We start from the raw sequence: 67319 nt of genomic DNA, 5'->3' as shown, positions 1-67319 counted from the left end.
ATGACCACCTCTGCCATCTGCCTAACCTCTTCCATGACTCCCTATGTCCTTCCTCAGCATGGTCCACAAGGCACCCGGAGGACCACCCCCTGTGCCTATCCTCCTGCCATGCTGTACCCACACCTTTCCTGGCACACAGGCTTTCTTCCCACCCTTGTACCACACACTGTCCTGCCACAGGGACTTTGCACATGCTGTTCCCCCTGCCTGGGACTCTCTCTTTTTTTTTTTGATACGGAGTCTCACTCTGTCGCCAGGCTGGAGTGCAGTGGCGTAATCTTGGCTCACTGCAACTTCCGCCTCCCAGGTTCAAGCAATTCTCCTGCCTCAGCCTCCGGAGCAGCTGGGACTACAGGCACGTGCCACCACGCCTGACTAGTTTTTGTATTATTAGTAGAGACGGGGGTTTCACCATGTTGGCCAGGCTGGTCTCGATCTCCTGACCTCGTGATCTGCCAGCCTTGGCCTCCCAAAGTTCTGGGATTACATGTGTGAACCACTGCGCCCGGCGGGACTCTCTTTCCTCACTTCTCTCTCTGGGTCCCAGCTTCTGGAAGGACATCTTGCCTTACCTCACCCCCAGAACAGGCCAGTCCTCCCCAAATGGGAATTGAGCAAGGACTTCCCACTCCTGGACACTGGAGTCACCTAGTGGTCTCTCCTCTGACTAAATGGAGGCTCCATGAGGCTGGGGACAAGGAGCAGCTCTGCCCACAGCCTGGCACCAGCATCCACACAGGCCCCAGCGCATAGCAGCTGCTCAATAAAGACTTGATGAATGGGCTGGGCGCAGTAGCTGATGCCTGTAATCCAGCACTTTGGGAGGCGGGCGGATCAGTCAGGAGTTTGAGACCAGCCTGGTCAACATGGCCAAACTCCATCTCTAGTAAAACATACAAAGATTAGCTGGGTGTGATGGTGGATGCCAGTAATCCCAGCTCCTTGGGAGGCAGAGGCAGGAGAATCGCTTGAACCCGGGAGGCAGAGGTTGCAGTGAGCTGAGATTGAGCCATTGCACTCCAACCTGGATGACAGAGTGAGACTCTGTCTCAAAAAAAAAAAAAAAAGACTTGATGAATGAATAAAAATTAGCTGGGCGTGGTGGCGGTAGGCGCCTATAATCCCAGCTACTTGAGAGGCTGAGGCAGGAGAATCACTTGAACCCAGCGGGAGGCAGAGGTTGCAGTAAGCTGAGATTGTGCCACTGCACTCCAGCCTGGGCAACAGAGAGAGACTCTGTCTCAAAAAGCAAACAAAAAAGTCTTGATAAATGAATGAATGAAGGAATGAATGAGGCAGCAGGTCCAGAACGGGGAGGAAGAACTGTGCTGAGCAGGAGCATCTCAGAAGCTCTGCCTGGGGTCCTAGCTCCTAGAGGAAGAGGAGGCAGGGTTGAGGAAAGAAAGAGGGAGGGAGGAGGGGAGCATGGCGTTGAGCACGTCTGGAGGCTTAGACTCTCCAGACTGGGAGGAACCACCCCCAGCCCAGCCGGAAAAGTAGGGGAAAGGTTGAAATGAGTCTGCACGGTGGGGGTGGGGGCGGGCCCAGAGTGACCAGGAAGACGCTTTCCGGCCCCTCAGGCATCTCCCCTTTCCCCTACTTTCCTCCCATCCAGTAAGGATGGGCACGCGGCCAAACCACCAGTGTGGCTTCCATGAATGCCAGCTATTTGCCTTCCCAGCTCTGAACTTTCTCCTACTTGGCGGGCCTGAGCCAAGAGTCTGGGAGTCCGGAACCCACAGAATCCCTGCTCCCTTGCACCGCATTTCCCAGCCAGGACTTGTGCCTTCCCCTGTCACCCTCCAGAAGCCCCTCATCCTGGGACGGTGGCTTTGGGAGGGTGGACAGGACCCTGACCACGCTCAGATGCCAGCCTGGCCGGGTTGGGGGCGGGCGGCGCGGACGTGGGAAGGAGCAGGAGCTTGGGGAGGAGAGAACCCTCAGGTCTACAGTGCTGGAAGCCTGCAGCTGACCCTAGGGTGTGAGAGGGGGATCCAAACTTTCACCCAGTTGGCTGTGGACAGCCACAGAGGCAGGGAAGGACGAGGACCACAGGGAAACCGTGTGGAGCCGTGAACTTAGAGTGAGAACGGTGAGTCCGCGTCGGACACACGTGGACGGGCTGTGGTTCGAGATGAATGGAGATTTGGGAATAAAACACCTACAACTTGTGGTGGCAGCAAAAGCCCACTTTCTGCGGCCGGGAGGGGGCCGGTGGGGGCGGGGAGGGAGGAGGAGAACAAGAGAGGGAGGAGGAAGAGGGGTCAGGGACCTGGAGCATTGGTTTGGAAGATGCAAGAATGTTTCTGGCCTGGGAGCTGGGGGTTCCCAGCCCTAATTCCCACACATCCCAAGACAGTGTGGAGGGCCCAAATCTACGAACACTCCTACCTGGCACCCCCTGCTCCATGACACCCTCCCCTAGAAGGTTCTAACCTTCAGGCTGGCACCCCGAACCCCATTTCTACCTTCTCCAGCACCCCTGCAGCTCAAGTCCCTCAAGATCTCTTTCTTCACCTCTCTTCCGATCAGTGACCAGCAGGGCTTCAGGGACAGCCCACTGGCTTGCAGGGGAGAAGGGTTGGGTGGCCTGGCTGGGCCAGGTCAGGGCTGGGGAAGGAGGTGCTCCCATCAGCTTTGACCCAGAGACTGGTGAGCCCTCGGGGACTCCAGGCCATGACATCTTCTCCTTAAGGTGGACCTGACAAGGAGAGGACCAGCAATGGCAAGTGGTGGGGTAGGGGTGGCCACCGGAGGGCATCGAGGGCCAGACACTCACGGTACAGGCGGCTGACATTGTAAGCCAGGTCAACTGGCTGGGTCATCTCGGGCAGCCTCTTTCTTCGGGCAGGCTTGGCCACCTCATGGTCTAGGTGCTTGGGGTCCAGGAGGTCAAACTAGGATGGGATGGGAGGACGGTGTCAGGTCCTGCCTGGCCCCACGTCCCCAACCACAGGTCCAGTTCTCACCACCACCCTCCCCACCTGGGGTCCCAGCTATCAGAGGGAACTTTTCTCCCTTGATCCTAGGGTTACCTGGCTTTGCAGACGCTGAATTCGCAGGTGCTGCTTCTCCAGGTGCCGCTGCTGCTGGGCCACCTTGTGGAAGAGTTGCTGGATCCTGCTGTTCTGAGCCTTGAGTTGTGTCTGCGGAGGGGTGAAAACCTTGGTGAGGACCCAGCTTGCCTTCCCCAACCTCTTAATTCATCCACTCATCCATCCCTCCAAATCTCCATCCACTGAGGCCAGGCAAGGGAGTCTATCTTTCTTTTTTCTTTTTTTTCCCAATGACGGGGTCTCGTTCTCTCGCCCAGGTTGGAGTGCAGTGGTGCTGTCACAGCTCACTGCAGCCTCCAACTCCTGGGGTCAAGCGATCCTCCTGTTTTCAGCCTCCTGTGTAGCTGGGACTACAGCCGTGCAGCTCTATGCCTGGCTTATTTTTTATTTTTTCAGACAGAGTCTCGCTCTGTCACCCAGGTTGGAGTGCAGTGGTGCAATCTTGGCTCACTGCAACCTCTGCCTCCCAGACTCAAGTGATTCTTGTGTCTCAGCCTCCCAAGTAGCTGCCACCACACCTGGCTAATTTTTGTATTTGTATTTTATTTTATTTATTATTATTATTATTTTGAGACGGAGTCGAGCTCTGTCGTCCAGGCTGGAGTGCAATGGCATGATCCCGGCTCACTGCAACCTCCGCCTCCCAGGTTCAAGCAGTTCTCCTGCCTCAGCCTCCCCAGTAGCTGGGATTACAGGCGCCCGCCACCACTCCCAACTAATTTTTGTATTTTTAGTAGAGACGGGGTTTCACTGTGTTGGTCAGGCTGGTCTTGAACTCCTGACCTCAGGTGATCCACCCGCCTCACCCTCCCAAAGTGCTGCGACTACAAGCGTGAGCCACCGCGCCTGGCCTTATTTTTATTTTATTACTATTGTTTTTTTGAGAAGGAGTCTCACTCTGTTGCCCAGGCTGGAGTGCAGTGGTGCGATCTCGGCTCACTGCAACCACCGCCTCCCGGGTTCCAGATTCTCCTTCCTCAGCCTCCCAAGTAGCTGGGATTACAGGCATGCACACCATGCCAGGCTATTTTTTTGTATTTTTAGTAGAGACGAGGTTTCTCCATGTTGGCCAGGCTAGTCTCGACAGCAGGTGGAGGCTCCATGAGCCACTGCGCCCGGTCATTTTTTAATTTATTTTATTTTATTTTATTTTATTTTATATTTTATTTTATTTTATTTATTTTATTTATTTTATTTTATGTGTGTGTGTGTAGAAGAGATGGGGGTCTCGCTATTTTGCTTTAGGTGGTCTTGAACTCCCGGCCTCGAGCGAACCTCCCTCCTCGGCTTCCTAAAGGGGAGCCCATCCCTTGACGCAGGGGACCCCAGGGAGCCACAGTTGCGCACCCCACCCCCACCCCCCACTCCTGTCCATACCCTTCCAAGCCAGGAGAGCCAGTAGGGACGCAGAGAACCGGCCCTGGGGACACGTACCTGCAGGCTGTGAAGGACCTCAGGGTCCACCCGGCTCTCAGGGGCTAACGGGAGGGCAGTGGACCCCTCGGTTCCCTGGCAGGCCGACCCGCACGCGCTCAGGCGCCGCTCCAGCGCGCTCAGCTGACTGCGGGTGCGCTCTGCGTGTTCGCGCAGCCCCTGGCCGAGCTGCAGGAGTCCGTGCGCCAGGACATTCATCTCGTCCCAGGACGCAAAGCGCGGCGACTTGGACTGCACGGGGCCGCCCTGAGCGCTCAGGAGCACGGCGGTGGCGGCGCAGAGCATCAGGGCTGCTCCGGCCGTCGGAGCACCGCTCATCCTCTTAGGTAGCCTGGGAGCGGGGATTCGGGGACTCTCGGGGACGTTGGGGTTCCAGGTGCGAGGACTGGAGACGCGGAGGACCAGGGATAAGACCAGCTTGGTTGCAGAAGCTGCTGGAAAGAATCGGATCAGAGTCGTGTGAGGATCCGCTCAGCTGGAAAGAATCGGATCAGAGTCGTGTGAGGATCCGCTCAGCTCGGCTTCTCCCCGCCGCGCCCGAGGACGGTTTTTATAAGTTGGGTGCGGAGTGGGCGGAGGAGTCTTGGAGGCGGGGTGCGGAGAGTGCTGGGGGCAGGGCCTGTGGCCGGGGGTGGGGTCCTGTCCTCTGGAGGCCTAGGTAGTCTGCGGGCTGGGGGATGCCTTGGGGATGCCAAACTGTGGCTCTCCCGCCCCCGCTCCAGGCTCAGGCAGGCCTTCCTCTGCGAACCGTGGGAGACGTGACTCTTCTTTCCCCCACGGTGCCCGCCTCTAGTGTGGAATTCCAAGCCCGCTATTCCTCCCCTGCCTTGCCCAGTGGCGGAGAGGGCGCACGCCTGAGGTCAAGACTTCCAGACCAGCCCGGCCAACATCGTGAAACCCAGTCTCTACCAAAAATACAAAAAAAATTTAGCCGGGCTTGGTAGTGCGCGCCTGTAGTCCCAGCTACTCGGGAGGCTGAGGCAGTAGAATCGCTTGAACCCGGGAGGTGGAGGTTGCAGTGCGCCGAGATGGCGCCATTGCACTCCAGCCTGGACGACAGAGCCAGAATACGTCTCAAAATGAAAGAAAAGAAAAGAGAGAGAAAGAAGGAAAGAAGGAAAGAGCCGGGTGCAGTGGCTCACGCCTGTAATCCCAGCACTTTGGGAGGCCGAGGCGGGCGGATCACGAGGTCAGGAGATCGAGACCATCCTGGCTAACACGGTGAAACCCCGTCTCTACTAAAAATACGAAACATTAGCCGGGCATCGTGGCGGGCGCCTGTAGTCCCAGCTACTCGAGGCTGAGGCAGGAGAATGGCGTGAACCTGGAGGTGGAGCTTGCAGTGAGCCGAGATCACGCCACTGCACTCCAGCCTGGGCGACAGAGCGAGACTCCGTCTCAAAAAAATAAATAAATAAAATAAAAAAATAAGGAAGGAAGGAAAAAGAAAGAGACAGAGAGGGAGGGAGGGAAGAAGGAGAGAGAGAGAGAGAAAGGAAAGAAAGAGAAAGGAAGGAAGGAGGGAAAGAAAGGAAGAAGGAAAGGAAGGAAGGAAGGACGGAAGGAAGGAAAAGAAAAAGAGCTGAGTTCAGTGGAGCCCAGAACTCACCAAAAGTTCTTGCCTTGCGGAGGCTTCCTGTGACCTCCATCCCAAGACCAGGAGAAACTTCTCTGGGCTCGCATGTTCCTTCCCGTGAAATGGTTCGTCATCGCGGCTGTGTTTATGAGATTCTTTGACTTCCATTTCTCCCCTGAGCCCGAAATTATGAGTGCCTTAGCGGCAGGACTTGGATCAGGGCCTCACCCCCATTGCCTACCCTCTACCGCCAGGTCTTTAATGTCCTGAGCTTTGCCTATAATAAAGCAGGAACTTAGAGAACAGAAAGAGGAGACACAAGGAAGGGAGGAAGCCAGGGCGGTCGCCCATGCCTGTGGTCCCAGCTACTTGGGAGGCTGAGGTGGGAGGCTCACTTGAGCCCAGGAGGTAGAGGCTGCAGTGAGCCACAATGGTGCCACTGCACTCCAGCCTGGGCAACAGAGTGAGATCCTGTCTCTAAAAAAGAAATAAAATAAAAGTCTGTGGCCGGGCGCGGTGGCTCACGCCTGTAATTGCAGCACTTTGGGAGGCCGAGGGGGAGGCGGATCACCTGAGGTCGGGAGTTCGAGACCAGCCTGGCCAACATGGTGAAACCTCGTCTCTACTAAAAATAAAAAATTAGCCGGGTGTGGTGGCATGTGCCTACAGCTACTCGGGAGACTGTGTCAGGAGAATCGCTTGAACTCAGGAGACGGAGGTTGCAGTGAGCTGAGATTGTGCCACAGCGCTCCAGCCTGGGTGACAGAGTAAGACTCTGTGTCAAAAAAAAAAAAAAAAAAAGTTTCAGACACGGAGGACCTTCCTCTTTCTCTCCCTTATTCATTCATTCACTCACGCACTGAACGAAGGTGCTGCTGCCCTCTCAGCCCAGCCCCTGTATGTTTGAAGTTCCCAGGCAGGTGGAGATACCCCAACATTCTGAGCCTGGGGTAGGGATAGAGTTGGGACAAAGGAAGTATTGAGTGAGGCTAAAGGGCTGCACCACATTCATTCCACAAGGCTAAGTATTCATTCAAACTTGCACCGATCTCCTCTGCCTCTTCCCTACCAATTCCCCTATACCCTGTCAGGAAGGGGAGGCTGGCACAGAAAACCAGCCTGCCAGGAAGAACTCGGGGCAGGTTGGCTCGGAGCACTGGCAAGGAGAAGGGCATTGACTCAGCAGGGCTCCGAGCCAGCTCATTCTCTGGAATCTGAAACTGCACACTCGAGGGCTGACGTGCAGGCCGCCACTCATACACTTGGCCCCGTCAGCTGGGCCAGATGCCAGGACAGCAAATCCCTCCCAGCAGCAGTGGACAGGAAAGGGAGGGAGGAAAACCCCAGTGAGGAGTAGGTTCAGATGGTCACCGTCTGGCCTGTCCACCCCCAAGCCCCCAACCTCTTTCTGAGTAGAGGCATAGCTATCCCAGGCTATCCCAGAATGCAAGCTCCTCCTCTTCCCCAGCTTCTTAAACTGAGAGAACTGATCAATTACTTCCCTGACCTGACGACCTTTTCATGATCTGATTTTCAGGGACTTCTTTGAAGCCATGTGTCCCACAGCACAAAACACATCACAGATCCAGGGTCTTAAGGGCACCTGCTGTGAGCAATCTACAAAAGAGTCTATACTGTAGCCTTGAGTTGGCTCTAGATTTTATTCTAAAAACTGCTCTTTATTTTTTATTTTATATTTATTTATTTATTTTTTGAGATGGAATCTCGCTCTGTCACCCACGCTGGAGTGCAGTGGCGCAATCTCAGCTCACTGCAAGCTCCACCTCCCGGGTTAGTGCCATTCTCCTGCCTCAGCCTCCCGAGTAGCTGGGACTACAGGCGCCCACCACCACGCCCAGCTAATTTTTTGTATTTTTAGTAGAGACGGGGTTTCACCGTGTTAGCCAGGATGGTCTCGATCTCCTGACCTCGTGATCCGCCCGCTTCGGCCTCCCAAAGTGCTGGGATTACAGGCGTGAGCCACCGCGCCCAACCTATTTTTTATTTTATTTATTTTTTTGAGATGGAGTTTCCCTCTTGTCGCCCAGGCTGGAGTGCAACGGCGCAATCTCCGCTCACTGCAACCTCTGCCTCCTGGGTTCAAGCGATTCTCCAGCCTCAGCCTCCCGAGTAGCTGGGATTACAGGTGTGCACCACCACACCTGGCTAATTTTTTGTATTTTTAGTGCAAACGGGGTTTCACTATGTTGGCTATGCTGGTCTCAAATTCCTGACCTCAGGTGATCCACCTGTCTCAGCCTCCCAATGTGCTGGGATTACAGGTGTGAGCCACTGTGCCTGGCCTAGCCTTTTTTTTTTTTTTTTTTTGAGACAGAGGCTCACTCTGTCACCCAGGCTGGAGTGCAGTGGTGCAATCTCGAGTCACTGCAACCTCTGCCTTCCAGGATCAAGTGATTCTCGTGATTCAGCTTCCCGAGTAGCTGGGACTACAGGTGCCCACCACCACGCCCGCTAATTTTTTGTATTCTAGTAGAGGGGGTGGGGTTTCGCCATGTTGCCCAGGCTGGTCTCAAACTCCTAAGCTTAGGCTATCCACCACCTCAGCCTCCCAAAGTGCTAGGATTACAGGCATGAGCCACCACGCCCAGCCCTGTTTTATGTTTTTTTTTTGTTTTTGTTTTTTTTTTTTTTTTTTTGAGATGGGTCTCACTCACCCAGGCTGGAGTGCAGTGTCACAATCACAGCTCACTGCAACCTCAACCTCCCAGGCTCAAGTGATCCTCCCACCTCAGCCTCCCAAGCAGCTGGGACTACAGGCATGTGCCACCAGACCTGCCTAATTTCTGTAGATTTTGTAGAGACAGTATTTTGCCATGTTGCCCAGGCTGGTCTCAAACTCCTGAGCTCAAGGGATTCACTCGCCTCGGCCTCCCAAAGTGCTGGGATGACAGGTGTGAGTCACTGTGCCTGGCCAAAAACTGACCTTTAGAATGTGGCCTCTGACCCAGCAAAGACAAAGTCATCCTGATCAATTGTTCCTTGAGCACCTACTATATGCTAGGCACTGTGCTGGGGCGATCACGGTGGGCAAGACCAGGTCTCCAATCCCAGCGTGTGGGCTACTTTGGCCAACATAGTTAAAAATTGTTAAAATAACCAATTTTATATTATGTGTATTCATTTTTTTCTTTTTCTTTTTTTCTTTTCTTTTTTTTTTTTTGAGACGTAGTCTCGCTCCGTCGCCAAGGCTGGAGTGCAGTGGCGCAATCTCTGCTCACTGCAACTTCCGCCTCCTGGGTTCAAATGATTCTCCTGCCTCAGCCTCCTGAGTAGCTGGGATTACAGGTGCCCACCAACACGCCTGGCTAATTTTTGTATTTTAGTAGGGACGGGGTTTCACCATGTCCAGGCTGGTCTCTAACTCCTGACCTCAGGTGATCCACCCACCTCGGCCTCCCAAAGTGCTGGGATTACAGGTATGAGCCACTGCGCCCAGCCTGTTATGTGTATTTCACTACAAATGTAAATGCCATTAAGCTAGGCAAGGTGGCTCATGCTTGTAATCCCAGTACTTTGGGAGGCCAAGGTGGGAGGACTGCTTGAGCCCAGGAGTTCAAGATTGGGTAACATGGCAAGACCCTGTCTGTACAAAAAATTTAAAAAATTAGCTGGGGCCAGGCTGGGCCCGGTGGCTCACGCCTGTAATCCCAGCACTTTGGGAGTCCAAGGTGGGCAGATCATGAGGTCAGAAGTTCGAGACCAGCCTGACCAACGTGGTGAAACCAGGTCTCTACTAAAAATGTAAAAATTGGCCAGGCGTGGAGGCACGCGCCTGTAATCCCAGTTACTCGGGAGGCTGGGGCAGGAGAATCACTTGAACCTGGGAGGCAGAGAGCAGAGATTGTGCCACTGCACTCCAGCCTGGGCGACAGGGTGAGACTCTGTCTCAAAAAAAAAAAAAAAAAATTAGCTGGGGCCCGGCACGGTGGCTCACACCTGTAATCCTAGCACTTTGGGAGGCTGAGGTGGGTGGATCACTTGAGTCCAGGAGTTCGAGACCAGCCTGGCCAGCATGGTAAAACCCCGTCTCTACTAAAAATACAAAAATTAGCGGGCATGGTGGTGTGTGGCTGTAATCTCAGCTACTTGGGAGGCTGTGGTAGGAGAATCGCTTGAACCCTGGAGGTGGAGGCTGCAGTGAGCGGAGATCATACCACTGCACTCCAGCCTGGGTGACAGAGCAAGACTCTGTCTCAAAAAAAAAAAAAAAAAGCCAGGCATGGTGGCACATTCCTGTAGTATGAGCTACTTGGGAGGCTGAGGTGGGAGGATCATTTGAACCTGGGAAGTCGAGGCTGAAAGCTACAGTGAGCCGAGATTACACCCCTGCACTCTAGCCTAGGCAACAGATCAAGACCCTGTATCCAAAAAATAAATAAATAAACACACATAGAGACATAAAATATAAATATGTATAATACATACAGAAAGAAATACATATGCAATACACATAAACATATATATATACATGTATGGAGAGAGCCACACTTACATACAGAGAGATACATATATATAACATACACGAACAGGCTGGGCAGGGTGTCTCACACCTGTAATCCTGACACTTTGGGAGACTGAGGTGGAAGGATTGCTTGAAATCAGGGATTTCAGACCAGACTGGGTAACAAAGTGAGACCCCGTCCCTACAAAAAATAAGAAATTAGGGCTGGGCGCGGTGGCTCACGCCTGTAATCCCAGCACTTTGGGAGGCCGAGGCAGGCGGATCACCTGAGGTCAGGAGTTCAAGACCAGCCTGGCTGACATGGTGAAACCCTGTTTCTACTGAAAATACATAAAAAAAATCAGCTGGGCATGGTGGCATCTGTAATCCCAGCTACCTGGGAGGCTGAGGCAGGAGAATCGCTTGAACCCGGGAGGCAGAGGTTGCAGTGAGCCAAGACTGTGCCATTGTACTCCAGCCTGGGTGACAAGAGCGAAACTCCATCTCAAAATAAATAAATAAATATAAAAATAAAAAAATAAAAATAAAAAATTAGCCAGGTGTGGTGGTGCCTAGCCGTACTCCCACCCTTACTCAAGGAGGCTGACGCAAGAGGACAACTTAAGCTCAGGAGTTGGAAGCTGCAGTGAGCTATGATCATACCATTGCACTCCAATTTGGGCATCAGAGTGAGACTCTGTCTCCAAAAAAAAAAGAGGCTTGGCACGGTGGCTCAGGCCTGTAATCTCAGCTCCTCGGGAGGCTGAGGGAGGAGGAGAATCGCTTGAACCTGGAAGGCAGAGGTGGCAGTGAGCTGAGACTGCGCCATTGAACTCCAGCCTGGTGACAAAGCAAGACTCCATCTCAAAAAAAAAAAAAAAAGAAAAGAAAAAGAAACAAAACAACAATCACACACACACACACATATACGTAATACATAAGTGCATAAGTACATAGATAAAATACACTCACATAGAGACATATTCGTATATATTTATATAATACACTCATGCAGGATGAGATAATACACACTTTTTTGTACATCTTCTTCTTCTGACCCACTTAAGGATATATTGCACACATAACGTGTGCCTTTTGCCCTTTACTAAGAAAAAAAAAGTGTTTATATAACCGTGGTACAGCTAGCAATTTCAGGAAATTTGAACCTGACATAGTACTGTTATCTAATCTATGGTCCATATTCCAGTTTCATCAATTGTGTCAAGCATGACCTGAACAGCTGTGGTTTGTGTTTCTGTTTGTTTTCTTTTGTTTTGGAGACAGGGTCTCACTCTGTCATTCAGGCTGGAGTGCAGTGGTGCAATTATAGCTCACTGCAGCCTCCAACTCCTGGGCTCAAGTGATCCTCCCGCCTCAGCCTCCTGAGCAGCTGGGACTACAGGCACATGCCACCACACCAGGCTAATTTTGGTATTTTTTTGTGGAGACAGGGTTTAGTTACATTGCTCAGGCTGGTCTCGAACTTGAACTCCTGAACTCAAGCGATCCTCCCACCCCGGCATCCCAAAGAGCTGGGATTACAGGCATGAGCCACAGTGCCTGGCCACAGCTGCTTTTTGCTTTGTTTTGTTTTGTTTTGTGTTTTTAAAAAACCTGAGTCTCCCTCTTTTGCCCAGGCTGGAATGCAGTGGCACGATCTCAGCTCACCACAACCTCAGCCTCCTGGGTTCAAGCGATTCTCCTGCCTCAGCTTCCTGAGTAGCTGGGAATACAGGCACATGCCACCATGCCCAGCTAATTTTTGTATTTTTAGTAGAGACAGGGTTTCACTATGTTGGTCAGGCTGGTCTCGAACTCTGACCTCATGATCCGCCCGGATACACTGTAAAGTGCTAGGATTACAGGCGTGAGCCACCGCGCCCGGCCTCACAGCCGTGTTTTTTATGAGCAGGACCCCATCCAGAATCATCCACTGCATTTCATTGTCATGTCCTTTTGGTCCTTTTTTTTTTTTTTTTCTGAGACAGGGTCGTTGTTATGTTGCCGAAGCTGGTCTCAAACCTGGGCTCAAGCAATCTTCCTGCCTCAGCCTACTGAGTAACTGGGAATACAGGTGCATTCGCTATACCAGCCAGGGCACTGGCATTTTTTGAGACATGATCTCCCTTTGTCACCAAGGCTGGAGTGCAGCGGTGAGATCACAGCTCACTGCAGCCTCAACCTCCTGGGCTCAAGTGATCCTCCCACCTCAGCCTCCTGAGTAGCTGGGACAACAGGCATAAGCCACTATGCCTGGCCAAACACTGATATTTTTGAGATGTACACAGCGGTTATTTGTAGCACGTCCTCCATTTTGCATTTGTCTGATGCTGATGTTTCTTCCCCATAAGGTGCCTGTTATGTATTTTTGGCAGTGATGTTGTGTCCTTCTCAGTGTATGATAGCAGGAGGCACATGATATCTGTTTGCTCATTGGCACCATGAATGGTGCTAAGATTTAACTACGTAAGTTGAATCCTAGATGGTCAATGCTGTAATGGGGTAAGCACACAGGCCTAGAATAGTATAGAAAAGACGTCAATCCCATTAGGTAAGGATTCCTGGAGCAGGGGTCCTAAGGCTGAGAGATGCTTGACAGAGTGCTAGACAAAGTGTACAGGAAATAGATGACTCAGGTTCAAGGAAGAGCATGAAAAATTCTCTCTGGCTTGGGACATGCAGGATTCTTCTCAGACAAGCCCACAAGGTTGTTAGGACTATGTAATGGCACATCGTGTCCAGTGACTGGCCTCTACCGCCCCCAGCAACTAACCACAGTCTTTCCTGCCACACTGTACTCACATCCAGGTCACCAAGAAAGGTCAACCCAAGAGCAGGACCTCAAACACTCAGGGCAGAAAGGATGACTCAGAATCTGGGCTGGTGCTCAGAAGGGAACGGGGTTGCCTTTCCACCGTCCCCTATTAGCTTTTCCCCATAATTCCTTCCAGTCTGGGACCTTGTACATTGCAGGGCAGACAGCTGTGAAGTCACTAAGGAAATAATAACTGTAGCAGCATTCATTTATTTAGACCCACCTTTACACCATCAGACACTTGCATAATCCATTTTATCTCAACCTCAAGTCGGTCCCGGAAAGGAGATAAATTGAGCTTCTGAGACCTTCAGGAATTTGGACAAAGTCACGCAGCTCAGAAGGGTCAAGATTTGAACCTAGGCCAGGCGCGGTGGCTCATGTCTGTAATTCCAGCAATTTGGGAGGCTGAGGTGGGCAGATTACCTGAGATCAGGAGTTTGAGACCAGCCAGGCCAACCTGGTGAAAACTTCTCTCTACTAAAAATACAAAATATTAGCTGGGCATGGTGGCGAGCACTACCTCCCAGCTACTTGGGAGGCAGAGGCAGGAGAATCACTCTAACCTAGGAGGCAGAGGCTGCAGTGAGCCAAGATCACACAACTGCACTCCAGCCTGGGTGACAGAGCCAGACTCCATCTCAAAAAAGAGAAAAAAAAAAGATTTGAACCTAGTTCTCTTTAATTCCAAACCATTGAATCTCTCTCTCTGTCTTTTAAGACGGTGGCGGGGGAGGGCACGTGGGGTGGTGGTGGGATGTCTTGCTGTGTTGCCAAGGCTGGATTGGAACTACTGGGCCCAAGAAATCCTCCCATCTCAGCCTGCTCACTAGCTGGAATTACCGGTGCCCAAAATTGTGACCTCTTTTATTTTATTTTATTTTTAATTTAATTTTGTTGTTGTTTTGTTTTTGAGACGGAGTCTCACTCTGTCTCCCAGGCTGGAGTGTAGTGGCACTATCTCGGCTCACTGAAAGCTCCACCTCCCGGGTTCACACCATTCGCCTGCCTCAGCCTCCCGAGTAGCTGGGATTACAGGCGCCCGCCACCAGGCCCAGCTAATTTTTTGTATTTTTAGTAGAGATGGGTTTTCACCATGTTAGCCAGGATGGTCTTGATCTCCTGACCTCATGATCCGCCCGCCTTGGCCTCCCAAAGTGCTGGGATTCCAGGCATGAGCCACCGCGCCTGGCCTATTTTTTAAAGCTTGTCATTGTTTTGTAATTTACGATTTATTTATTTATTTATTTATTTGAGACAGTGTCTTGTTCTGTCACCCAGGCTGGAGTGCAGTGGGGCGATCTCGGCTTACTACTACCTATGCCTCTTGGCTTCAAGGGGTTCTTATGCTACTCAGCATAAGAACTCAGCCTCCTGAGTAGCTGGGATTACAGATGCTGGCCACCATGCCCGGCTAATTTTTGTATTTCTAGCAGAGACAGGGTTTCACCATGTTGATCTTGAACTCCTGATCTCCAGTGATCCACCCGCCTCGGTCTTCTAAAGTGTTGGGATTACAGGCGTGAGCCATCGCGCCCAGCTTATTTTTATTTTTGGGAAATTATTTTTACAACAATAAGAAAAAGCTAGAGATAGATTCCCCCCCCCTCCGCCCCCCGAAAATTCCTTCTCTATATATACCCGGTTTGACAACCGCGGACCCGGGGGGTTTACCCTAGACAGCAGCGCCCTCTGGTGGTGAACTCGAGAGCAGCTGTTCTGGCCGCTCAGACGCGTTCCTTTCCCGCTGATCCCAGGCTCCTGAGAGGAAGTTCAAGGCCTCCTGGCGGCTGCTCCTGAAGACTAAGTCAAGGGGGAAGTGGAGATGATGACGACAATGATGATTTTTGAGACAGAGTCTCGCTCTGTCGCCCAGGCTGGAGTACAGTGGCGCGATCTCAGCTCACTGCAACCTACACCTCCCGGGTTCAAGGGATTCTCCTGCCTCGGCCTCCCAAGTAGCTGGGAATACAGGCGCACGCCACCACACCCGACTAACTTTTGTATTGGTAGTAGAGATGAAGTTTCACCATGTTGGCCAGGATGGTCTCGAACTCCTGACCTCAAGTGATCCACCCGCCTCAGCCTCCCAAATTGCTGGGATTATAGGCGTGAGCCACTGCACCCCGGTTGCGACAGTCTTGCTCTTGGCCCAGGCTGCAGTGCAGTGGTGTGATCATAGCTTACTGTAGCCTCAAATTCCTGGGCTCAATCAATTCTGCCATCTCAGCATCCTGAGTAGCTGGGACTACGGGAACATGCTACCATGCCCAGCTAATTTTCAAAAATTTCTGCTGGGTGCAGTGGCTCATGCCTGTAATCCCAACACTTTGGGAGGTCGAGGCAGGTGGATCACGAGGTCAGCAGATGGAGACCATCCTGGCTAATGTGGTGAAACCCCATCTCTACTAAAAATACAAAAAATTAGCCGGGCATGGTGGTGCATGCCTGTAATCCCAGCTACTAGGGAAGCTGAGGCAGGGGAATTGCTTGAACCCTGGAGGCGGAGCTTGCAGTGAGCCGAGATTGCGCCACTGCACTCCAGCCTGGGCGACAGAGCGAGACTCTGTCTCAAAAATAAATACATAAATAAATTTTCTAGAGACAGGGTCTTGCTTTGTTGCCCAGGCTGGTCTCAAACTCTCGGCCTCAAGCAATTCTCCTGTCTTAGCCTCTCAAGGCACTGGGATTACAGGCATGCACACCACAACTGGCCAATGCCGTCTTTTGAAGCTCCTGACTGGGGCCAATTAGCTCTCATGTCAGGGGTGTCAATGTTCCGAGACAGGCCGGGCACAATGGCTCACGCCTGTAATCCCAGCATTTTGGGAGGCAGAGGTGGGTGGATCACCTGAGGTCAGGAATTTGAGACTAGCCTGGCCAACATGGTGAAACCCTGTCTCTACTAAAAATACAAAAAATTAGCTGGGCTGATAGCGGGTGCCTGTAATCCCAGCTACTGGAGAGACTGAGGCTGAAGAATTGCTTGAATTCGGGAGGCGGAGGTTGCAGTGAACTGATATCGCGCCACTGTACTCCAGCCTTGGCGACAGAGCGAGACTGTCTCAAAAAAAAAAACTGTTCAGAGACAGGCACAGTCTCTCTGGGCAGTTGGGCATTCCAGATGGGGGCAGGGGTGCCTTGGAGTTTCCAGGAGGCCCTCAAAATGGCAAACGAGCTGAAAGTGGCTCCCAAGGGGTTCAATGTATTCTGGAGTGGCCGGTAACCTCCTCCCTCTCTCTTTTCTTTTCTGACTCAAGCCTCAGCCTGGGACAGGGTGGGACAGGGTGGGACAGAGAAGGGTCACATTTTCTACCGTGAACACCCAGGGTATTAGGAATGTGGGGGAGGAGGGAAGTTGTTTAAGAGGTCTAAGAGCATCTTCCTCACCCACGCAAGCAAAATTCCTTTTCTTTCTTTCTCTCTCTCTCTTTCTTTTTCTTTCTTTCTTTGTTTCTCTTTCCCTCCCTCCCTCTCTCTTGCCCTTTTTCTTTCTTTCTTCTTTTCCCCCCTTTCTCTCTCTCTCCCTTCCTTCCTTCCCTCCCTCCCTTCTTCCCTCCTTCCTTTCTTTCTTTCTCTCTCTCTCTTTCTTTCTTTCTTTCTTTCTCTTTCTTTCTCTCTTTCTCTCTTTTCTTTCTTTCTTTTTTTTGACAGAGTCTCACTCTGTCGCCCAGGCTGGAGTGCAGTGGCGCGATCTTCGCTCACTGAAACCTCTGCCTCAGCCTCCTGAGTAGCTGGGATTACAGGTGCACAGCACCATGTCTGGATAAATTTTTTAGTTTTAGTACAGATGGGGTTTCGCCATGTTGTCCAGGCTGGTCTCCAACACCTGACCTCAGGTGATCCGCCCACCTCAACCTCCCAAATTGCTGGGTGTGCAGGCGTGAGCCACCGTGCCCGGCCCCTTTTCTTTCTTATACCTCTCCCCACTGGCTAGCTAGGCAGGAATACTCTTCAGAAATTCTTGGTCTGCAGGGAGCTTGAAATCACCTTTCAATCTTTCCATTCAGTGAAAATTTATTGAGTGTCTACTGTGTGCTGAGCACCTGTGGTGGGATTCTGAGTAGCTGGGATTACAGGCACCCACCACCACAGGCTGGAGTGCAATAGTTCACTCTCAGCCCATTGCAACCTCTTCCTCCTGGGTTCAAGTGATTCTCCTGCCTCAGCCTCCTGAAGAGCTGGGATTACAGGCTCACGCCACAATACCCAGCTAAATTTTTTTTTTTTCTGAGACGGAGTCTCGCTCTGTCACCTAGGCTGGAGTGCAGTGGTGCGATCTCGGCTCACTGCAAGCTCCGCCTCCTGGGTTCACGCCATTCTCCTGCCTCAGCCTCCCCAGTAGCTGGGACTACAGGCACCCGCCACCACGCCCGGCTAATTTTTTGTATTTTTAGTAGAGACGGGGTTTCACCATGTTAGCCAGGATGGTTTCGATCTGACCTCGTGATCCGCCCACCTCGGCCTCCCAAAGTACTGGGATTACAAGCGTGAGCCACCGCGCCTGGCCAATTTTTGTATTTTCAGTAGAGACGAGGGTTTCAACATATTGGTCAGGCTGGTCTCAAACTCCTGACCTCAAGTGATCCGCCTGCCTTTGCCTCACAACATTCTGGGATTACAGGCGTGAGCCACCACTCTGGCCGCAATTTCCAATCTCCTTTTCTCTCTCTCTGTCTCTCTCTCTCTCTCTCTCTCTCACACACACACACACACACACACACACACACACACCCCTCTGCTTCCATCATAACACCTTCTATAACTCTGACCCTCCTACCATTCTCTTCTTTTTTATTTTGAGACAGAGTCTCTGTCTTTCAGGCTGAAGTGCAGTGGTGTGATCTTGGCTCACTGCAACCTCTGCTTCCTGGGTTCAAGAGGAGTGATTCTCATGCCTCAGCCTCTGGAGTAGCTGGGACTACAGGCATGAACCACCATGCCTGGCTAAATTTTTTGTGTGTTTTTAGTAGAGGACGGGTTTCACCATGTTGGCCAGGCTGGTCTCGAACTCCTGGCTTCAAGTGATCTGTCTGCCTCAGCCTCCTAAAGTGCTGGGATAACAGGCGTGAGCCACTGTGCTGGCCATAATGATTTTATGTTATGAGACAGGGTCTCACTCTGTTGCCCAGGCTGCAGTGGAGTGGCTCAATCATGGCTCACTGCAACTTCAACCTCCTGGACTCAAGTGATCCTCCCACCGCAGCCTCCTGGGTAGCTGGGATGCATCCCACCATGCCCAGCTAATTATTTTTATTTTTTACAGAGATCGAGTTTTAACATGTTGCCCAGACTGGTATCGAACTCCTGGGCTCAAGCGAGCCTCCTGCCTCAGTTTCCCAATGTGCTGGGATTACCGGAATGTGTCACTGCACCTGGCCAATAATCAGGTTTTTATCTTGCCTTTCTTCTCTAAAACTGTCACCAGAAAACCAGATAGTACATAAGAAGTATTTTGCATTAAAAAAAAAAAAAGAAAGAATTCAAACAAATAAGGACGAAGTGGCTGAGCGCAGTGGCTCACGCCTGCAATCCCAGCAATTTGGGAGGCTGAGGAGGGCGGATCACAAGGTCAGGAGTTCGAGACCAGCCTGACCAACATGGTGAAACCCCGTCTCTACTAAAAATACAAAAATTAGCCAGGCATGGTGGTACGTGCCTGTAATCCCAGCTACTCGAGAGGTTGAGGAAGGAGAATCACTTGAACCCGGGAGGCAGAGATTGCAGTGAGCTGAGATTGTGCCAGTGCACTACAGCCTGGGTGACAGAGTGAGATTCCATCTCATAAAAAAAAAAAAAATAAGTAAATAAATAAGGAAGAAATACAAAAGAGATGACGTCACTATTTTGTAATCTCTAAGGAGTTAATTCTTGATGGCTACTGGACTCAGGAAAGGAGGCACAGCCGAACATTACGAGCCTCCTTGTGAAAGAACAGAATGCCATCCATAGTCATGTCAAAGTAATCAAATCTGAGTCTGACCCCAGTTCTAGAAGCAACTGCCAATTTGCAGGGAATACCAAGGACAGAAGAACATCCTGAACTAACTACACGAAGAGTGTAGGATCAGCAACATTTAGACCATAGGAAACACTTCAGGACAAGCAGCCAGTTGTGCGATCCTTTCTTCTTTCCTTCCTTCCTTCCTTCCTTCCTCTTTTTTTCTTTCTTTTCTTTCTTTCTTTCACAGGGTCTCACTCTGTTTCCCAGGCTGGAGTGCAGTGATGTGATCATAGCTCACTGCAGCCTTGATCACCTGGGCTCGAGTGATCCTCCCACCTCAGCCTCCCCAGTAGCTGGGACTACAGGTGCATGCCACCATACCCAGCTAATTTTTGTAGTTTTTGTAGAGATGGGGGTCTCACTATATTGCCTGGGATAATCTCGAACTCCTGGGCTCAACCGATCCTGCTGCCTCAGCCTCCCAAAGCGCTGGGATTACAGGTGTGAGGCACCTGCCCAGGCATGCAATGCTTCTATTGTAAGGGAAAGAGAGGGATGGAGAGGAACCTGTGAATTAAAAGAGGCTTAGGCCGGGCGCGGTGGCTCACACCTGTAATCGCAGCACTTTGGGAGGCCCAGGCAGGCGGATCACCTGAGATCAGGAGTTCCAGACCAGCCTGGCCAACATGGAGAAACTCTATGTCTACTGAAAATACAAAAATTAGCCGGACATGGTGGCGCATGCCTGTAATCCCAGCTACTCAGGAGGCTGAGGCAGGAGAATCGCTTGAATCTAAGAGACAGAGGTTGCAGTGAGCCAAGATTGAGCCATTGGACTCCAGCCTGGGCAACAAGAGTGAAACTCCATCTCAAAAAAATAAAATTAAAAATAAATAAATAAACAGGCTTAGGCCGGGCGAGGTGGCTCGCACCAGTAATCCCAACACTATGGGAGGCTGAGGCTGGCAGATCACAAGGTCAGGAGATCGAGACCATCCTGACCAACATAGTGAAACCCCGTCTCTACTAAAATACAAAAAATTAGCTGGGCATGGGGGCCTGTGCCTGTAGTCCCAGCTGCTCTGGAGGCTGAGGCAGGGGAATCAGTTGAACCTGGGAGATGGAGGTTGCAGTGAGCCAAGATCACGCCACTGCACTCTAACCTGGTAACAGAGGAAGACTCCGTCTCAAAAAAAAAAGTGGGGGGGAGCTTAAAAGACATATCATTTTCTTTTTGAATGGGCAAGACTAAACTCCAGTGTCTACAGATTCACATTTGGATAATAAAACTATACATGTGCAGTGGCGCTCACCTGTCTCCCAGCTACTCGGGAGGCTGAGGATCACTAGAGCCCAGGAGTTCTAGGCTGCAGTGAGCATTGATTGCACCACTGCACTCCAGCCTGAACAATACAGTGAGACTCTGTCTCAAAATAAATAAGCAAACAAACAAACAGAAACCTACACAGGGCCGGGCATATTGGCTCACGCCTGTAATCCCAGCACTTTGGGAGGCCGAGGCAGGTGGATCACCTGAAGCCAGGAGTTCAAGACCAGCATGGTCAACATGCTGAAACCCCATCTCTACTAAAAATACAAAAAATCTGGGCATGGTATCGGGCACCTCTAATCTCAACTACTCAGGAGGCTGAGGCAGGAGAATCGTTTGAACCCAGAGACTGCAGTGAGCTGAGATCATGCCACTGCACTCCAGCCCGGGCAACAAAGCGAGATTCTGTCTCAAAAAAACAAACAAAAACAACAACAACAAAAAACTTACACAGAAGTCCAAAGCAGTGATTACTACAGAAGTCACAACTGTTGGGTGCAGTGGCTCATGCTTGTAATCCTAACACTTTTGGGGGGCCGAGGCCGGAGGATCGTTTGAGGCTGGGAGTTTGAGACCAGTCCCCCTCTCTCTACAAGAAATAAACAAAAATTAGCCAAACATGGTGGCTGACGTCTGTAATCCCAGCTACTTGGGAGACCGCGGTGGGAGGATCACTTGAGCCCAGGAGGTCAAGGCTGCAGTAAGCTGTGATTGCGCCACTGCACTCTAGCCTGGGTGACAAGGCAAGACCCTGTCTCAAAAATAAATAAATAAATAAACAAACAAATAAATAAAAGTCACACAACAGTGGTTACTTAGGGAGTGAGGGGCAGCTGTGACTAGGACATAGTCCACGGAGGCGCTTCTGGGTAGCTGGCGAGTACAGTTGGTTGGCCTGGGTGGAGGCGATGACGACCTTCATCTCAGCGCTGGGTTTCTGAAACTTAGCACTGTTGACATTCAGGCCACATAATTCCCGGTCCTTGGGGATGGCCTGTGCATTGCAGGGTGGTTAGCTACATTCCTGGCCTCCACCCTCCAGATGCTAAAAACACCCTCCTCCTCATTACCCAAAAGTGCTCCTAGATGTTGTCAAACATTCTCCCATGGGGCAAAATCACTCCTGGTTGAGAACTACCCCCTGGAGGAACTCCTTAAGCTATACATTTGTGGGGGTTTTTGTTGTTGTTGTTGTTGGTTTTTTTTGTTTTTTTGTTTTTGTTTTTTACTTTTAATTGCATTTATTTTAATGCTGAATTTACTCCCATGCCATAAGTTTTTGTTTCTTCAGTTTCTTCTGGGATATCTTTTTCTTTCTTTCTTTTTTTTTTTTTCGAGATGGAATTTCGCTCTTGTTGCCCAGGCTGGAGTGCAATGGTGCGATCTCGGCTCACCGCAACCTCTGCCACCCGGGTTCAAGCGATTCTCCTGCCTCAGCCTCCTGAGTAGCTGGGATTACCGGCATGCGCCACCACGCTTGGCTAATTTTATATTTTCAGTAGAAACGGGGTTTCTCCATGTTGGTCAGGCTGGTCTCGACCTCCCAACCTCAGGTGATCCACCCGCCTCGGCCTCCCAAAATGCTGGGATTACAGGCATGAGCCACTGCGCCCAGCCTTGGGATATCTTTTTTCTTTTGGGCAACCTCCTCTTCTGGCTTAGGAACAATCTGTTCCTTTTCATTAAGAATCATCTCGGTGTGGCAGACAGAACTCATTCATGGGTTAATCCGACCTGAGCTCTGTAGGTCTGGCGACGCATCTTAGGTGCTTTGTTCACTTGGATATGCTCAATGACCAGAGAATCTACATCTAACCCTTAAGTTCAGCATTACTCTCTGCATTTTTTTTTTTTTTGAGATGGAGTCTCGCTCTACTGCCCAGGCTGGAGTGCAGTGGCACAATCTCGGCTTTGCAACCTCCACCTCCCGGGTTCAAGCAATTCTCCTGCCTCAGCCTCCCTAGCAGCTGGGACTACAGGCACGTGCCACCACACTCAGCTAATTTTTGTATTTTTAGTAGAGATGGGGTTTCACCGTGTTGGCCAGGCTGGTCTCGAACTCTTGACCTCAGGTGATCCGCCCGCCTCAGCCTCCCAAAGTGCTGGGATTAAAGGTGTGAGCCACCACGCCCGGCCACTCTCTGCATTTTTAAGCATGTGCAGAAAAATTCAGCACTTTTTCTGGGCCACTGACTTTGTGTCCAGCCCCACTGCTTGGCCTGGGCACACCTGCCAACTCCACCATTGTAATGTTGGAATGGTACACACTGTTTCTGTGAAGTGACGTCTTTCAGATACTTCGTGGCTTTTCATATATACATACCCTTGATGGTCTGGGCAGTTTCATGAGTGTTCTCAAAGTGAACACGAAGATTTGAACTTCTTGATTTGCATGATTTTGTGGGGTTCTCTGGGTCAAGTGAATAGCGAACAATTTTTCCCAGATTACCTTAGGCCACTTAGGGAAAGAGTATACATTTGTTTTATGTGGTTTCTTGAATCTGGCTGTGTGTGTGCATCTATGGACGCTTTATTTTACAATTATATATATATACATATATATATATTTTTTGAGACAGAGTTTCACTCTCGTTGCTCAGGCTGGAATGCAATGGCTCAATCTCGGCTCACTGCAACCTCTGCCTCCCAGGTTCAAGTGATTCTCCTGCCTCAGCCTCCCGAGTAGCTGTGATTACAGGCACGCACCACTACGCTGGGATAATTTTGTATTTTTAGTAGAGACGGAGTTTCTCCATGTTGGTCAGGCTGGTCTCGAACTCCTGATGTCAGGTGATCCGCCTGCCTTGGCCTCCCAAAGTGCTGGGATTACAGGCGTGAGCCACCACGCCCAGCCACAATAAAAATATTTTAGGGCTGGGTGAGGTGGCTCACGCCTGTAATCCCACCACTTTGGGAGGCTGAGGCAGGCAGATCACAAGGTCAGGAGATCGAGACCATCCTGGCTAACACGGTGAAACCCCATCTCTACTAAAAATACAAAAACTTAGTCAGGCGTGGTGGTGGGTGCCTATAGACCCAGCTATTGGGGAGGCTGAGGCAGGAGAATGGCGTGAACCCGGGAGGTGGATCTTGCAGTGAGTGGAGATCACACCACTGTACTCCAGCCTGGGCGACAGAGGAAGACTCCGTCTCAAATATATATATATATTTTTAAACATTCCAATGGAGGCCAAGTGCAGCAGCTCATGCCTGTTATGCCACTACTTAGGGAGGCTGAGGCAGGAGAATCACTTGAACCCAGGAATTTGCGACCAGCCTGGGCAACATAGACAGACCCTGTCCCTACAAAAATAAAAACCTGCTGGATGTGGTAGCACATGCCTGTAGTCCCAGCTACTCAGGAGGCTGGGGTGGGAGGATTGCTTGAGCCTGAGAGTTCAAGGCTGCAGTGAGCCATAGGTCTTGCCACAGAACTCCAGCATCGGCAACAGAGTAAACTCTGTCTCAAAGGAGCAAAGAAGAAAATCCCAATGGAGTTTCTGTGGGGAAATTTCTCGACAGAATTCCACAGTTTTAACTGAAAGAATCAACCAATTAAAATAGCCTAGGAATTTTGTTTTTTTTAAAAAAAGTATCAGATGTTAAAATACATTTAAAAATATTACTATATTCTGGCCAGGTGCTGTGGCTTACGCCTGTGATCCCAGCACTTTGTGAGGCCAAGGCAGGTGGATTGCTTGAGCCAAGGAGTGGAAGACCAGCCTGGCAAAGTAGTAAAAGCCCGTCTCTACTAAAAATAAAAAAAAAAATCAGCTGGGCGTGGTGGCACACACTTGTAATCCCAGCTACTTGGGAGGCTGAGGCAGGAGGATCACTTTAACCTAGGAGGTGGAGTTTGTAGTGAGCTGAGATATTGTGCCACAGCACTCTAGCCCTGGGCAACAGAATAAGACCCTGACTCAAAAAAAGAAAAAATAATAATTATTTCAGCAAACATTTATTAAGCATCTACTGTGTGCTAGGGTCACTGGATAAAGCAGTTATCAAAACCAATTTCCTGTTCCCATGCTGCTGACACTTAATTTAGAGATGGAGTCTCACTCTGTCGCCCAGGCTGGAGTGCAGTGGCACAAATGGAACCTCTGCCTCCCAGGTTCGTGATTCTCCTGCCTCAGCCACCCAAGGAGCTGAGATTACAGGCGTGCGCCACCATGTCCGATTAATTTTTTGTATTTTTTTTTTTGGAGAGACAGAGTCTCACTCTGTTGCCCACGCTGGTCTTGAACTCCTGGGCTCAAATGATCCTCCCACCTCAGCCTCAGGAGGTGCTAGGATTACAGGCATGAGCCACCCCACTTGGCCTTGGTGCCGACACTTTAGTGAGATGGCAAGCAGGTAAACCAATAAATAACCAGCCAGGCATGGTGGCTCACGCCTGTAATCCCAGCACTTTGGGAGGCTGAGGCGGGAGGATCACCTGAGGTCAGGAGTTCGAGACCAGCCTGGGCAACATGGTGAAACCCTGTCTCTACTAAAAATACAAAAATTAGCTGGGCGTGATGGTGTGCGCCTGTAATCCCAGCTACTTAGAAGGCTGAGGCAGGAGAATCGCTTGAATCCCGGGAGGCAGAGGTTGCAGTGAGCCAAGATCGCACCACTGCACTCTAGCCTGGGACAGAGCGAGACTCTGTCTCAAAAAAAATTAAATTAAATTAAAAAATAAACCAAATAAATAACTGAGTGTTTTGTTTTTGTCTTTTTGTTTTGTTGTTTTGTTTTGTTTTGAGAACTAGGTCTTGCTATGTTGCCCAGGCTAGTCTCAACTCCTGGCTCAAGCTATCCTCCCATCTATGCCTCCCTAAATACTGGGATTACAGGCGTGAGTCACTGCGCCTGGCAATAACAGAGTCTGGTTTTTTTTTTTTCAGATAATAAAAGTAGCTATTAGGTTAATACAATAGAGTGATGAGAAAAATACTAACTGGGGAGGGGCTATGTCAGGCATTTAGGGGGCAGCAACACAAAAACTGAACCTCAGAAAGTAGGGAAGGCCGGGTGCGGTGGCTCACGCCTGTAATCCCAACACTTTGGGAGGCTGAGGCGGGCAGATCACTTGAGGTCAGGAGTTCCAGACCAGCCCCGCCAACATGGTGAAACCCCATCTCTACTAAAAATGCAAAAATTAGCTGGACGTGGTGGTGTGTGTCTGTAATCCCAGCTACTCGGGAGGCTGAGGCAGGAGAATTGCTTGAACCCAGGAGGCGGAGGTTGCAGTGAGTGTCACTGCACTCCAGCCTGGGACTCCGTCTCAAAAAACAAAAACAAAACAAAACAAAAAACAGTAGGGGAGCCTCAAAAAGTACCTACGTGTACAGGTGCAAGGAAAAGCATTTCAGGTAGGTGGAACAGCATGTGCAGAGGCCCTGCGGTGGGGAAGATCCGGGACCTGGTACTTCACCCAGGCACTGCAAAATAAGTGCCAATTATAGAAATGTCACCGGGTTACTCTTCTACTCATAGTTCTCCCATGGCTCCCTCGTGCCTGTGGATCAAATCCAAGCTCCTTGGCCCGGCGCTGGTCAGAGACTTGACCTCTGCTGGTGCAGAAATGCCGCCAGCCAGCGCTCGGCGACCGTCACTCCAGGGCCCGCCCCCAGTCACCACCCCTACATTCCAGGCCCCGCCTGCTTGTCCCACCCCACCGTCCCATTGGACGGCTTAGAGAGCCTCGGGTGCTGGTTGGCTTGCGTGGCCGTCAGTTAGGGCGAAGGCCTTGATAATCAGTCCCCGGACTTCGAGGGGGCGGGCTCGGGTGCGGGCGCGGCTGGGGCTGCGGCTTCAGGTAAATTGCCAGCTTGCGGGGACACGGATGGGGGATCCCTGGGTGGGTGGATTCGGGGACGCACCGGGACCCGGCGCTGCGCTGCGTTTCCAGCCCCACTGAGGGCTCTGCCCGCTGCGACGGGGCGGGCGCCGTGTCCTCTGGCCGGGACCCGTCCCACATTGGGAGTCCCAGGTGGGTAGCGAGCAGAGTGGGGGGCTCTGGAGGCTTGGCCCTCCCCCCCTCTCGCCCTTCGGGAGCTCACTGCGGGGCTCGTTCGCTCCCTAATGCCATAACCGGCTCTGGGACCCTTTCCCGGGACGGCTTGGGGACCCCAGCCAGCCCCTCGCGCTGGGCTGGGTGTGGGAGCGTGACACGGAAATGGTGTTTTGGGGAGGGACGCACGGCCCCCGGACCCGCAGACAATGGGTAGCGGATGGGACCGCCCGGCGGCGCTTCCTGTAGGAAACTGCTCTGTCTCTGTGCCGCTAGGACGACCTGGGGGTGGACGGGTGATGATGACTTTAACACCCACCTTCCTGCCGCCACCAGTCCCCCACCCACCCACCTCAAGAGTCTGAGAGTCCCAGCAAACATCAGGGGCTGCCAGTACTCAGGGCCTCCTGGAAGGCGCCCTATCCCCAGGACTAGGATCCTCACTGGCCTGCCGTGGCCCCCACCACTCCGGTTTGGTGATCACAGCTCTGCGTCCCAAAATAGTCCCTGGGGCGGGAGAGGGGGCGTATGGCGTCGGCTCTGACGGCCTAATGAGGGGGTCTCAGGCACAGACTCTGGATCTAGCTGTGACAGCCAGGGCAGGGAGCGGAGGAGAGGGAAGGCAGCTCAACGCTCCACTTTTGTGAGGCCCCAGCCCCTGAAGCCGCAAAGGTGGTGGGCTCCTCCACCCCCAATCAGGAACACACGCAGAGTCTGACACAGGTGTAGGCTGGGAGGGACAAGCCCCCTGAGGCTCCCTGCTCCTGCTGGGAAGGGGAAGGGGCTCTTTCTAGAAAGCATTCAAGGCCAACCTCGGTGGTCCATGCCTGTTATCCCAGCACTTTGGGAAGTGGAGTAGGGCTGATCTCTTGAGGTCAGGAGTTTGAGACCAGACTGACCAACATGATGAAACCCGTTTCTACTAAAAATTCAAAAATTAGCCAGGTGTGGTGGCAAGTTCCTGTAATCCCAGCTACTCAGGAGGCTGAGGCAGGAGAGTCGCTTGAACCCTGGGCTCAGAGGTTGCAGTGAGCCGAGATCCTGCCACTGCACTCCAGCCTGGGTGACAGAGACTCCATCTCAAAAATAAAAATAAAAATTAAGAAAGCATTCAAGTGTAGTGGCCAAAGTAAGGACTCTGGAAGACCTGTCTGGGTTTAAATCCTGCCTCTGCCTGTTTGTGACAGGACACGGGCAGGACACTAAACTGTTCTGTGTCTCAGTTTCTCCATCTGTACAATAGGGGAAGGGACAATGATCATAGGAAATCCAACCTCAGTGGATTTAGCTAGGATTTTAAAAAATAAGTCAAGGTCAGGTGCAGTAAGTAGCTCACGCCTGTAATCCCAGCACTCTGGGAGGCTGAACTGGGAAGATTGCCTGAGCCCAGGAGTTGGAGGCCAGCCTGGGCAACATAGCAAGACACCTGTATCTACAAAAAATAAAATTAGGCCGGGCATGACTCATGCCTGGTTTGAGACCAGCCTGGCCAACATGGTGAAACCCCGTCTCTACTAAAAATACAAAAATTAGCCAGGCATGGTGGTGCACACCTGTATTCCCAGCTACTTGGGAGGCTGAGGCAGGAGAATCACTTGAACCCAGGAGGCAGAGGTTGCAGTGAGCTGAGATCGCACCACTGCACTCCAGCCTGGGCGACAGAGCATGACTCCATCTAAAACAAACAACGAAAAAATTTAAAATATTAGCCTGAATTAGCCAGGTGTAGAGGTCCATTCCTGTAGTCTCAGCTATTTGGGAGGCTGAGGCGGGAGGATCACTTGAGCTCAGGGGTTCAAGGCCACAGTGAGCTATGATCCAGCCACTGACTCCAGCCTGGGTGACAGAGCGAGCGAGAACTTGCCTCTAAAAAAAAAAAAAAAAAAAAAGTAAATATCCATAAATTCCTTAGAGTAGAGGCTGACCCATAGTAAATGTCAAAAGTGTTGTTATTATTTGACATTCTGGAGGGATCCATTCCTTTCTTATCCCAGCCTCTGGATCCAACTGCTTCAGCTAGTTTAGGTCTTAGGAATGGCCCACAGCTGTCTTCTGAGATCCCAGGGCCTGGGATTTGGGTGTGACCAGGTCACAGGAGGAGGATGCTGACCCCATTGCGTCATACAGCCAGCTGCGTGAGAAGCAGACCCAGACCCCCCAACCCTTGATCTGGACTTTTTCCACAACCCAGTTCTTCCCTGGCAATTTCCTGAAAACAAGTGATGAACAGCATTGGCTGTCCTCTGCGATGACCTGCTGGCCTGTCGACCCACCCCTTGCAGCCGGTGTGAAGGGACGGGAAACAGCTGCTTGGGCCTGGAAGAGGCCCCCTGCCTGGCCTTGGAGTGGGAAGGGAGAGGTCAGGGACCTCGGCCAGACAGAGGTGGGAAATGGAGTTAGGGTTTCCCCAGCGGTGGAGTAGGGTAATGAGTCAGGAGAGCTGGTGGGTGCTCAATGCTTCATAGTATCAGGCACACAGGCGGTCACCAGGGATTCAAGAAGCCAGAAGGGGTGGCTGGGAGTGTTGCCATTTGGTTAGCACAGATGGGCAGTGGCCCAGGGAGAGGATGAACTGGGTTTGGCAGATGCCTGTCAGTGGAGGACTGGACAGGTGAGGGGCAGTCAGAAGCTGTGGCAGGGACCTGCTCACAAGGGGTCCGCAGATGGGCAGAGCCCAATCTGAGGGTGTTTCCCACAGGCAACTGAGTTAATTGTTCTGTGCCTCAGTTTCTCCATCTATAAAATATGAATAATAACACTACTTTGCAGTATGCAAACTGTTGCATGGGGGCTATGTATATAGTTTTTTTTTTTTTTTTTTTTGAGACGGAGTCTGGCTCTGTCCCCCAGGCTGGAGAGCAATGGCATGATCTCAGCTCACTGCAACCTCTGCCTCCCGGGTTCAAGCGATTCTCCTGCCTCAGCCTCCTGAGTAGCTGGGACTACAGGCATGCACCATTGTGTCCAGCTATGGTGATTACATTTAATCAGGCAGGGCACACCGTAGGCACTTTCCCCTCCCTGAAGGTTTTCCATGTGGGCTTTCCAAAGCCCATCTTTCCCACTCCGTGTTCTTGTGCTTTTCTTTTCTTTTTTTTTTTTTTTTGAGACAAGGTCTTGCTCTGTCACCCAGGTTGGAATGCAGTGGCATGATCATAGCTCACTGCAGCCTGCATCTCCTAGACTCAAGGGATACTCCTGCCTCAGCTTCTTGAGTAGCTGGGACTACAGGTGCATGCCAACACATCCAGCTAATTTTTGTGTTTTTTGTAGAGATGAGGTTTCGCTATTTTATTTATTTATTTATTTATTTATTTATTTAGAGACAGAGCTTCCCTCTTGTTGCCCAGGCTGGAGAGCAATGGCTCGTGAGCCACTGTGCTCGGTGGTTTCGCTATTTAAAAACAAACAAAAAAAGAGATAGTGGCCAGGCACCATGGCTCATGCCTGTAATCCCAGCACTTTGGGAGGCCGAGGTGGGTGGATCACCTGAGGTCAGGAGTTCGAGACCAGCCTGGCCAACATGATGAAACCCTATCTCTACTAAAAATATAAAAAATTAGCCGGGTGTAGTAGCAGTGCCTGTAATCCCAGCTACTCAGGAGGCTGAGGCAGGAGAATCACTTGAACCCGGGAGGCAGAGGTTGCAGTGAGCCGAGATTGTGCCACTGCACCCCAGCCTGGGTAACAAGAGGGAAATTCTGTCTCAAAAAAGAAAACAGAGATAGGGTCTCGCTATGTTGCCCAGGTGGGTCTTGACTCCTAGGATCAAGCGATCCTTCTGCTTTGGCTTCCCAGAGTGCTGAGATTTCACTCTGTGCTCTTTGAACCAAAGTTCTGGATTCAATATTTGTCCTTGTTAAATATCACATTATTATATGTGGTCCAATCTTCCTCACTTTCTTACAGCCTCCATCGTGTCATCTAAACAGTCACTTTCCCAGGCAGCCCCATGAATAGTCACAGCTCTGACAACCCAGGTGTTTTGTGTTTGCATTACAAACTCTTACAAGCCAAGGATCAAGCCTGTGACACTCCACTAGCGACATTCCAGGGAGACAAGTATCCGTTGATTTGTTGATTTGGATCTTTGGTGCATCCAGCCTGCAATTCCCCATCATTCCTGCAAGAGTTTCACAACTGACCTTGGTAAAAATTTGGACGCACAATTACATTTTTTTTTTTTTTTTTTTTTTTTTTTTGAGGCAGAATCTCGCTCTGTCGCCAGGCTGGAGTGCAATGGCGCGATCTCAGCTCACTGCAACCTCCGCCTCCTGGGTTCAAGTGATTCTCCTGCCTCAGCCTCCTGAGTAGCTTCAGGTGTGTGCCACCACACCTGGCTAACTTTTGTATCTTTAGTAGAGACAGGGTTTCACCATGTTGGCCAGGCTGGTCTTGAACTCCTGACTTCAGGTGATCCGCCCCCCTCAGCCTCCCAAAGTACTGGGATTACAGGCGTGAGCCAGGGTGCCTGGCTCCAGATGAGTTTTTTTTTTTTTTTTTTTGAGACAGAGTCTCGCTCTGTCGCCCAGGCTGGAGTGCAGTGGCGCCACCTCGGCTCACTGCAAGCTCCGCCTCCTGGGTTCACGCCATTCTCCTGCCTCAGCCTCCCGAGTAGCTGGGACTACAGGCGCCCGCCACCATGCCCGGCTACTTTTTTATATTTTTAGTAGAGATGGGGTTTCACCGTGTTAGCCAGGATGGTCTCGATCTCCTGACCTCGTGATCCGCCCACCTCGGCCTCCCAAAGTGCTGGGATTACAGGCGTGAGCCACCGCGCCCGGCCCAGATGAGTTTTTAATGATCCTGTGAAGGGCTTCCAACTCTGGTCTTCCTTTCCTAAAGGCTCATTGTCCACTACATAGAGCATCCATTTCTAATTTTCCCCAGAGATTATCAGAAAACCCAGCAGGTCTGGAATGCCTCCCCAACTCCCAGCTACCCTTGTTTTCTTGGTCATCTTCTTCTTTTTGCTTGATGTCTTTCCTGCTTCCTCCTACCCAGCAGGCTGACATCTGACACCTGGGGATCATTCATTCCATCCAAAGTTTCAAGGTGGGCTAGGCACGGTGGCTCATGCCTGTAATCCCAGTACTTTGGGAGGCTGAAGCAGGCGGATAGCTTGAGGTCAGGAGTTCGAGACCAGCCTGGCCAACATGGTGAAACCCCATCTCTACTAAAAATACAAAAATTAGCCAGGCGTGGTGGTGGGCACCTGTAATCCCAGCCACTTGGGAGGCTGAGGCAGGAGATTCACCTGAACCCAGGAGGGGGAGGCTGCAATGAGCCGAGACTATGGCATTGCACTCCAGCCTGGGTGACAGAGCGAGACTCTGTCTCAAAAAAAAAAAAAAAGTTTCAAGGTCTCTTGAGGGAAGAAGAAGGAGAGGGAAGTGTGGAGGGAGGTGGGTGGGTGGAGGAGAGCTCTTGGGTCCTGTTTGCTTAGACTCAAAGGCAGGCCCCAGAGGCTCCAGCCAGAGGGACAGCGCCCAGCCCCACCTTCACCCCTTTTGCAGGGTGCCTCTGACAGCTGCTGCAGGAAACATGGCCAAGTTTGCCCTGAATCAGAACCTGCCCGGTGAGTGTGCAAAAAGAGATATATGTGTGTGTGTGCGCATGCACAGAGAAACGCTTGGTGCCCTTGTGTGTGGATGCAGCCCTACAGTGGCCAGAGGGTCCTCTCCAATGTCATGAGCCTGCTTTAAACCACCTATGGCATCAATCATGGCCGGGTGCAGTGGCTCACGCCTATAATCCCAGCACTTTGGGAGGCCACGGTGGGCGGATCACTTGAGATCAGGAGTTTGAGACCAGCCTGGCCAACATGGTGAAACTGTCTCTACTAAAAATACAAAAATTAGCCAGGCACGGCCGGGTGCAGTGGCTCACGCCTGTAATCCTAGCACTTTGGGAGGCCGAGGCAGGCAGATCACGAGGTCAGGAGGTCAAGACCATCCTGGCTAACACGGTGAAACCCTGTCTCTACTAAAAATACAAAAAATTAGCCGGGCATGGTGGTGGCGGGCCCCTGTAGTCCCAGCTACTTGGGAGGCTGAGGCAGGAGGATCGCTTGAACCCAGGAGGCGGAGCTTGCAGTGAGCAGAGATCACGCCACTGCACTCCAGCTCGGGTGACAGAGCGAGACTGTGTCTCAAAAAAAAAAAAAAAAAAAATTAGCCAGGCATGGTGGCCCGTGCTTGTAGTCCCAGCTACTCAGGAGGCTGAGGCAGGAGAATTGCTTGAACCTGGGAGGCAGAGGCTGCAATGAGCCAAGATCGCACTACAGCACTCCAGTCTGGGCAACAGAACAAGATTCCGTCTCAAAAAAAGAAAAAACAAAACAAAAAAAACCCCACCTATGGCACTAATCACAAGTGGACTATACCCCCCCCGCCACCCCAGGTAGCCCTGAAACCAGGAAAGTGTGGACCCTGTGCCTCCATTCCTCTTCCCCCTGCCTTCTTTACTCTGCTCGGGACACCCTGGTCTCCACCTCGCTGTGACTCCAGCTGACCCTCCTGCCTCCTACCCCAGGGTATTTCCATGGGCTGTTTTCTTCTAGAAACCTTTTCCCAGCTGCTTCCTCCTCATCGTGCAGGGCTTCCCCTCTCCAACCTTTTTTTTTTTTTTGAGACAGGGTCTCACTCTGTCACCCAGTCTCGAGTGCAGTGGTGCAATCTCGGCTCACTGCAACCTCTGCCTCCCCGGCTCAAGTGATCCTCCCACCTCAGCCTCCCGAGTAGCTGAGACTACAGGCGCTCACCACTATGCACAGCTATGTGTGTGTATATATATATATATATTTTGGAGATGGGGTCTCACTTTGTTGCCCAGGTTTGTCTCGAACTCCTAAGCTCTAGTGATCCACCCGCCTCGGCCTCCCAAAGTGTTGAGATTACAAGCGTGAGCCACTGCGCCCGGCCAGGGCTACTTTTTTTTTTTTTTTTTTTTTTTGAGAGGGTCTCTTCTGTCGCCCAGGCTGGAGTGCAGTGGTGCGATCTCGGCTCACTGCAAACTCCGCCTACCAGGATCAAGTGATTCTCCTGCCTCAGCTTCCGGAGTAGCTGGGATTACAGGCGCGCGCCACTACTGCCCAGCTAATTTTCGTATTTTTAGCAGAGACTGGGTTTCACCATGTAGGCCAGGCTGGTCTGGAACTCCTGACCTCAGGTGATCCGCCTGTGCCGGCCTCCCAAAATGCTGCAACTACAGGCGCGAACCACCACGCCAGGCCAGGGCTCTACTCCACAGGAAAGTCCCCTACACAGGAAAGCTTCCCTGGCAACCAAACGCTAAATCGCGCCTCCTCCGTTTATTCCCTGTTATTATTATCATTGTCGTAGGCATCATTTGGAAGGATGCTTATCTGCTTTCTACAGGAGGACAGGGATGTTTGTCTTGCTCACTGCTGTGTCCCCAGGGCCTAGAAACGTGCTTAGCACAGAGTAGGTGCTCATTAAACACGCGATTGAGTGAATACTTGGGTACAGATAGGTGTGAAGCGTGGGCATGGGTGGGAGACACGCTCGGTTTGTTTAGTATCTCCCGAATTTCCCCGTTCTGATGCACCGTCCCCGTGCTCCCGCCGTGCCTCCAGACCTGGGCGGCCCCCGCCTGTGCCCGGTCCCCGCCGCCGGGGGCGCACGCAGTCCGAGCTCGCCCTACTCGGTGGAGACGCCCTACGGCTTCCACCTGGACCTGGACTTCCTCAAGTACATAGAGGAGCTGGAGCATGGCCCCGCTGCCCGCCGCGCCCCGGGACCCCCGACCGCGCGCCGTCCCCGCGCGCCCCGGCCCGGCCTCGCGGGCGCACGTAGCCCAGGCGCCTGGACATCCAGCGAGTCCCTGGCCAGTGACGACGGTGGAGCAACGGGCGTACTCTCCCAGGGCGCGCCACGGGGGCTCCTGATGCCGCCGGTGTCGCCGCGTGCGCCCGTGCGCAACCCGCGCGTCGAGCACACGCTCCGGGAGACCAGCCGGCGGCTGGAGCTGGCGCAGACACACGAGCGCGCGCCCAGCCCCGGCCGCGGGGTCCCGCGCAGCCCACGCGGGTCCGGCCGCAGCAGCCCCGCCCCTAACCTTGCCCCTGCCTCGCCCGGCCCTGCCCAACTGCAGCTGGTGCGCGAGCAGATGGCCGCGGCGCTGCGGCGCCTGCGCGAGCTCGAGGACCAGGCGCGAACGCTGCCCGAGCTGCAGGAGCAGGTGCGCGCGCTGCGCGCCGAGAAGGCGCGGCTGCTGGCCGGGCGCGCGCAGCCCGAGCCGGACGGGGAGGCTGAGACGCGCCCGGACAAGCTCGCCCAGCTGCGGCGGCTCACCGAGCGCCTGGCCACCTCCGAGCGCGGCGGCCGTGCCAGGGCCAGCCCCCAGGCTGATGGCCCAGACGGCCTGGCTGCAGGGCGCAGTGAGGGCGCGCTCCAGGTCCTTGACGGGGAGGTCGGGAGTCTCGATGGGACGCCCCAGACCCGGGAGGTGGCCGCCGAGGCCGTGCCCAAGACCCGAGAAGCTGGTGCCCAGGCCGTGCCGGAGACCCGGGAGGCCGGCGTGGAGGCTGCCCCCGAGACGGTTGAGGCGGACGTGTGGGTGACCGAGGCGCTGCTGGGGCTGCCTGCGGCCGCTGAGCGCGAGCTGGAGCTGCTGCGCGCCAGCCTGGAGCACCAGCGCGGGGTGAGTGAGCTTCTGCGGGGCCGGCTGCGGGAGCTGGAGGAAGCCCGTGAGGCTGCGCAGGAGGCAGCGGCGGGGACCCGGGCCCAGCCACGTGAGGCCACCACCCAGACCTCGTGGAGCTGTGCCGAAAAGGCCGCGCAGACCGAGCCCCCAGCGGAGGCGCCCTCCTTGACTCAGGAGAGCTCGGCCGGATCCATGGACGGAGACAGGGCCGTGGCGCCCGCTGGTGAGTCCCGACGCCGTCGCTGGGCCCTGGCTTACTCGGCGCCGGACTCGAACTCAGTGCCCTCATCTCATCCCCGCCAGGCATCCTCAAATCCATCATGAAGAAGAGAGACGGCACACCTGGTGCCCAGCCCAGCTCCGGACCCAAGAGCCTGCAGTTTGTTGGGGTCCTCAACGGAGAGTGAGCGCCTTTCCCCTCCCGTGGCAGCTTCTGCCAGGACATAGACTGGGGTTGGAACCCCAGCTCTGCCCCTCTGCTGGCAGCGTGGTCTGGGCAATCCTCAGTTTCCTCGTCTGTTAAATGGGAACGGCCACACCCACATCGCAGGACTCCAGAACGAGCCCACGGGGAGGTTTAGCAGACGCCTCCCACCCTGCCCCCAGGTACGAGAGCTCCTCCAGCGAGGACGCCAGCGACAGCGATGGCGACAGCGAGAACGGTGGCGCCGAGCCCCCGGGTAGCTCCTCGGGCTCCGGGGATGACAGCTGCGGGGGACCCGACTCGGGCACCCCTGGCCCTCCCAGCGGCGGGGACATCCGGGACCCTGAGCCCGAGGCGGAGGCAGAGCCTCAGCCGGTGGCACAGGGGAGGTGAGCGGCGCTCGCTAGTTGTTTGGAGAGGAGGCGGCTGCCCTCCTCCTGGTCGGCGCTGCCCCCAATCCATCCTGAGCCTCTTCTGGCCTCTGCAGGTGCCAGCTGAGCCCGCGTCTGAGGGAGGCGTGCGTAGCGCTGCAGCGGCAGCTGAGCCGGCCCCGCGGAGTAGCCCGCGACGGCGTGAGTGCCCCGGAAGCGCAGCACCAGGGAGTGGCGTGGGAGCCTCCAAGGACCTCTGACGCCCACTTAGGGGAGCGCACCGGGTTCCATCCCTTCCCGCCAAGCACCTCGCCTGACCCCGGGCTCTCCAAAGGGATCTCCTTCCCAGGACAGCGCCGATCTTTCATTGGTTTCCCCAAAGAGGCCCGGCCCCAGCCCCACTCCCGGACTCCCCAAGGGCAAGCGTTCATTGCCTTTCCCCGTTCCATGTTCTCCCGCAAATTCTTCCCTAGAAGGAAAGGACCCCCTTACCCCGTGTTTGCCCTCCGACAGGGGTGTGGCCCCGGCCATCCATCTGGGTCCGCATGGCTCCCCACCTGGAGGAGGAGTGACCTTCCTTCCCTGCCTGGAAAAGCCAAATGGGTCTCTTCCCAGTCCCGCCCCTCCCCAGCTCCCCCACCACGATGGTCCGCCGTGGACCATCGTCGATGTTACCTTGGCCCCTATCCCTTGCAGAGCGCAGTGCGCCTCGTGGCCCAGGAGTGGTTTCGAGTGTCCAGCCAGCGGCGCTCTCAGGCGGAGCCCGTGGCCAGGATGCTGGAAGGGGTGAGGCGCCTGGGACCCGAACTGCTGGCGCACGTGGTGAACCTGGCAGATGGCAACGGGAACACGGCCCTGCACTACAGTGTGTCCCACGGGAACCTGGCCATCGCAAGCCTGCTCCTGGATACGGGTCAGAGCCGAGGGAGGGTGGGTGGGACACCAGGAAATGGGTGGGGGGAGAGGGCAGGGGCTGACCTAGGCTCAAAGACTCTGGAGAGGAAAGCAGAGAATGGCTGTCCAGCACAGGGCACCACTCCTCCTTGAGTTATTTTATTTTATTTTATTTTACTTTACTTTATTTTATTTTATTTTATTATTTTATTTTATATTTTATTTTATCTTATTTTATTTTATTTTATTTTTGAGACGGAGTTTCACACTGTCACCAGGCTGGAGTGCAGTGGCGCGATCTCGGCTCACTGCAACCTCCGCCTCCCAGGTTCAAGTGATTCTCCTGCCTCAGCCTCCCGAGTAGCTGGGACTACAGATGTGCGCCACCATGCCCAGCTAATTTTTGTATTTTTAGTGGAGACGGGATTTCACCATGTTGGCCAGGATGGTCTTGATCTCCTGACCTCGTGATCTGCCTGCCCCAGCCTCCCAAAGTGCTGGGATTACAGGTGTGAGCCACTGCACCCAGCCAACTTCCTTGGGTTTTAAACCTCTTCGTGTCTGGGTTCCCAAAGGCCTTCTGCCCTCTGAGCCAGGTGTGGTGGCTCATGCCTTTAACCCCAGCACTTTGGGAGGCCGAGGTGGGCGGACCACTTGAGGTCAGGAGTTCGAGACCAGCCTGGCCAACATGGCAAAATCCCATCTCTACTAAAAATACAAAAATTAGCCAGGTGTGGTGGCACATGCCTGTAATTCCAGCTACTCAGGAGGCTGAGGCACGAGAATCGCTTGAACCTGGGAGGCAGAGGTTGCAGTGAGCTGAGATCGTGCTACTGCACTCCAGCCTGGGCAACAGAGTGAGGCTCAGTCTCAAAAACAAAAACAAAATAAAAAAACAGAAACTAGCTGGGCCTGGTGGTGGGAACCTGTAATCCCAGCTATTCCGGAGGCTGAGGTGCGAGGATCACCTGAACCCAGGAGGCAGAGGTTGCAGTAAGCCAAGAGTGAGCACCACTGTACTCCAGCCTGGGCCACAAAGCAAGACTCCATCTCAAAAAAAAAAAAAAAGAGGACTTTTGGCCCCACTATACCCCTAGTTCTGCCCTGAGGCTCCTCCCACTTTGCAGCTGGAGGGAATACACAGTTCTGGGCTTAGGTAAACCTCAGTTTAGGGGCATTATTTAATCTTGCTTGTGAAATGGGGTTGGCAATGCCTCCCTCCCTGGGTAGCTATGATGATACAGGTAGTACGAGATCAGTAAATGGCCACCATGTGCTCTGTCCCTGAATCTCCAGCTGAAGCACTCACCGAGTTCCTGAGCCCCAATGTCCAGCCTGGAGGGGAGGTACTCACCAGGCAGGGCTCTGACTCTTTCCTGGGATGGGGCACTGTGCCCCACCCACCTCCAGCTGCTGTCCCTGATAAACTGGGCACAAAGGGTCTGCTGGGTGGTAAACAAATCGCTGTCCACCAGGAGCCCCCTCCCTCCAGGTACCCTCCTGCAGGTTCAGAAACCTTTGAGTCAGCCTTTGGGCACCTCTGGTACTAACTGCAGGCTGAGGTGGGTCCCACTGCCTGCCCCCGACCCCCTAAACACCCAGATCCCTCCCATCCCTGCAGGTCTTTATGACCTAGGAAAGGATACAGCTGCTCTGGAAGCTGGTACATTGTAGGAGACAGGAGACAGTGAATGAATCTAAGTGAATTTCTCGGGCATCTCATGCCTTAAAGGGGGCTGGGGCTGCGGCAGGGAAGTAGGCGTTATTGGTCACCGCAAGAGGCCCCAGGCTCCTTGGCCCCTTTATCTCCTGCATTTGAATCCCCCCCTTTTTTTTTTCTTTTTTTTTTTGTTGTTGTTTTGATATGGAGTCTCGCTCTGTCACCCAGGCTGGAGTGCAGTGGCATGATCTCTCTGCTCACTGCAACCTATGCCTCCAGGGTTGGAGCGATTCTCCTGCCTCAGCCTCCCGAGTAGCTGGGACTACAGGTGTCTGCCACCATGCCCAGCTAATTTTTGTACTTTTAGTAAAGATGGGGTTTCAACATGTTGGCCAGGCTCAAACTCCTGACCTCAACTGATCTCCCTGCCTCGGCCTCCCAAAGTGCTGGGATTACAAGCGTTAGCCACTTTGCCAGGCCTTGTTTGTTTTTTTGAACAGAGTCGTGCTCTGTCACCGAGGCTGGACTGCAGTGGTGCAATATCAGCTCACTGCAACCTCCACCTCCCGGGTTCAAGTGATTCTTGTGTCTCAGCCTCCTGAGTAGTTGGGATTACAGGTGCGCATACCACACCCAGCTAAGTTTTGTATTTTTTTTTTTTTTTTTTTGAGATGGAGTTTCGCTCTTTTTGCCCAGGCTACAGTGCAATGGCACAATCTCGGCTCGCTGCAACCTCCGCCTCCCAGATTCAAGTGATACTCCTGCCTCAGCCTCCCAAGTATCTGGGATTATAGGCATGCACCACCACACCCAGCTAATTTTGTATTTTTAGTACAGACAGGGTTTCTCCATGTTGGTTAGGTTGGTCTCGAACTCCCGACCTCAGGTAATCCGCCTGCCTCAGCCTCCCAAAGTGCTGGGATTACAGGTGTGAGCCACCGAGCCTGGACAATTTTTACATTTTTAGTAGAGATGGGTTTCACCATGTTGGCCAGGCTGGTCTTGAACTCCTGACCTCAAGTGATCCACCTGCCTAGGCCTCCTAAAGTGCTGGTATTATAGGCGTAAGCCAGTGTGCCCAACCTCTAATGGCTCCACCTCTCCAGACCCTCCCCTGGTTCTCACTCATCTCCCCTCTGCCTATACTTGCTTGCTGTCATATACACTAACGCCCCTGCATTCAGGGGCTGTTTCCTCTTTCATCCCCTGGAATCCAGGGTCTGGAGGTACGTGGGTGTGCACTTTGCTCTTGCTCTCCACTTCCAGACCTTTCCCCCTCTTCCTTCTCAAACCCTACCTTGGAGCATCTTGTCACTGACTAGGCCCCTCCCCACTCTGCCTCTCCGGCTTCTACCTCTTACCTCAAGTAGCTCCTCCTTTCTTGAACTTTAGCTCCTGGCCAGTTCTCCCTCTCTCCCTCCAGCCTTATCCTTGCTGGAAAGCGGGTCCACTGTGCACTGCTTACCCCTTCAGCCCATTGCACCTAGGAATGTGCTTTTCCTACCTGCCCGAGTCTGGTAAGGTAGAATACTCATTCACATAAGTTACACGAAGCAGGTTCCTTATTTACAGATAGGCAGCAAGGGACAGCAGAAGCCTAAGATTGACAGTGAGGCAATCCCCCAAGGCTCAGGAAGGCTGCCCAAGGTGGGTGGAATCTGGTCTGCAGGTGCCCCACTTGCACTGCAGGTGAGGGACCCTGGAAAGCGGCCCACTCTAGGTTTTATACCCTGGGGAACAGGAATCACTGGGCTAACGCATTAAAGGACAACCTGTTTCTAGATGGGGACAGGAAAAGAGCCTAGGCTGTTCCAGTCAGTTCCTCCTTATCTCAAGATTGCATTTCCAGAGCATTCTACAGTTACTCTTTTTTTTTTTGTTGAGGCCGAGTCTCGCTCTGTTGCCTGGCTGGAGTGCAGTGGCGCGATCTCAGATCTCAGCTCACTGCAACCTCCGCCTCCCGGGTTTGAGTGATTGTCCTGCCTCAGCCTCCCGAGTAGCTGGGATTACTGACAAGCGCCATCGTGACCGGCTAATTTTTGTATTTTCAGTAGAGACAGGGTTTCACCATGTTGGCCAGGCTGGTCTTTAACTCCTGACCTCGGGTGATCTGCCCGCCTCAGCCTCCCAAAGTACTGGGATTACAGGAGTGAGCAATCGCAACCTCACCCAGCTGGCACTTGTCAATTTCTTTCTTTTTTTTTTTTTGAGATGGAGTCTTGCTCTGTCACCCAGGCTGGAGTGCAGTGGCGCGATCTCGGCTCACTGCAAGCTCTGCCTCCCAGGTTCACACCATTCTCCTGCCTCAGCCTCCCGAGTAGCTGGGACTACAGGTGCCCGCCACTACGCCTGGCTAATTTTTTTTGTATTTTTAGTAGAGACAGGGTTTCACGGTGTTAGCCAGGATGGTCTTGATCTCCTGACCTCATGATCCGCCCGCCTCAGCCTCCCAAAGTGCTGGGACTACAGGCGTGAGCCACCGCGCCCGGCCCACTTGTCAATTTCAACATCCTCCCCCATGATCCTTGCAGCCTCCTGGCTGCTCTCTTTCCTTGACCTTGACTCTGCCTCACATCAGCTTTACAGGTATAACGTCAGCCCCAGACCTTGATGTCACTAATAGTTGTGCCCCTTACAGAATCTCACTTCTCAGCTCCCCACTTCCCAACCCTCACCTCCCAGCTTCTCGGCTCACAGGCTCCCATTCCCCAATTCCAGTAATCCTTGGACCTTACGGGGACAGTTACCCACTGCTCCCTCTCTGTTTCACAGCCCCCACCCCTTGTCTCTTTGCCTCTGTCATCCTCTTTCAGCCTCTTCTCCATACCCCTCTCTCACCCGACCCTACCTGCCTGCCTGACAAACCCACAGCAAACCGTCAAGTGTGTGTTGAATAAATGCGTGCTCCCACAGAACTTTCAGGGATGTGTAGTTTTGAGTGTGTGTGTGTGTGGTGGGGGTGGTGAGCGAAGAGTGGAGAGAGATGATTATCAAGTAAAAACATGAAATAATTTCAAATGGTAGTAAGGGTCGTAGCAGAAGACAACCAGGGGATGAAGTCAACAAAGAGGGTGATTCTTTTTAAATTTTTTTGTCGGCATGGGGTTTCGCCATGTTGCTCAGGCTGATCTCCAACTCCTGGGCCCAAGTGATCCTCCCTCCTCAGTCTCCCAAGTAGTGGGGACTACAGGCGTTCTCCACCACACCCGGCTAATTTTTGTGTTTTTAATAGAGATGAGGTCTCACTCTGTTGTCCAGGCTGTTCTCGAACTCCAGAGCTCAAGTGATCCTCCTGCCTCGGCCTCCAGTGTTCTGGAATTATAGGCGTAAGCCACTGTGCCTGGCCAGGGTGATTCTTTAGTTAAGCAAGGTCAAGGGTAGCTGCAAGAGAAAAGGGAGAGGGAGCAGGAAGATGGGTGGGTCCCTTGGCTAGCCTGCAGGGACCACACTCTGGTTACTTCTGTGTGCTCCTCCCTGACCACCTGATGCCTTACACAGTGTCTTAGTGGAAGGCATGGACACCCACACAGCATGCCACCCAAACAGGGAACGTCCCCCCAACCCCTTTTTACAGACAGCTTTGTTCCAGGCTGGGGTGCAGTGGCATGATGCAGCATCAACCTCCCAGGCTCAAGCGATCATTCCACCTCAGCCTCCTGAGTATTTGGGACCACAGGCACGAACCACCACACTCAGCTAATTTTTTTTGGGGGGGGACGGAGTCTCGCTCTGTCACCAGGCTGGAGTGCAGTGGCGTGATATCGGCTCACTGCAACCTCTGTCTCCCATGTTTAAGCAATTCTCCTGCCTCAGCCTCTCAAGTAGCTGGGATTACAGGCACACACCACCACGCCCGGCTAATTTTTTGTATTTTTAGTAGAGATGGTGTTTCATCATGTTGGCCAGGATGGTCTTGATCTCTTGACCTCGTGATCTGCCTGCCTTGGCCTCCCAAAGTGCTGGGATTACACACGTGAGCCACTGCTTCCGGCCAAATTTTTTAAGAGATGGGGGGGGTCTTCCTATGTTGCTCAGGCTGGCCTCAGACTCCTGGCCTCAAGTGATCCTCCTGCCTTGGCCTCCCTAAGCATTTGGGTGTACAGGCGTGAGCCACCATGCCTGGCCTCCATTTTTGCTGTCATTTGACTTAACCCTTTACTCCTCAGTCCCTCATCTCAGCTCTCCTTCCTCACTAGGTTATCCATCTCATGACCCCGATCCCACTCCTTTCCCCAAGCTCCTCATTCATTTCCTTAAACTACCTCAATCCTCAGAGCCTTCAGAATGGCAGGAGACAGGGATTAAAACAGCCACTCCAGGAAATGTCATCCAAACAGGCACTGTGAGGAACAGGGGCCAGGATGGTAACAGAACTCATCCCAGAGGAAACTGAGTTCACATTTGTGTTTCATTCAGGATAGGCAGTGTTGACCAGGCTGTTTTGCTTCCTAGGGCTGCCATCAAAGTATCACTGTGAGCTGCTTCAAACAACAGGTGGCCAGAAGTCTGAAGTCAAGGTGTTGGCAGGTTTTTCTTTTTTCTTTCTTTTTTTTTTTTTTGAGAGACAGAGTCTCGCTGTGTCACCCAGGCTGGAGTGCAGTGGCACAATCTCGGCTCACTGCAAGCTCCGCCCCTGGGTTCACGCCATTCTCCTGCCTCAGCCTCCCGAGTAGCTGGGACTACAGGCGCCCACCACCAAGCCCAGCTACTTTTTTGTATTTTTAGTAGAGATGGGGTTTCACCAAATTAGCCAGGATGATCTCGATCTCCTGACCTCGTGATCTGCCTGCCTCAGCCTCCCAAAGTGCTGGGATTACAGGCGTGAGCCACTGCACCTGGCTTTTTTTTTTTTTTTTTTTTTTTTTTTTTTACAACAGGTGGCCAGAAGTCTGAAATCAAGATGTTGGCAGGTGTTTTTTGTTTGTTTGTTTTTGAGACAGGGTCTCACTGTGTCACCCAGGCTGGAGTGCAGTGGCGTGATCTTGGCTCACTGCAGCTCCCAGGTTCAAGTGATTATCCTGCCTCAGCCTCCTGAGTAGCTGGGATTACAGGTGCCCACCACCATGCCTGGCTATTTTTTGTGTTTTTAGTAGAGACGGGGTTCACCATGTTGGCCAGGCTGGTCTCGAACTCCTGACCTCAAGTGATCCACCACCTTGGCCTCTCAAAGTGCTGGGATTACAGGCGTGAGCCAGTGCCCCAGCAACCAAATTCATTTTGAATTGTTGCTCCTGGCCAGGCGCGGTGGCTCACGCCTGTAATCCCAGCACTTTGGGAAGCCGAGGCAAGCGAATCATGAGGTCAGGAGTTCGAGACTAGCCTGACCAACATGGTGAAACCCTCTCTCTACTAGAAATACAAAAATTAGCTGGGCATGGTGGTGCATGCCTGTAATCCCAGCTACTCAGGTGGCCAAGGCAGATGAATCACTTAAACCTGGGAGGCAGAGGTTGCAGTGAGCTGAGATCGTGCCACTGCACTCCAGCCTGGGCGACAGAATGAGACTCCATCTCTAAATAAATAAATAGTTGCTCCTGGCTGCTGTGTGGAACCTGGAGTGGATTCAGAGAGAAGGGTGGAGGCTGGCACTGTTCTTTAGGGGAGCAACGATGGTAGCTTGGTGGGTGGTGGCCATGAAAATAAACATATCGTTTTATTATTCAGTCAACAAATGTTTAACTGAGCATCTACTATGTGCCAGGTATTGTTCTAAGTACTGAAGGATACAGCAGCAAACAAAACCAAGTCCCTGCCTGATTTGAAATAGGGAGGTCTGGGCCAGTGGCTCATGCCTGTAATTCCAGCACTTTGGGAGGCCACAGTGGGTGGATCACTTGAGGTCAGGAGTTCGAGACCAGCCTGGCCAACATGGTGAAACCCTGTCTCTACTAAAGAATACAAAAATTAGCTGGGCGTGGTGGCACATGCTGTAGTTCCAGCTACTTGGGAGGCGGAGATTGCAGCGAGCCGAGATCGCACCACTGCATTCCAGCCTGGGTGACACAGCGAGACTATGTCTCAAAAAAAAAAAAAAAAAAAAGATGAAATAGGAAGGTCCTTCACTGAGCAGATGATATTTGAGCAACACCCTAGTGAGGGAGGAACCACATGGCTATTGTGGGGAGAACGTTGAGGAGACCACCCCGTATGCAGGTGCTGTGCCTGAGGCTTGCAGGGAGGTGAGTGGATCAAGTCAGGCCACAGTGTTGGCATCTCCGTGGATGGCCCCCTTTTCTCTCCCAGGGGCCTGCGAGGTCAACCGCCAGAACCGAGCCGGCTACTCGGCCCTCATGCTGGCTGCACTCACCTCTGTGAGGCGGGAAGAGGAGGACATGGCTGTGGTCCAGAGACTCTTCTGCATGGGCGATGTCAATGCCAAGGCCAGTCAGGTGCGTGGGCGCCCCCACTGTGGCTCTCAGCCAGGAGTCACTTCCACTTTGGGAGTCAACCTGTCTGTGACCTCCGTTCCCTGAGCCTACCCCAGCCTGTTCCCTCTTCCTCCCCACTCCCCAGACGGGGCAGACAGCCCTCATGCTGGCCATCAGCCATGGCCGACAGGACATGGTGGCAGCCCTGCTGGCGTGTGGGGCTGATGTGAATGCGCAGGATGCGGATGGGGCCACAGCGCTGATGTGCGCCAGTGAGTATGGGCGCCTGGACACCGTGCGGCTGCTGCTCGCCCAGCCAGGCTGCGACCCTGCCATTCTGGACAATGTAAGACCCCACAACGGGGCTGGCATCTTGGGGGGTGCCTATGGCTTGGCTCAGGGATCTGACTGTCCCTAACGTTCCACAGGAGGGCACCAGTGCCCTGGCCATCGCCCTGGAGGCTGAGCAGGATGAGGTGGCCGCCCTGCTACACGCCCACCTGAGCTCGGGCCAGCCCGACATCCAGGTGAGCACAGCTCTGGAAGAAACAAACCTTCGCAGCTGCAAATTCAGTTTGCAGAGGATAGTAAATATGCCCCGAACCTTTCTTTCTGCTCCCCAAAGATGGCACCAGGGGTGCAGAACAGTGTCTGGGTTCTCCTATGTGGCTTTTCTTTTTTGGGAGACAGGGTCTCACTCTGTAACCCGGGTTGGGGTGTAGTGGCATGATCAGAGCTCACTGCAGCCTCAAACTCCTGAGCTCAAGGGATCCTTCTGCCTCAGCATCCTCAAGTGCTGGGATTACCGGTGTGAAACCAGAGCGCCTGGCAGGGACCGAGATTCGATGTGAAAGCAGCAAAACCCCAGTGAGGTTGACACTACCCCAGGTCATGAGACTGAGGCCTCAAGGCGGGAAGTAACCTAAAGTCACAGAGACCTAGCTAAGACCTTTCATGCATGCCCCTGGGCTCCTGTTACCTACTGCCAGGGAGGCTCTTATCAAAGGAAAAAGGAGCCCTCTGGCATCAGGCAGGGTGGGGAAGGGGATCCAGAGCTTCACAACTGGAGACTGGGTGAGTTTGCAGAACACATTAGCCCCCAACACCACTATACTCTGATGGCAAGTGCCAGGATGTTTCAGCTCTTTCATAATCCAAGTCATCTAATCAGCCTACTCATCCTGTACAGGTTGACCCCAATTTACCATGGCTCCACTTACAATTTTTTATTTAGTTCTTTTTGAGATGGAGTCTTCCTCTGTCACCGAGGCTAGAGTGCAGTGGGGCGACTGCAGCTCAGTGCAACCTCCACCTCTGGGGTTCAAGCGATTCTTCAGCCTCAGCCTCTCAAGTAGCTAGGACTACAGGCACATGCCACCATGCCCAGCTAATTTTTTTTTTTTTTCATTTGGAGACAAGAGTCTCGCTCTGTCACCCAGGCTGGAGTGCAGTGGCACAATCTCAGTTCACTGCAACCTCCACCTCCCAGGTTCAAGTGATTCTCGTGCCTCAGCCTCCCAAGTAGCTGGGATTACAGGCATGCGCCACCATGCCCAGCTCATTTTTGTTTTCTTTTAAGAATTGCTTTGTTGCCCAGGCAGGAGTGCAATGGCACGATCTCGGCTCACGGCAACCTCCACCTCCCAGGTTCAAGAAATTCTCCTGCCTCAGCCTCCCAAGTAGCTGGGATTACAACAGGCGTGAGCCATTGCGCCTGGCACCACTTACAATTCTATGACTTCATGATAGCATGAAAGCGATGTGTACTTAGCAAAAACCACATTTCAGCAGAGTATTCAATAAATTACACGACACATTCAATACTTTATTAAAACAGGCTTTGTGTTAGACGAGTTTCCCCAACTACAGGCTAAGGCATTCTGAACAAGCTTTAAATGGACCACGCTAGGCTGTGATGTTTGGTCGATTAGGTGTATTAAACACATTTCAACTTGCAATACTTTCAACCTATGATGTACTCACCGGGATGTAACCCACTGTAAACTGAGCAACACCTGTACTCACTCCACTGGAAAGGATGTGGGACGAAGGTCAAGCGCCTCTTCCAGGTTAGAAGGGGCAGAGGTAGGATACAAACCAGGCAGCCTGGCTCCACGGTAAAAGAACCTCCACTAAGTGAGGCTGGGGCTGAATCCCACGTTTCCTGCCTTAAGGAGATTGCAGCAGGCCCCCCTCTTTTCCCCTCTCTCCAGAGCGAGTCACCCCCTGGCTCCCAGAGAGCCACACCTGGTGAAGGAGAATGCAGTGACAATGGAGAGAACCCCCATGTTCAGTGAGCTGCCTCCTCTGGCTCACTACACCTAGCTGTGGGGAGATCTCCTCCTCAATCACCTCAGCCTTTGGCGCACAGAAGGGTCCAGGGTCCTCTGCTCAGAGGCTAACACTGGCCGAAGAGAAAGGCAATTTCAGTTGGGGTGACTGTGGCAGGAAGGGGCTCACCCTGGCCCCACCAAGGTGAGGTGGGGACCAAGTGATATAGCCCTGGTTCACCCACTCTCTGAAACTTCTTTGCTAATAAAACATTCCTACTACGCTTGTGTTTTGTTTGGGGTAGAGGGTCCAATATACAAACACCACCCCCCCGCCTCAAAAAGGAAAAGCTTCGTTTGGCAAGACCGTACGGCCAGGATTTCCAGAGTGCGGAGGATCGGTGACCGCCTGGGAGCCACTCAAGAAACCTAGAGAAACCCTAGTCGCATAACCCAGACAAGAACCCGAGTTAACTTGAAACACAAACGCTTTATTTAAAGGAGCATCTCAATTCCGTGTGGAGGGCAAAAAAACAAAAGGAGCAGATTGTGACAGACCATTCCCATCGGCCAAGTGGTCGAACCCAACATCCAAGACCCTGTAAACAGACCCAAACATGAGATGTTGAGAGGCCCTGCAGCAATTGGCAAACTCCCGCCTCCCTCTTGTCAGTCTCTGTAGACTCTGCCTCCCAAACCCTCTCACCCTGGGCTTAACAAAGCCTCCCTACCACCAACCAAAGGTCTATCAAAGGGGTGTCCTCTTTGTACCCACCAGCGAGCAGCCAAGCTCAGCGCAACCTCCGGGCTTCTCGCTCTGACTCCAAAAGGGTGAGCACGTCGCCCTCGCGCACGGGGCCTTTTACATTGCGGATGATGGATCGGCTCGTGTCGTCCATGAATTCCACGCGCACCTACGGGTCCCCACCGGGGAGTGGAGGAAGAAGTTAGGGCGGGCCGCGGAAAGGCACCGCGGAGTGGGAAGCAGATATGAATTTAGAGAACGTGTCGGGGCCAGAACACAGATCGTTAAAGGGAACCATCAGAACCCTGGGATGAAATGAGCATCGGCTCCCGGATTCCGGCTGGCAGGGTTAGGGCAGGGTAGGGGTCACATCAGGGTTTAGGTCCCCGGCAGTCGGCCAAATGCCCCCACCCGATTACCTGCGTGCACTGTCCCTGAGAGCCGGTCCTGCCCAGGACCTTGGTGACCTGGAGGAAAGAAGCTGGGTTCAGACCCGGCCCGTTTGGCTCCTCTGCTCCCTCCCCCTGGCCCCAAATTCGGGCCCCCACCTCACCCTGGCCAGCTTGATAGGCTGCACACGACTGGTGTCCATGATGGCGGCGCGGCGGCGGTCTGGCGGAGAGAAGTCACGTGCTTCGGGGAGAGACTTTATAGGACATTCTAGCCCCGCCCACTCCCGTCTCGCGATACCACGCCGCGTCTTTCCCAGCAGCCCCAGCGGTGGAGACGTCACCGGCTGCGCCCTTCAACATCGCGGACGGAAGATGGCGTCCGCCACCCGTCTCATCCAGCGGCTACGGAACTGGGCGTCCGGGGTGCGCGGGGCGGACAGGGCTGCACCATGGGGGGCTTCGGGCTTCGTGTGTCCTGGACCTGCTCCTGCTCCTCACCTCCCTCCTAAGCCGGGACCCTTCGCTCTCCCCCAATCTCCCTGGGAACCCCCAGCTCGTGACCCCTTCAACCCGGGACCCTCTCCTGGCCTGGGAACCACTCAGGCCTGGGATTTCCCCAGTCCCCGACCTTCTTAGCCTTGGATCTGTGGGCCCGGACTCTAGCTTTCCTCTTCACCTGCAGGACCCACATCCGTTTCCCCGAGTGTTCATCCCCTGCCTTCCCTTAAAATGTGCATCCCCGGGCCATCCCTGGTCCCTCGCCCTCTCCTTTCCTCTCTCCTGGGGTGCCTTGCAGGCCGACCTCCCCTCTCCTCTTCCCACAGCAAGACCTGCAGGCGAAGCTGCAGCTGCGCTACCAGGAGATCTCCAAGCGGTGAGCAGGCCCCGCTCGCTGCCCAGCCTCTGGCTCTGTCCTTTCTCCACCAAAAACAAAATCTGTGTTCCTTTAGACCCCTGAAACGCAGGGCTGACATCCTGCCACCAGTCCCCTGCCAGGCTGTGGAGGCAGAGGTTTGCCTTTAACCTTGCTGAACTCCGGAGGACAGCCCTCCTGAAACAGCGAGGCCGGGCGTGCATTCTGAGTTGGAATCAGGCTAGCTTTGCAGTGCTCAGCGTGGCCATGTTAGTCAGTGTTATCCCCAAGCTACAGATGAAAAAAGAGGTCCAGAGAAGCTAAATCATTTGCCTCAAGTCACTCAGAAGCTAAAAAGTGGCAGCGGGGACTTGAACCCAGAAGTGTCCTGATTTCAGACTCATTTATATTAAAATATTAGTTGATATTTACAAGCCCCTGTCATGTATGACCTCAGCCTTGGGTTTAACTTTGTGAACCAGGAAGGTTATCCACATTCTTTCATGGACGCCACATTCTAGGGAGAAGCATAGTAGGGCAACAAACACAGCAGGTAGTATTGTTCTGGAATGCTTTGAAGACAAAACAAAATAAGTGGAAGCTGGAGAGTGGCTACGTAAAGCCAGATGATTGGGAAAGATCTTTCTTTGGAAATTGACAGTTGAGTCCCCTGAATGATGGGAAGGACCCATTCAAAGAATAGTTATTGAAAAAACATTCTTGCCGGGCGCGGTGGCTCACGCTTGTGATCCCAGCACTTTGGGAGGCCGAGGCAGGTGGATCACGAGGTCAGGAGTTTGAGACCAGCCTGGCCAACACAGTGAAACATAGTAAAACCCCCTCTCTACTAAAAATACAAAAATTAGCCGGGCGTGGTGGCGCGCGCCGGTAGTCCTAGCTACTCGGGAGGTTGAGGCAGGAGAATCGCTTGAACACCGGAAGTGGATATTGCAGTGAGCTGAGATCGCACCACTGCACTCCAGCCTGGGTGACAGAACAAAACTCTGTCTCAAAAAAATAAAAAAAAAGAGAAAAAACATTCTGAGCAGAGGGAACAGGAAGGGCTAAGACTGTCAGGCTGGACAGAGCCTGAGTGCAAGGAGGCCAGTATGGATGGAACCCATTGAGGGAAAGGGATAATGGTATAATCTATGAAGTCAAAGGGGTAGGCAGAGGTAAGGCAGTCATTGAGGATTATAATGAAACGAAGAAAAATAGCATTAAAATAACGAAATTTATGTAAATGCCTATATGTTATGACTAATTCCAAATATTAGAAGTATCAAACTTTGTTTTCAACTTTTTTTTTTTTTTTGGAGACAGAGTTTTGCTCTTGTTGCCCAGACTGGAGTGCAATGGCACAATCTCAGCTCACTGCAATCTCCACCTCCCGGGTTCAAGCGATTCTCCTGCCTCAGCCTCCCAAGTAGCTGGGATTGCAGGCTTGTGCCACCACGCCCGGCTAATTTTTTGTATTTTTAGTAGAGACGGGGTTTCACCATGTTGGCCAGTCTGGTCTCGAACTCCTGACCTCGTAATCCGCCCGCCTCGGCCTCCCAAAGTGCTGGGATTACAGGCATGAGCCACTGCGCCCGGCTTGTTTTCAACTTTAACGTTAAGCTCTGGGGTACATTTGCAGTTTTGTTACAAAGGTAAACATGTGCCATGATAGTTTGCTGCAAAGATAAAGATCAACCTATCACTTAGGTATTAAGCCTAGCATCCATTAGCTATTCTTCCCGATGCTCTCTCCCCCCCACCCCCCGACCCCCCCAGTTGGTTTTCTATCAGGGTAGTTGTGGGCCAGTTGAGGAAATGGCTTTGTGAAAGTTTTGACTTTTTTAGGATGACGGCGCCCTCTAGTGACTCATGTGGATGTTTTATTGGTCTTTTTTTTTTTTTTGAGACGGAGTCTCACTCTGTCGCCAAGCTGGAGTGCAGTGGCGGATCTCGGATCACCGCAATCTCCGCCTCCCGGGTTCAAGCGATTCTCCTGCCTCAGCCTCCCGAGTAGCTGGGGCTACAGGCGCGCGCCACCACACCCAGCTAATTTTTGTATTTTTAGTAGTGACGGGGTTTCACCATGTTTGCCAGGATGGTCTGATCTCTTGACCTCGTGATCCGTCCGCCTCGGCCTTCCAAAGTGCTGGGATTACCGGCGTGAGCCACCGCGCCTGGCTTTTTTTTTTTTTTTTTTTTTTAAAGACTGGGTTTCTGTCACCCAGGCTGGAGTGCAGTGGCACAATCATAGCTCACTGCAGCCTCGAACTTCCAGGCCTAAGTGATCCTCCTGTTCCAGCCTCCCAAGTAGCTGGGAGTACAGGCACATGTTACCGTGCCTGGCTAATTTTTAAAATTTTTTATAGTGACAAGGTCTTACCATGTTGCCCAAGCTGGTCTTAAACTCCTGGCCTCTGGCTGGGCATGGTGGCTCATGTCTGTAATCCCAGCACTTTGGGAGGCCGAGGCAGGCGGATCACAAGGTCAGAAGTTTGAGACCAGCCTGACCAACATAGTGAAAACCCATCTCTACTAAAAATACAAAAATTAGCGGCATGGTGGCGCACACCTGTAGTCCCAGCTACTTGGGAGGCTGAGGCAGGAAAATCGCTTGAACCTGGGAGGCGGAGGTTGCAGTGAGCCGAGATTGCACCACTGCACTCTAGCCTGGGCGACAGAGCGAGACTCCATCTCAAAACAAAAAAACAAAAAAAACCCACTCCTGGCCTCAAGCAGTCCTTCCACCTTGGCCTCCCAAGGTATGAGCCACCACATCCAGCCTCCTTAAGCAAAGTCTTTCACATAATATATTGCTTTTAATATTAAACATTTTTTACTTTATGTTTCTTATTTTTAAAAAATACAGTGACTAACACTTGTTTTAAGAAAAAGGCCAGGAGTGGTGGCTCACGCCTGTAATCCCAGCACTTTGGGAGGCCGAGGTGAGAGGATAACTTAAGGCCAGGAATTTGACATCAACCTGGGCAACATAGCAGGACCCCCGACTCCACAAAAACAATAGAAAAATTGTTTTTAGCCAGATGTGGTAGTGTACGCCTGTAGTTCCAGCTACTTGAGAGGCTGAGGCAGGAGCATTGCTTGAGCCCAGGAGGTTGAGGCTGCAGTGAGCTGATCATATGATTGCATATATCACCCAGGCTGCAGTGCATATGATCACTGCCTTAGAAAAAAATTAAATTCTGGCGAAACAGTTCCCAGACAAAAAAGTGACTTAGAAACATGGCTAAGTGGAAACAGATCAATTTACGGTTTTTGCCGTCTTCTCTGCTCCCTCTCTCTGGAAAGCCCCTCTTTTGTTTTGAGCTTTTTTTTTGAGATGGAGTCTCACTCTGTTGCCCAGGCTGGAGTGTGGTGGTGCGATCTCAGCTCACTGCAACCTCTGCCTCCCACCACCATGCCTGGCTAATTTTGGTATTTTAGTAGAGATGGGGTTTGCAATGTTGGCCAGGCTGGTTTCGAACGCCTGACCTCAAGTGATCCACCCACCTCGGCCTCCCAAAGTGCTGAGATTACAGGCATGAGCCACCGTGCCCATCCTTGTTTTGAGCATTTCTTTTAAGACCTCAGGCTTCCAGGTAAATCCAGCCCAGGGTTTAGTTCAAGCCAAGACCGAGCTCTGTTCACCCCTCTCTGGGCTCCAGAGAGGAGTTGCCTGGCCACGTGGTGGCAGGAAATGCAGAGATCTGGACAGGCTCCAAGGCTAAGGCGTTCTTTGATTAATGGGCCTTGATCCTAGCAGGGTTCTCCAGAGACTTCCTGAGATAACAGGAAACGCAGGGCGTCCAGAGCCTGGCCTTAGGGGAAAAAGCCACTCAGAGTGGACAGAGTCAGGTGGGGCTGGCTGCCAAGCTCAGCCTTGGGGTCGGGGGCATGGAAATATGTCCTGGGCCTTGGGAGCCTCGGAAGGGTCCTCTGTACCCTCCACATTCGGGACAGGTGGGGTCCCTGGGGGTGGCATCTTCACATCCAGACCAGGGGCCACCATTTGCTTCTGGCCCCAGGACCCCTCCACAGGCATATGTCCCTGCCAGTGTACCAAGGGACACCCCCAGCCTGTGGCTTATCCCAGTGGCTGGCTGTAGATCCCACATTTTGTGACTGAGGTGACGGGCCCACAGCGGGGCCATGACAGTGACTGTCCCTTTGCTTCAGTGCTGATCTTTTTTCCCCTCAGAACTCAACCTCCTCCCAAGCTCCCTGTGGGTCCTAGCCACAAGCTCTCCAACAATTACTATTGCACTCGCGATGGCCGCCGGGAATCTGTGCCCCCTTCCATCATCATGTCCTCGCAGAAGGCACTGGTGTCAGGCAAGCCAGCGGAGAGGTGAGGATCTGCAGTGCTGCTCACCACAGCCCCCACGCCCCCTCCTGCAACCCACTCTGTCTCCCCAACTTGTGGAAAGGGTGCTTGTCAAGATCCTACTTAGTAAGCATCAGTTGCGTCAGGAACTGTGCCGCTGGGAGCTTTTTGTCCAAGAGCTCATTTACTCGTTTTTAGAGACAGAGTCTTGCTCTGTTGCCCAGGATGAAGTGCAATGGCGCAGTCATCACTCACTGCAGCCTTGAACGCCTGGGTTGAAGTAGTCCTTCCCTCCTTCCTTGGCCTCCCCAGTAGTTGGTGTTACAGATTAGTGCCACCATGCTGGGTCAATTTTTTTTTTTTTTTTTTTTTTTGAGACAGAGTCTCACTCTGTCGCCCAGGCTGGAGTGCAGTGGTGTGATCTCGGCTCACTGCAACCTCCGCCTCCTGGGTTCAAGCAATTCTCTGCCTCAGCCTCTCAAGTAGCTGGGATTACAAGTGCCCATCACCACGCCCGGCTAATTTTTGTATTTTCAGTAGAGGCGGGATTTCACCATCTTGGCCAGGCTGGTCTTGAACTGACCTTGTGATCCACCCGACTCGGCCTCCCAAAGTGCTAGGATTACAGGCGTGACCCACCTTGCCCAGCCTGTTTTTTTGTTGTTGTTGTTGTTGTTTTGAGACGGAGTCTCCCTGTGTCGCCCAGGCTGAAGGGGTGGGTTGCGCCTCCACACCTGTGGGTGTTCCTCGTTAGCTGGAATGAGAGACTTGGAAAAGAAAGAGACACAGACAAAGTATAGAGAAAGAAATCGGGTGACCAGGGGACCAGCGCTCAGCATACGGAGGATCCACCCAGCCTCTGAGTTCCCTTAGTATTTATTCATCATTACTGGGTGTGATGTGTGAGAGGGGGATGTGGCAGGATCATAGGATAATAGTAGAGAGAAGGTCAGCAGGTAAACACGTGAACAAAGGTCTCTGCATCATAAACAACGTAAAGAATTAAGTGCTGTGCTTTAGATATGTACACACGTAAACATCTCAATGCCTTAAGGAGCAGTATTGCTGCCCGCATGTCCCCTCTTCAGGCCTAAGGCGGTTTTCCCCTATCTCAGTAGATGGAATATACAATCGGGTTTTACACCGAGACATTCCATTGCCCAGGGACGAGCAGGAGACAGATGCCTTCCTCTTGTCTCAACTGCAACGGGGCGTTCCTTCCTCTTTTACTAATCCTCCTCAGCACAGACCCTTTACGGGTGTCGGGCTCGGGGACGGTCAGGTCTTTCCTTTCCCACGAGGCCATATCTCAGGCTATCACGTAGGGAGAAACCTTGGACAATACTTGGCTTTTTCCTAGGCAGGGGTCCCTGCGGCCTTCTGCGGTGTTTTGTGTCGCTGGGTACTTGAGATTAGGGAGAGGTGACGACTCTTAACGAGCATGCTGCCTTCAAGCATTTGTTTAACTCTTAACGAGCATGCTGCCTTCAAGCATTTGTTTAACAAAGCATATCTTGCACAGCCCTTAATCCATTTAACCCTGAGTTGACACAGCACATGTCTCAGGGAGCACAGGGTTGGGGGTAGGGTTACAGATTAAAATGAAGTCTCTTATATAAGTCTACTTTCTATACAGACACATTAACAGTCTGATTTCTCTTTCTTATCCCCACACCAGGCTGGAGTGCAGTGGTGCGATCTCGGCTCACTGCAAGCTCCATCTCCCAGGGGTTCACGCCATTCTCTTGCCTCAGCCTGCCTAGTAGCTAGGACTACAGGTGCCCACCACCACACATGGCTAAGTTTTTGTATTTTTAGTAGAGACGGGGTTTCACCGTGTTAGCCAGGATGGTCTCGATCTCCTGACCTCGTGATCCGCCTGCGTTGGCCTCCCAAAGTGCTGGGATTACAAGCGTGAGCCACCATGCCCGGCCTCCATGCTGGGTTAATTTTTAAATGTTTTGTAGAGATGGGGTCTTGCTTTGTTGCCTAGGCCGTTCTCAAACTCCTGGGCTCAAGCGATCCTCCTGCCTTGGCCTCCCGAGTAACTGGGACTACAAATGAGAGTCACCATGCTCAGCAAGAGCTCATTTAGTCCAACCCAGGGGAGGGTAGAAGTTAGCGCCTCAGCCAGGACTCAGCATCCTACAAAACAGATGAAGTTCCGGGGTCCCTCCAAGGGTCCTGTGAAAAGCTGAGACATTACTGTTTATATAATTATGAATTCTTATTTTATTTATTTATTTTGAGACAGTCTCACTCTTATTGCACAGGCTGGAGTGCAGTGGCGCGATTTCAGCTCACTGCAACCTCCACCTCCTAGGATCAAGCGATTCTCCTGCCTCAGCCTCCCAAGTAGCTGAGATTACAGGCACATGCCACCACGCCGGGCTAATTTTGTATTTTTAGTAGAGATGGGGTTTCACCATGTTGGTCAGCCTGGTGTTGAACTCCTGACCTCATGTGATCCTCTGGCCTCAGCCTCCCAAAGTGCTGGAAATACAGTTGTGAGCCACCGCGCCCGGCCATGTATTCTTCTCAGAGAGAGAACTGTATAAACCTTGGGCTCCTCTCAAAAAGTAGTTTGGTCCCTGGTTTCAGGTGTCTTCTCTTAATTAAATGGGGACTCTAATAGTATCTACTTCAGAAAGCTGTTACGAGGGTTAGTCCTCATAATTAATATTTGTAAACTCTTGGAGCCTGGCACAGAGTCAGTGTCCTGCCTACCTCCTAATAACTCCACCAGTTAAATGGTGATGGCCCCTCTTGCAGAAGAGGAAATCGAGGCTCACAGAAGCCAAGTGACTGGCCTGGGCCACACAGGCAGCAGTAAGCAGAAGCAGGATTTCAAACCAGTTTGCCTGGACTCCCGCTGGGGTCTGGGCTCTACAGCCAACTCACGGTGTGGGCAGTCCCTCAGCCTTCTTGAGCCTTGGTTTCTTCATTTATAAAATAGGGATGCTAGACTTGCAGTGTGCTGAGATCTGGGAGGTGATGAGGTCAGGCAGGGCCTGCTCTGTACTTAGAACTCTGTGAGGCTGGGCGCGGTGGCTCACGCCTGTAATCCCAGCACTTTGGGAGGCGGAGGCGGGCGGATCACCAGGTCAGGAGATCAAGACCATCGTGGCTAACATGTTGAACCCTCGTCTGTACTAAAAATACAAAAAATTAGCCAGGCGTGGTGGCGGGCGCCTGTAGTCCCAGCTATTCGGGAGGCTGAGGCAGGAGAATGGTGTGAACCCGGGAGGCGGAGCTTGCAGTGAGCTGAGATCGCGCCACTGCACTCCAGCCTGGGTGACAGAGTGAGACTCCATCTCAAAAAAAAAAAAAAAGAACTCTGAATAGGCCAGGCGCAGTGGTGTATGCCTGTAATCCCAGTGACTCGGGAAGCTGAGGTGTGAGGATTGCTTGAGTTCTAGACTTGTTTGAGTAACACAGACCCCGTCTCTATTAGAAATTTTTTAGGCTGGGCATGGTAGCTCACGCCTGTAATCCCAGCACTTTGGGAGGCCGAGGTGAGCGGATCACTAGGGGTCAGGAGATCGACACCAGCCTGGCCAACAGGGCGAAACCCTGCCTCTACTGAAATACAAAAGTTAGGGGCGCTGTGGCTCTCGCCTGTAATCCCAGCACTTTGGGAGGCCGAGGCAGGTGGATCGCTTGAGCCTAGAAGTTCAAGACCAGCCTGAGCAGCATGGGGAAACCCCATCTCTGCAAAAAATACAAAAATTAGCTGGGTGTGGTGGTGTGCACCCGTAGTCCCAGCTACTTGAAGGGCTGAGGCAGAAGGATCTCTTGAACGTGGGAGGTCGAGGAAGCTTCACTGAGCTGAGATTGTGCCACTGCACTCCAGCCTGGGTGACAAAGTGAGACCCTGTCTCATAAATAATAAACAAGAAAGAAAACACAAAAATTAGCCGGGAGTGATGGTACACACCTGTAATCCCAGTTACTTGGGAGGCTGAGGCAAGAGAATCACTCAAGCCTGGGAGGTGGAGGTTGCAGTGAACTGAGATTGTGCCACTGCACACCAGCCTGGGCGACAGAGCAAGAGTCTGTCTCAAAAAGAGGGAACTCAGTGGAGTGGTCCTTGTTGTCACCTTCTGATTCACTGGAGTCCAGCACCAGAGTGTGGCAAGATACCTTGTTCCCACACAGCCCCTTGCCATGCCCCCAGAGATGTGTGCATTTCCCAGGGAGGCCACTTCTGCCTTTTCCATTTCCTTGAGGCTCCTGGGAGGTCCTGTGCCTCCACCCCTGGGGCGCCTCCTCCATCACCCCACCCTCCTGCTTCATTTCTTGCTTAGGCTGTGAGGTATGTGAGCCCCACAGGCTCAGGTGGGTGGGGTGAGAGGGGAGGGTGCTCGTCCTGGACTTGCCGGCACAGGGTCTCCTGGGGGCTCCCTCTTGGCCAGCTCTGGGCCAGAGATGCGTTTCGCAGTTACCATTTGTGCATGGATTCTCAGCCCCACCAGCCTGAGTCTTCCTGAGGGCGGTGCCCCATCTTCCTGGCTCTGCACCCACACAGTAGCGCCTGCCATGCAGTTCTTGCCCAGTCCGAGGCAGGAAGAGCTGGAGGCCAGTGTCACCTGATCGCTTGGCCCTTTTGCCAGCATCCTGTTTTGAGGGGCAGCAGGAATGGGGGTGGGGGCCTTGTGTACGCTGGAGACCAAAAGTGGGAAGGGAGGAGCCCAGAACGGTGGGTTCTGGGCCTGGGGGCCACAGCAGGGGATTCATACAGGGCTCAGGGGAGAGAGGGGGCTTGCCAGCTCCCACCTGGCGTTGGCTGATCCTCTGAGGGGCCACGTTGGAGGGGTTGGCATTCTGGAACACCCTGCTGTCTGTCCTGCAGGTCCAGAAAGTCCCTGTGGGTGTGTTTGTCCTGGGGCAGCTGTGGGCTCCCTCATTTCTTTCCACACTGTTCTTTGGAAACCCTCACTGAAGTCTTTCCCTCCTCCAGCTCTGCTGTAGCAGCCACTGAGAAGAAGGCGGTGACTCCAGCTCCTCCCATAAAGAGGTGGGAGCTGTCCTCGGACCAACCTTACCTGTGACACTGCACCCTCAGGGCCACCCGACTACTTTGCCTCCTTGGATTCCCTCCAGGGAGAATGTAACCTAATTTATGACAAATACCTAGAGCTCGGGTATCACTTCTAGTTTTACTTTAAAAAATAAAAAAATAGAGTCTCAACATGTTTCCCAGGCTGATCTTGAACTCCTGGCCTCAAGCGATCCTCCTGCCTTGACCTCCCAAAGTGCTGGGATTACAGGCATGAGCCACCACACCTGGCCTGATTTTATTTTTATTTTTTAGACCTTCCCACTGAGGCCTCTGCTTGACCTTGGTCACCCTGCAGCTCAACGGGGAAGGCAGAGGACAGTGAGGGCTGCTCACAGGGAAGGCAGACCTAGGGCACATCAGGAAAGGCCTCCCTGAGCCAGAAACCATTATGCTGGGGCTGTGGGATGAGAATGAGTTAGCTCCGGAAGGAAGGCAGCTGGTTCCTGGGGAGGAGACAGAAATCTGCAAAGGGAGGGTGTCCAAGTCTGGCTGCAGGAGCCACCCAGTGACCCTACGCAGGGGAGTGTCATGGCTTCCCCAGGGCACAGCCCCGGACCCTTCAGCAGCTAAAAAAGATCAGCTGTGGACTAAGAGGGTGCTGAGACCGCCCTGCCCTCTGGAAGGTGAAAGGTCACGGCTGCAGGCAGCAGGTACAAGTGTCCCAGAGTGGGTCCTACAAAGGCTAACACCTTCCTGGAGAAGGTGGGATTCTGCTTGGGGCAAAAGGATGAATCGATTCAGAAAGGTCAGGAGGGAAGGAAAGACTAGGCAGGGTGTGCAGAGGCCACAAGGAGGGTAAGACCCTAGGCAAGGCATGCCACTGATGGCATCTGAACCAAGTTTTATGACCACGACTTTTTTTTTGGAGACGGAGTCTCTGTCACCCAGGCTGGAGTTCAATGATGTGGTCTCGGCTGACTGCAACCTCCGCCTCCCGGGTTCAAGCGATTCTCCCATCTCAGCCTCCCTAGTAGCTGGGACTACAGGAGCGTGTTACCACACCCGGCTAATTTTTGTATTTTTAGTAGCGACGAGAGTTGCACTATGTTGGCCAGGCTGGTTTAGAACTCCTGACCTCGTGATCCGCCTGCCTCGGCCTCCCAAAGTGCTGGGGTTACAGGCGTGAGCCACCACACCGGCCAACTTTTCTAAGGAATGGGGTCTCACTGTCACCCACGCTGGAGTGCAGCTCCAAGTGATTCTCCCACCTCAGCCTCCTGAGTAGCTGGGACTACAAATTAGAGCCACCATGCCCAGCTAATTTTGTTTTTTATTGAGGTGGGCGGGGACTTGCTGTGTTGCCCAGGCTGATCTCGAACTCCTGGGCTCAAGCGATCTGCTCGCCTCTGCTTCCCAAAGTGCTGGGATTACACACGTGACCCACCGCGCCCGGCCTTTATTATTAAATTTAATTAATTAATTGATTTCCTTTCCTTTTTTTCCCCCAAGGACCCCGACTCCGAGAATGGACGTTTCATTTATTCATTTACTCACCAAATGTTTACTAAGAGCCTACTATGAGTCAAGCACTATGTGTCAGGTCCTGAGAATAAAGCAGTGAGCAACAGAAGATCCCTGCCCTCCAGTAGCTAGCATTTTATGGGGACTCCGACAATAAACCAGAATAAGTAAATAAAATAAATTACCTGTCGGCGCCACAAAAGCAGTGGGATGAGGGAGGAAATGGGGCGTGCCTGAGGGGCGTGGCTGCCATATTAAAGAAGATCACGAGGCAGTAACATTTGCAGCAGTCCTCATGTGGAAGGGGAAATAATGCAAATGAACACCAACAAATTCCTTCCCATCCCCAGAAGTTTCTAACTTCAAGAGGGCTCCATATCTTTCAACTGATCTGGTCACTGGGGAAAGTGGGGACGGGCCTCTAATTCTCTTTTCCCTTCTATTCTGACATTTACGGTAGGCGTAGCCGCGGGCGCCGCAGAGCTCAGGGGCTTGGGCCCCGCCCCAACCCCGCGCGTGCGCGTGCGCAGGGATAAGAGAGCAGTCTGGACGGCGCGTGGCCGGCGCTGCTGCGGGGACAGCTTGACCGGCGGTTGGATGGCGCGGGTTGGAGCGTGGCGAACAGGGGCTCTGGGCCTGGCGCTGCTGCTGCTGCTCGGCCTCGGACTAGGCCTGGAGGCCGCCGCGACCCCGCTTTCCACCCCGACCTCTGCCCAGGCCGCAGGTGAGTGGCCCCCCGCAGCGCGGGCTCCCACCCCTCGCGAGGCTTCGCCCCGCCGCCGCGCTCCGACGACGCCTAGCCACTGGCTGCACCGCACGTCAGTTCATGACACTCCCCCAGCACGTGGACTTGGACTTCATCGCTTGTGGGAAGGAGCGCACTGGAGCTAGGAAGACCCCCATGCTGGGGGAGGGGAGGAGGGTGCCTCCACCTGCCTTTAACGGTTTTGCTCCGGCCCTGCACACCCCCTCCACACCTGCTGTGCTCTGTCATGCCCCATTGTCACCTCCAAGCCGCCCTTCATACCAGCGTGGTCAGGAAAGCTCTTAGCAGGCTCAGATTGTCCGACCGCTGATCACGCAGGGCGGGTCACCTGGTGCCTCTCGCACCTTTGCCTTCCAAACCCTCGCGCCCAGGCCTTGCGACCGTTCCGCGACCGTCCCTGCCCTCCCAGTCTCTCCTCCTTTGTCCTCCATCCTTAGAGAACGCGAGGTCTCTCCCCCCATGCTACTCCAGGCTCTCGCAGAGACTGGGGTCACAAGTTCAATATACCCCCATGGGCATGTTCGCCCTGGCCTAAGAGGTATTGGTGGCCAGTGAGGACGGGCTCCCTCTCTGATACCCCTAGAGGCAGCTGGAGGGTTGGAGTGGCCTCCCTGTGCACTCAGGCACTCCCAACTTCCAGCTCTGGGCTCAGGCTCACACTTTCCCAGCTCCCAGCTCCTTTGTTCATTCCGCACTTTCTAGGTCCCTGGACTCATCCCAAAGTCACTGACATTCACGCTAAATGTTCCTGGTTTTTTTTTTTTTTTTTTTTAAGGAGGCAGAGTTCACTATAACCAAGTACAAAAGTTTGTTTTTTTTTTTTTTTTTTTTTTTTTGAGTTTCCCTCTGTCGCCCTGGCTGGAGTGCAGTAGTGCAATCTTGGCTCACTGCACCCTCTGCCTCCCAGGTTTAAGCAATTCTCATGCCTCAGCCTCCCGAGTAGCTGGGACTACAGGCACCGTCACCACGCCCGGCTAATTTTTGTATTTTTAGTAGAGATGGGGTTTCACCATGTTGGCCAAGCTGGTCTCGAACTCCTGACCTCAAGTGTTCTGCCTGCCTCAGCCTCCCAAAATGCTGGGATTACAGGACAAAACTCTATACACAATCTCTTTTTTCTCAGGATGTTGAGGTAGGGATTCCCAACATACCCCATTAACAGGTGAGGAAACTGAGGCCAGGAGGGAAAGTCAGTGGTCACTCTAACTCCTGTCAGGCTTACACCCTATGAGGCGGGGACTGCTGTGCTCTACTGTCCACTTTGCAGAGGGACACACACTCCCGCAGTCCAGCGAAGGGAGGTCAGAGGTGTCAGGGCTGTGGAAGTCTGCGCCTGGGTGGAGAGCCACACCTGGAGGCTGCCAGATCCCCCGGGGGCAGGGAAGGAAGCAGGCACCGGTTTGTCCACAGCTCTTCCGGGATCCATAGAGCTCAGGGACCGTGTGGCAAGTAGGTGCAATTAGGCCTGAAGGCCGGGGAGGGGCTGGCAGTGGGGAGTGGGGGGTTGGAGGCTCATGGCTGGTGGGTAAATGTGGAAGAGGTTAAAGGCCTTGGCAGAGTGAAGCTAAGCCAGGGTGGCGGATTTGCCACCTCCCCTGGCCACACCCAGGAGGAAGCCTTAAAGGCCACTCCCTTCCTCTGTCCCTTGGCCCAGGTTCCAGGCCCCTCTGTGCCCCTCCAGGTCGGCAAACAGCTGAGCTTCCCTGCTTAGAATCTAGGACAGCCCGGATCTTCTCTGGACCCAGCTTGGACCCTTATGTGACCTGTGTCCACTTATAATCAGGCGCTGCCCTGGGTTTAGGCGGCCAGGTCACAGCCCTGACCTCCACGGACTGTCCAGTCTGTGGGTAGACAGGCATGACCAGGGCTTTAAGGACAGTTGTTAGACGTGGGAGGCAGTGCTTCCTAGGTCTCCGAGAGGGACATGAGAACCCTCCCAGGAAATCAGCTGAGATCTGAAAATTGAGGGGAAAACACAGGGTGTAGAGAGGAGAGAGGAAAGGGCAAGTCTCTGGTGTCCTGACGGACCTTGGGGCCTGGGGCTCTGGTGAGGAGCTGACACATTTAGGATGGGAAAAGTGATAGGTCTGGGAGGAATTCGGGAGGCGAGGCAACAGGACTTGGTGACTGAGCAGGTTTTCTACCCAGTGCCTCAGTTTCCCTTTTGCTACGCAGAGGAGATAGACCCTCCCTGCTAACCTGAGCCCGGGAGCCTGACCCAGGGCATGTGGAGAAATGGCCCATCCCCCAGTCTCTTTAACCACTGAGTTTGGAGGTCTCCCGGGTAGATCATCTTGCTATGAGGAGCCTGGTGAAGACGCTGGGATCAGCGAGACCTGAGTTCGAACCCCAACTCTGCCACCAGCTCTTTTTTTTTTTTTTTTTTTTGTGGCGATGGAGTCTTGCTCTGTTGCCCAGGCTGGAGTGCAGCGGTATGATTTCAGTTCATTGCAATCTCTATCTCCCAGGTTTAAGCGATTCTCATGCTTCAGCCTCCCGAGTAGCTGGCATTACAGGCGTGCACCACCACGCCCGGCTAATTTTTGTATTTTTAACAGAGACGGGGTTTCACCATGTAGGCCAGGCTGGTCTCGAACTCGTGACCTCAAGTGATCCACCTGCCTTGGCCTGCCAAAGTGTTGAGATTACAGGCATGAGCCACTGCACCCAGCCTCTGCCACCAGCTCTTTGGCCTCCTCTTAGTTCCTTTCTCTGTAACCTGGGGAGTGCAGTAGCACCTCCCCAGTGGGGCTCTTGAGCCCAGGAACTGCTACACTCTGAGCCCCATTCATACTAGGGGCTTAGTAACAAGCAGCCGCCAGTGTGGTTCCTACATCCCAGGACTTTGCCTGTCTCCTGCGGGTCACAGCCAGTGACTACTGTGCTCTTGGAGAAAGGTCCAGCCTCCAGCTTCTCAGGCTTCATTTGCATCCATCTCGCAGGCCCCAGCTCAGGCTCGTGCCCACCCACCAAGTTCCAGTGCCGCACCAGTGGCTTATGCGTGCCCTTCACCTGGCGCTGCGACAGGGACTTGGACTGCAGCGATGGCAGCGATGAGGAGGAGTGCAGTGAGTGGCCACGCCCCGGGGCGGGGCTTACATTGGGCAGGGCCTGAGGGTGGGATGTCAGGGGCCAGGCACGCGGTGGTGGAGCTTGTGGGAAAGGCAGGGCCACAGGGATGGGTGCGGCTTGGGTCTGTGGGTCATAAGAAGCGGGGTCTAAGATGGGCTTGGGCTGGGCGCAGTGGCTCATGCCTGTAATCCCAGCACTTTGGGAGGCTAGGGTGGGAGGATCGATCACTTGATCCTGGGAGGTTGATGCTGCAGTGAGCTAGGATTGTGCCAGTGCACTCCAGCCTGGGCGACAGAGTAAGACTCTCTCTCAGGAAAAAAAAGAAAAAGAAAAAAAAAAGAAAAATGAAAGAAAGGAAGGAAGAAAGAAAAGAAAAGGAAAGAGGGAGGGAGGAGGTAAGGGAGAGAGGGAGGGAGCCAGGTGCAGTGGCTCACACATGTAATCCCAGCACTTTGGGAGGCCAAGGCAGGCAGATCACTTGAGGTCAGGAGTTCGAGACCAGCCTGGCCAACAGAGTGAAACCCCATCTCTACTAAAAATACAAAAGTTAGCTGGACGTGATGGCAGTCCCCTGTAATCCCAGCTAGTCGGGAGGCTGAGGCAGGAGAATCACTTGACCCTGGGAGGCAGAGGTTTCAGTGAACAGAGATTGCGCCACTGCACTGCAGCCTGGGCGGCAGAGGGAGACCCCGTCTCAAAAAATAAATAAAAGAAAAAACAAATAGAATAAAGTGAGCTTGTAGGAAGGTAGAGCTAGTAGGGTCTCAGGGGAAGAGCTTGCAGGGAGGCCTGTCCTTACGAGGTGGAGTTAACAGTTGCAGGGGGCAGAGCCTTAGGAAGGCAGCATTTTTTGGGCTCAGCTGTTCTTAGAGGGAGGGGCTTGCAGGGGATGGAGTTGGAGGGAGTACCTGGGCCTTCTTGGGTGGGCATTTGGGACCTGACCAACCCTGTGCCCTAGGGATTGAGCCGTGTACCCAGAATGGGCAATGCCCACCGCCCCCTGGCCTCCCCTGCCCCTGCACCGGTGTCAGTGACTGCTCTGGGGGAACCGACAAGAAACCACGCAACTGCAGCCGCCTGGCCTGCCCAGCAGGCGAGCTCCGTTGCACGCTGAGCGATGACTGCATTCCACTCACGTGGCGCTGCGATGGCCACCCAGACTGTCCCGACTCCAGCGACGAGCTCGGCTGTGGTACGCACCTGCGGGGCTGGGCTGGACTCGTGGGTAGATGGGGACACCCGCTGCCTGCTGGGGCGTGGCCAGGCCGGGGGCGTGGACACATGCCTTTGCCCGTGCCTGCATCCCTGTAGGGGAGGCAAGACATCATCAGGGGCCGGGCCTGGTGGCTCACGCCTGTAATCCCAGCACTTTCGGAGGCTGAGGCGGGCGGATCATCTGAGGTCAGGATTTCGAGACCAGCCTGGCAAACATTGCGAAACCCCGTCTCTACTAAAAGTACAAAAAAATTAGCTGGGCATGGTGGCCCACACTTGTAATCCGAGCTACTCAGGAGGCTGAGTCAGGAGAATCGCTTGAACCTGGGAGGCGGAGGTTGCAGCGAGCTGAGATTGGGCCACTGCATACCAGTCTGGATGACAACAAAACTCTGTCTCAAAAAAATAAAAAAAAAGGCTGGGCACAGGGGCTCACGCCTATAATCCCAGCACTTTGGGAGGCCGAGGCGGGCGGATCACCTGAGGTGAGGTGTTCGAGACCAGTCTGGCCAACATGGCAAAATCCCATCTCTACTAAAAATACAAAAGTTAGCCAGGTGTGGTGGTACGCACCTGTAATCCCAGCTACTCGGGAGGCTAAGACAGGAGAATCGTTTGAACTCAGGAGGCAGAGGTTTCAGTGAGCCAATATTGCGCCACTGCACTCCAGCCTGGGTGACAGAGCCAGACTCCCTCTCCAAAAAAAAAAAAAGAAGAAAGACATAATTACGGGCAGCAGTCAGCTTCACCCAGCGTGGGTTGGTTGAGGATAAACCCCAAGGGCTCCCCTGGGCACCTGGCCCCCTCACGCCTTCAGTGCTTTCTCCTCAACTACTGAACGCCTGGGCTTTTTGCAGGAACCAACGAGATCCTCCCGGAAGGGGATGCCACAACCATGGGGCCCCCTGTGACCCTGGAGAGTGTCACCTCTGTTGGGAATGCCACATCCCCCTCTGCTGGAGACCAGTCTGGAAGCCCAGCTGCCTATGGGGTTATTGCAGCTGCTGGTAAGAGGGACTTACCCTCCCATGCTGGGGCCTTAACGCTCCGGGGATTCAGGGGAGGTAGGTGGGAAGGGATGAGCTGCAGAACTCCCATCCCCATGTGTATGGAGCTTGGTGGGTGTGGGGGCTCTTGCCTTCCTGCTCCTTACTCTTCTGTCCATCTGTTCCCCACAGCGGTGCTCAGTGCAAGCCTGGTCGCCGCCACCCTCCTCCTTTTGTCCTGGCTCCGAGCCCAGGAGCGCCTCCGCCCGCTGGGGTTACTGGTGGCCATGAAGGAGTCCCTGCTGCTGTCAGAACGGAAGACCTCGCTGCCCTGAGGACAAGCACTTGCCACCACCGTCACCCAGCCCTGGGCGCAGCCGGGCAGGAGGAGAGCAGTGATGCGGATGGGTACACAGGCACACCAGCCCTCAGAGACCTGAGCTCTTCTGGCCACGTAGAACCTCGAACCCGAGATCCTGCAGAAGTGGCCCTGGAGATTGAGGGTCCCTGGACACTCCCTATGGAGATCCGGGGAGCTAGGATGGGGAAACTGTCACAGCCAGAACCGAGGGGCTGGCCCCAGGCAGCTCCCAGCGGGTAGAATGACCCCATGCTTAAGACACTCCTGCTGCCCCGTCTGAGGGTGGCGATTAAAGTTGCTTCACATCCTCCGCCTGCCTCTGGGTCTCTGTCTCCCTTGGCCTGGGCAGCCTGGGGTCTCTGCTGCAGCTCTTCCTCCATGAGAGCCCAGCCCAGAGAAGGTGGGACATGGAGACCCAGCCCTGGGTGCAGCTACTGTGCTTCTTGCTTTTTGGGAGCAGGGGCAGCAGGACTGGGGTGGGGAGTCTGCGTTCACATCAGGATTCCTAGAAAAAGAGCAGAGCTTGGGCAGTGCCTTCCCATTCCCAGGTCTGGGGACCCCCACCCACTGTGGCTTCCTCCTCAGTACAGTGGAAGCCAGGTTTCCTGGGATGGTCTCAGACTCACCCTGTTTTAATTATTTTTTAATTATGTTTTTAGAGACTGTGTCTTGGCCGGGCACAGTGGCTCACACCTGTAATCCCAGCACTTTGGGAGGCCGAGAGGTGGGCAGATCACCTGAGGTCAGGAGTTCGAGACCAGCCTGGCCAACATGGTGAAACCCTGTCTCTACCAAAAATACAAAAAATTGGCTGGG

General features: G+C 53.2%; 5 protein-coding genes and 1 pseudogene across 13 annotated transcripts in view; 3 read left to right on the top strand and 3 right to left on the bottom strand.

The window, feature by feature from the left end:
• The window catches only part of ANGPTL4 (angiopoietin like 4), an 11709-nt gene extending 5136 nt beyond the window's left edge, over window positions 1–6573 (bottom strand). For both annotated transcript variants that reach the window (XM_054466420.2, XM_054466421.2), the window contains exons 1-3: window positions 4491–6573; window positions 3036–3146; window positions 2780–2897 (exon numbers count right to left, since the gene is read on the bottom strand). In XM_054466420.2, the coding sequence (XP_054322395.1) occupies window positions 2780–2897; window positions 3036–3146; window positions 4491–4808 (547 nt within the window). In that variant the 5' untranslated portion in view covers window positions 4809–6573. The remainder of the gene's footprint in view (window positions 1–2779; window positions 2898–3035; window positions 3147–4490) is intronic.
• A 15285-nt stretch (window positions 6574–21858) lies between these two features.
• Window positions 21859–26582, bottom strand: LOC129021224 (large ribosomal subunit protein uL22-like; annotated as a pseudogene).
• Window positions 26361–47553, top strand: KANK3 (KN motif and ankyrin repeat domains 3). Of its 8 annotated transcripts, none has more exons than XM_054466418.2 (11): window positions 26361–26420; window positions 32132–32193; window positions 34213–35505; window positions 35586–35685; window positions 35889–36095; window positions 36194–36278; window positions 36774–36990; window positions 44875–45020; window positions 45145–45345; window positions 45428–45526; window positions 47213–47553. In XM_054466418.2, the coding sequence occupies exons 2-11, from the start codon at window positions 32160–32162 to the stop codon at window positions 47294–47296; spliced, it is 2466 nt and encodes an 821-aa protein (XP_054322393.2). In that variant the 5' UTR covers window positions 26361–26420; window positions 32132–32159; the 3' UTR covers window positions 47297–47553. The 8 variants fall into 8 exon arrangements, 5 of the variants coding, with proteins under 5 accessions (XP_054322393.2, XP_054322389.2, XP_054322390.2 ...); XM_054466415.2 differs by adding an exon at window positions 30525–30764 and having other exon boundaries at window positions 26384–26420; window positions 36194–36990; XR_008495971.2 differs by lacking the exons at window positions 45428–45526; window positions 47213–47553 and adding an exon at window positions 43084–43148 and having other exon boundaries at window positions 45145–45280.
• A 186-nt stretch (window positions 47554–47739) lies between these two features.
• RPS28 (ribosomal protein S28) lies at window positions 47740–48733 on the bottom strand. The gene is made up of 4 exons (XM_054466425.2): window positions 48568–48733; window positions 48434–48481; window positions 48045–48183; window positions 47740–47868 (listed from the first exon to the last, which is right to left on the bottom strand). Exons 1-3 carry the CDS (start codon window positions 48604–48606, stop codon window positions 48061–48063), a joined length of 210 nt encoding a protein of 69 aa, XP_054322400.1. The 5' UTR covers window positions 48607–48733; the 3' UTR covers window positions 47740–47868; window positions 48045–48060.
• NDUFA7 (NADH:ubiquinone oxidoreductase subunit A7) lies at window positions 48728–58771 on the top strand. The gene is made up of 4 exons (XM_054466424.1): window positions 48728–48829; window positions 49231–49280; window positions 53455–53604; window positions 58541–58771. Exons 1-4 carry the CDS (start codon window positions 48779–48781, stop codon window positions 58629–58631), a joined length of 342 nt encoding a protein of 113 aa, XP_054322399.1. The 5' UTR covers window positions 48728–48778; the 3' UTR covers window positions 58632–58771.
• A 244-nt stretch (window positions 58772–59015) lies between these two features.
• On the top strand, window positions 59016–66813 carry CD320 (CD320 molecule). The gene is made up of 6 exons (XM_054466422.2): window positions 59016–59292; window positions 60564–60827; window positions 63812–63937; window positions 64900–65133; window positions 66014–66163; window positions 66335–66813. The coding sequence occupies exons 1-6, from the start codon at window positions 59031–59033 to the stop codon at window positions 66475–66477; spliced, it is 1179 nt and encodes a 392-aa protein (XP_054322397.2). The 5' UTR covers window positions 59016–59030; the 3' UTR covers window positions 66478–66813.
• Window positions 66814–67319: the final 506 nt, after the last annotated feature.

This window comes from Pongo pygmaeus, chromosome 20 (assembly GCF_028885625.2).
Source record: "Pongo pygmaeus isolate AG05252 chromosome 20, NHGRI_mPonPyg2-v2.0_pri, whole genome shotgun sequence".
NCBI lineage: Eukaryota > Metazoa > Chordata > Mammalia > Primates > Hominidae > Pongo > Pongo pygmaeus.
Note: the sequence above shows the minus strand (reverse complement) of the source record. Positions and strands in the feature narration are given on the sequence as shown.

What these genes read in the sequence shown, in the direction of transcription:
- NDUFA7 (XM_054466424.1), top strand. Translation starts at nt 48,779, where the DNA reads ATGGCGTCCGCCACCCGTCTCATCCAGCGGCTACGGAACTGGGCGTCC. An exon ending in TACGGAACTGGGCGTCCGGG is followed by an intron (nt 48,830 to 49,230) that starts GTGCGCGGGGCG and finishes CTCTTCCCACAG; the next exon opens with CAAGACCTGCAGGCGAAGCT. An exon ending in TACCAGGAGATCTCCAAGCG is followed by an intron (nt 49,281 to 53,454) that starts GTGAGCAGGCCC and finishes TTTTCCCCTCAG; the next exon opens with AACTCAACCTCCTCCCAAGC.
- CD320 (XM_054466422.2), top strand. Translation starts at nt 59,031, where the DNA reads ATGCTGGGGCTGTGGGATGAGAATGAGTTAGCTCCGGAAGGAAGGCAG. An exon ending in GTCACGGCTGCAGGCAGCAG is followed by an intron (nt 59,293 to 60,563) that starts GTACAAGTGTCC and finishes CATTTACGGTAG; the next exon opens with GCGTAGCCGCGGGCGCCGCA. An exon ending in GACCTCTGCCCAGGCCGCAG is followed by an intron (nt 60,828 to 63,811) that starts GTGAGTGGCCCC and finishes TCCATCTCGCAG; the next exon opens with GCCCCAGCTCAGGCTCGTGC.
- KANK3 (XM_054466414.2), top strand. Translation starts at nt 32,160, where the DNA reads ATGGCCAAGTTTGCCCTGAATCAGAACCTGCCCG. An exon ending in CAGGGCCGTGGCGCCCGCTG is followed by an intron (nt 35,506 to 35,585) that starts GTGAGTCCCGAC and finishes CATCCCCGCCAG; the next exon opens with GCATCCTCAAATCCATCATG. An exon ending in AAGCCTGCTCCTGGATACGG is followed by an intron (nt 36,991 to 44,874) that starts GTCAGAGCCGAG and finishes TTTCTCTCCCAG; the next exon opens with GGGCCTGCGAGGTCAACCGC.
- RPS28 (XM_054466425.2), bottom strand. Translation starts at nt 48,606, where the DNA reads ATGGACACCAGTCGTGTGCAGCCTATCAAGCTGGCCAGG. An exon ending in AGCCTATCAAGCTGGCCAGG is followed by an intron (nt 48,482 to 48,567) that starts GTGAGGTGGGGG and finishes TCTTTCCTCCAG; the next exon opens with GTCACCAAGGTCCTGGGCAG. An exon ending in CTCAGGGACAGTGCACGCAG is followed by an intron (nt 48,184 to 48,433) that starts GTAATCGGGTGG and finishes GGGGACCCGTAG; the next exon opens with GTGCGCGTGGAATTCATGGA.